Source organism: Fringilla coelebs, assembly GCF_963513975.1.
Source record: "Fringilla coelebs genome assembly, chromosome: 15".
NCBI lineage: Eukaryota > Metazoa > Chordata > Aves > Passeriformes > Fringillidae > Fringilla > Fringilla coelebs.
The window spans coordinates 12,276,998-12,347,429 of NC_140041.1; the positions used below are offsets into that span (position 1 = coordinate 12,276,998).

The 70,432-nt window shown below is 43.1% G+C and overlaps 4 protein-coding genes across 7 annotated transcripts in view; 1 reads left to right on the forward strand and 3 right to left on the reverse strand.

The window, feature by feature from the left end:
* The first annotated feature begins 478 nt into the window (after positions 1 to 478).
* SQSTM1 (sequestosome 1) lies at positions 479 to 4,839 on the forward strand. Of its 2 annotated transcripts, XM_084215743.1 has the most exons (8): positions 479 to 742; positions 884 to 979; positions 1,776 to 2,005; positions 2,114 to 2,270; positions 2,739 to 2,828; positions 3,260 to 3,504; positions 3,732 to 3,939; positions 4,539 to 4,839. In XM_084215743.1, the coding sequence occupies exons 1-8, from the start codon at positions 565 to 567 to the stop codon at positions 4,694 to 4,696; spliced, it is 1,362 nt and encodes a 453-aa protein (XP_084071869.1). In that variant the 5' UTR covers positions 479 to 564; the 3' UTR covers positions 4,697 to 4,839. The 2 variants fall into 2 exon arrangements, with proteins under 2 accessions (XP_084071869.1, XP_084071870.1); XM_084215744.1 differs by lacking the exon at positions 2,739 to 2,828 and having other exon boundaries at positions 480 to 742.
* Positions 4,840 to 5,107: 268 nt separating this feature from the next.
* On the reverse strand, positions 5,108 to 8,588 carry MRNIP (MRN complex interacting protein). Its single transcript, XM_084215698.1, has 7 exons — positions 8,513 to 8,588; positions 8,368 to 8,427; positions 8,149 to 8,246; positions 6,876 to 6,945; positions 6,498 to 6,631; positions 6,162 to 6,264; positions 5,108 to 5,941 (listed from the first exon to the last, which is right to left on the reverse strand). The coding sequence occupies exons 1-7, from the start codon at positions 8,570 to 8,572 to the stop codon at positions 5,378 to 5,380; spliced, it is 1,089 nt and encodes a 362-aa protein (XP_084071824.1). The 5' UTR covers positions 8,573 to 8,588; the 3' UTR covers positions 5,108 to 5,377.
* Positions 8,589 to 10,142: 1,554 nt separating this feature from the next.
* TBC1D9B (TBC1 domain family member 9B) lies at positions 10,143 to 30,485 on the reverse strand. Of its 3 annotated transcripts, none has more exons than XM_084216096.1 (22): positions 30,315 to 30,485; positions 27,993 to 28,103; positions 26,047 to 26,165; positions 24,826 to 25,054; positions 23,909 to 24,167; positions 23,050 to 23,257; positions 22,705 to 22,917; positions 22,387 to 22,548; positions 21,664 to 21,814; positions 21,103 to 21,317; positions 20,246 to 20,363; positions 19,249 to 19,534; positions 18,471 to 18,600; positions 17,206 to 17,304; positions 16,423 to 16,491; positions 15,437 to 15,677; positions 15,079 to 15,144; positions 14,859 to 14,930; positions 14,388 to 14,420; positions 13,263 to 13,310; positions 12,710 to 12,816; positions 10,143 to 11,925 (listed from the first exon to the last, which is right to left on the reverse strand). In XM_084216096.1, the coding sequence occupies exons 1-22, from the start codon at positions 30,430 to 30,432 to the stop codon at positions 11,233 to 11,235; spliced, it is 3,747 nt and encodes a 1,248-aa protein (XP_084072222.1). In that variant the 5' UTR covers positions 30,433 to 30,485; the 3' UTR covers positions 10,143 to 11,232. The 3 variants fall into 3 exon arrangements, with proteins under 3 accessions (XP_084072222.1, XP_084072221.1, XP_084072223.1); XM_084216095.1 differs by having other exon boundaries at positions 14,388 to 14,438; XM_084216097.1 differs by lacking the exon at positions 14,388 to 14,420.
* Positions 30,486 to 44,559: 14,074 nt separating this feature from the next.
* Positions 44,560 to 70,432, reverse strand: part of RNF130 (ring finger protein 130) — a 41,856-nt gene continuing 15,983 nt past the window's right edge. The window contains exons 3-9 of the mRNA XM_084215716.1: positions 62,836 to 63,086; positions 59,519 to 59,590; positions 57,638 to 57,720; positions 50,947 to 51,043; positions 49,333 to 49,537; positions 47,215 to 47,308; positions 44,560 to 44,712 (exon numbers count right to left, since the gene is read on the reverse strand). Of these exons, the coding sequence (XP_084071842.1) occupies positions 44,697 to 44,712; positions 47,215 to 47,308; positions 49,333 to 49,537; positions 50,947 to 51,043; positions 57,638 to 57,720; positions 59,519 to 59,590; positions 62,836 to 63,086 (818 nt within the window). The 3' untranslated portion in view covers positions 44,560 to 44,696. The remainder of the gene's footprint in view (positions 44,713 to 47,214; positions 47,309 to 49,332; positions 49,538 to 50,946; positions 51,044 to 57,637; positions 57,721 to 59,518; positions 59,591 to 62,835; positions 63,087 to 70,432) is intronic.

The window sequence follows — 70,432 nt, forward strand, 5'->3', positions numbered from 1 at the left end:
GATGGCAGGGACGGGCAGGACCGCGGTGGGCAAGGGGAGCTGGCCCGTGGCCCGGTGGATCCCGGTGCCGAGGGGTGACGGGACCAGTGCAGCCCAGCGCTGCCCGTGGAGTGGTGTTTCCCCACCGGAGTGTCCCGGAGCCCACCCAGGAGCTCCCTGTGTCGCACTCGCTCCCCGCCGCCCAGGCCCCGCTGGTGCTTAGGAGACCACAACAACCCCGCGCCGCCAAACGCTGCTGGCACTGCCCCGGGGCGCGAACCCGGGGCCGAGCAGGGCAGGGGGCAGACACGGGCACGTATCCACAGGTTTTCCCGGCTGCAGGAAAAGGTGCCTCGAGCGCTTTCCCGTCCGCGCTGGATGGCGACGGAGCAGGGCCAGCACCGGGATCGGGGCCGGGGGCGGGGCGCGGGCTGGGGCGAAGGGGACGCGCTCCACCGGGGGCGCGGCCTGCGCCGTGCGCTATAAAAGGCGGCCACCGAGCTGCTGTCGCCGCCGCTCACTCCGCCCTTGTGTGTCTGTGTGTGTGTCCCGGCTCCCGGCCGCAATTCCTGCTGCGCCACAGCCATGGCGGCGCTGACGGTAAAAGCCTACCTGCTGGGCAAGGAGGAGACGGCCCGCGAGATCCGCCGCTTCACCCTGCCGCCGCCCGCTCGCTACCGGGCCATCTACGACCGCGTCGCCGAGCTCTTCCAGGGGCTGCTGCGGGCCGGGCCGCCGCCCGCCTTCCGCATGCACTACAAGGGTGAGCGGGGCTCGGGCTGCTGCTGGGGCCGGGCCCGGGGGTGTCCCGGGGGGCCAGATCTCGGGGCACGGGGCTCTGGGTACTCAGTTACCCCCCGTGACACCCGACCGGGTCCCTCATCCTGCGCTTTGCCCTTTCCAGATGAGGACGGGGACCTGATCGCTTTTTCCACCGACGAGGAGCTGGAGTTGGCGATGCCCTACGTGCGGGATGGCGTATTCCGTGTTTATATCAAAGGTACGGCCGCGCAGCTCCGGAGGGCACGGCGGGTCTCGGCTGAGCGCTTCCTGGCAGCGCTCCCAAAACCGGCGAAGCCAGCCCAGCCCTGGCCCTTCCCCGTGTCCTCGAGGGCCTGGTGGAAACTGCGGCCTCTGCGGGGGAGGTTAAATAAAGGGCAGTGTAGTATGACAGAACATGAATTTGAGGTGGGATAAGCAAACCACAGGTTTCCTCCGAGCTCTATCCGCTGGCCTAGTGCGAGGCTCTGTTGTCATTCTCCTGGATACACTAAACTAGTACTGGTATCCTAAATATTCACAACCACATGATAGCCCTAATTCTACTTTCCCAGTACATAGTTGCTCCCCAGTCCCTTGTGTTCAGGTAGAAGCCCTCAAAGCTTTATCTGCAGTCCATCTAATGAGCCACACCTGTTGTCCCCGTTCTCATGTTATGCTTCCTGGCATCCGCATTCCTAACTCCTTCTCCAGAAACATTTTGTTCTTGCAGTGCATGGGAAGGTAGGATGAGAAGCCAAATGAGGTGGTGCGGTACTAATCTAAAATAAGCATGCCAAGAGATATTTAGGATAAGGTATGCTTGGTTTCAAGAGAAGGTATCTTTGCAAAACCTCTTTGCACGTGGTTTAAGGTCTCTTACATGAGCCCGGCTTAAGTTTGACAGCCAGTGTAAAAATAAACTGACCTAGTAAGTCAACACTGCTCTGATGGGCTGCTTGTGCTTCCTCCTCTGCCTGACTTCCAGGCTGTAAATAGTAACCTGATCTTGATGTGAAGTTTCTTTTCCTTAACAGAGAAAAAGGAGTGCAAGCGGGAGCACCGCTCTCAGTGCAGCCAGGAGGCTCCCCGCAACATGGTGCACCCCAACGTCATCTGTGATGGCTGTGAGGGACCTGTGGTGGGGACCAGGTTCAAGTGCAGTGTCTGTCCAGACTATGACCTGTGCAGCACCTGTGAGGGGAAGGGCATCCACAAGGAGCACAACATGGTGATGTTCCAAAGCCCACTGCTTAATCCATTTGAGGTGAGCAAAATCTCTCAGGAGGAACTGATGAGTGAGAGATTCCCCAAATTTAATTTAGGCGTTTCAGTTGCTCAGGACCCAGTGTCACATGAGTGTCACCCTTTACAGTGGCTTCCCCGAGGACGCTGGCTCCGTAAAATGCGCCACGGTGTTCCACCCTTCCCATGGATGCACTGCTGGGGGTATCCTGGGCCTGCAGCTCCCTGCCAGAACTCGGAGCAAGCTGAAGCCACCGCTGCAGGCCCCAGTGCACCTGCTGCAGAAGGTGAGAGGAGATGCCCTGGTAGACAGGGTGGTGGTGGAGCCTCAGACCAGCTGAGGTTGTGCAGCACAGGGTAGAGTCTGGGTGGGAAAATAAACAAAGGAAGGAATCTAATTTGCTTGAAATAATTGGCACCTTTCAGCACAAGTATGATTACTTTAAGGTGTGCTTGGGTCCATGCAGTGAATGAGGAGACAGATAAAGTATCTGGAACCCAACCAAGCTGAGCTGTTAGGTCAAGCATGTCACTATTCTACTCCAGATCTGCCTTTCAGCATGGGTAATGAGCCATAACAATGCTAATGCTGGCTTTCTGTTACAGAGGTAGCTCAGTTAGTTTTTCTCTGTAGTGCTTTGTTCTGTAATGTATGTGAGTGACAGGAATGAGCACTAAGCTCCTGTGGGGACACACCCTCTGCAGGTGCCCTTTCCCTCTGAGCTTGTGTGTGCTAACAGAAATTGTTTTTCTAGAAGCTTCTACTAACAGCCAGCCTCAGGACCCCAATGTCACCTTCCTAAAGAATGTTGGGGAGAGTGTTGCAGCTTTTCTGAGTCCCCTGGGTAAGTGACCTACAGTTTGTTACCAGTCCCTGAGACTGGCTTACAGGTCTGTTTAACAGGAGCAGCAGTCAGTTGTTGTGACTGGTCTTGGCGCTACCTCCTGTGTCCTAAGCCTCAAAGGCTTAATTTACACTTGGATACTAATAATGCTTAGGCTTAGAACAGCCACTCAGTACCTTTTCTTTGAGAGAAAATGAGGAAAGATTTCATTAATGTGCCAGCACTTTAACTTCAAGTCAGTGGTGATTCTGGATTTTGCCTGGTTTATGTGGACATATTATTAAAGAAGGCTTTGCATTTTAATTCCTGCATGTTACATGGCAGATTGTAGGATGACAGAAGCCTTAAGAGTGTAGAGCAGGATTGATCCATTTAGGACTGTGCTTTGGAAAAACCTCTTAAGACTTTGTCCACCTCAAATGCTTTTCTAGGTATTGAAGTTGATATCGATGTGGAACACGGAGGACAGAGAAGCAAAGTGACTCCCACCTCTGCCAACCAAGAGAAGACCAATGCTGAGGCAACCAGCAGTGCTCCAACCCAGAATGTTCAGACCAAAGCAGACTGGAATAACACAGAGTCTGGTGCACAAGTAAACGTCATTGCAGAACAGATGCAAGACATGGTGGTAGATCCTGTGCCCACACAAATGGAAGATGGCAGCTTCCACTCCCAGGTACAGGAACTATGACAGTAATTGAATACAATCACTCAGCATGCACTGTGGGAGTGAATATTAAGATGAGAGCAGATTAAGTGATACATAGCACCTTTACAGATTTACAGCAAAGGTGCTGGGACTTCTTGTGGATGTAATTCTTTATATTAAAGGCAAATGGTAGTAGTGTGCAGAGTGCCTGGAAAGCACTACAGCACCTGGACCCTTTTTTTTTTCCATTTTAGGAACACAGTGAGTCTAGCAGTTCATCGGGGGGTGAGGAGGACTGGACCCACTTATCATCCAAAGAAGTGGATCCTTCCACAGGTGAACTGCAGTCTCTGCAGATGCCAGACACGGACGGTCCCAGCTCCCTGGATGTGCCTCGGGAGCCTCCCCAGCCAGGACCTACAGGACTGCGAGAAGCTGCTCTCTACCCACACCTGCCCCCAGGTAGGAGAGTGTGAGCAGCTTTCATAGCCAAGAGTAACTTTGGCTTGGGAACTGCCAACTTGGCCTGACAAGCAGACTTGTTTTAGAGGTGGTAGAAACCAAGGTTGTGTAAGATAGAGCTAATAAACCTGTCCCTGACTTGGGCAGGTTTGGCAGCTCTTGCACCCTGTTGGAGATGATCAGGTGGTTCCCCTCTTTAATGTGGGCTGCTAAGTCTTAACCTGATGTCTAACCCTGGCCATTTGAGCAACACAAAATAGGTGCTGTCCTCAATCATGCCCTTGCTGTGTACTGCTCAAGAGAGCCTTTTAATGCAGGATGTGGACCAGTACCTCCTGTGGCTTTAGGGCAGCACTTTGCTGGTGGGAGCCAGTAACAGTATCCAAGGCCCCTCAACTGACATCAGCAGCACTGAGTCCCACAGCCAGACCAGCTGAGCCTGACTAAGCACTTTCCTTAGCTCTGACTATGTATTGTTTATCTCAAACATCTGCACTCCTGGGAGACAAAGAGCATGGCTCCTTTTGAAGAGTGCCATTAAAGCCTTTCCTTGTTTTCCAATTACATGAAATAGCTGAATTCTCTTCTTCTTTCCACAGAAGCTGACCCTCGCCTCATTGAGTCTCTGTCCCAGATGCTCTCCATGGGCTTCTCTGATGAGGGTGGATGGCTCACTCGGCTCCTGCAGACCAAGAACTGCGACATTGGGGCAGCACTAGATGCCATCCAGTATTCTAAGCAGCCACCTCACTTGTAGTAGTAACAAAAAGCACTTTTCTAGCTGAAAGCAGATAAGGCAGCGTCAGCTACTGTGGTTCATCATTCTTCCTACTCTGGGCTTCTGTCTCATGTTCTTAAGTGCTTGTAGAATGGAGGAAAAATAAATACTACTGCATGTCATGTGTCTGTGGAACATTTCAGTATCACAGCTACATTATTTATGGATGAGGCTGAAAACACGAAGCAGCCCAGGACTGCTTTCTGCACATACTTTGGTGTACACTTAGGAAGAGAGAAATGCAGTGCTTTGCTGGCTCTGGAGCTTGCTTAGAGCTCTGGAGGAAAGGGTTGCTATGGGAGATTTCAACAGTGATGTAGTTTGGGGAAAAAGAGCTGTAGTGTGTAAGGAGGAGTTAATCACAGAATTTAATTGTACAGGCCAGGAATCCTTAAAGCCTGGGAGCTTTCTCTCCCCAAGCTGACCTAATTCCATTCCTATTTCTAGCTGCTGAAGTTGCTAGACAACCCTGTAACCTGAGAGCAGCAGTCTCTTCTCCCTCCTTCCCTTCCCCCCAAACAACCATCAAGCCAGTAAACAACCTTAATAATGCAGTTCTCTATGGCTTTGAGTGAAACCACCTTTAGTTCAAAACTGTCTCAGTAAAACACATCTCAAATACATTAGAGCCAAGAAACACATGCCAAAGATGCCTGAACTTCAGAGATCATCATCAAACTCCTCACCTGTGCAGAAGAGTTGCTCACAAGAAACATTGCTCAGCTTTGGCCCAGTGTAAGAGTTAACAAGGGTATTTGGCCTCCCCATGGTATCCAAGCAGCACCTTCCTCCAGTGGTCTCTGCAGCAGATCCCACCCTTAGCACCTGGTTGTGAGACTCTCTGTGCATGCCCTCAACTGAGCACCTGCTGCTGGGCAGTCTTGAGGCCAGATCCTCAGTGCTAGCACCATGCTTTTTAAATTTAACACCTGTACCCTGAGGGAGAGTTCTTCCAGTCTGTCCTGAGCACCTCCAGCCCCCACCAGCAGCTGTGCTGTCCAGCCCCACACCTCCACTGCCCTCCTGCAGTGCCATGGTCACTGCAGCAGCGTTTTCACTAGAGCTGTCAGATAATGAGAGAAATTTGCCCCACTTGGATGGTTTGGTACAAGCAGTTGAGGGCTGTGTATTCTCCTCAGTCACTACAGTCTCACAGACAGCAGGAACCACACTGCCTCCAGAACCAGCATCTCCATCAGGCACTGCTACAAAGTATTTCTGGCACTGTAAGAAAGGAGAGAACTTGGTTATAAATGCAGCATAGAGGCATTACAGGTGGCATTGACTTTGCCTAAATAAAACCTTACAGAGAGAAACCCCCAACATTTTTTTTTCTCCCCAGTCATTCATTGGCTTGCTTGGAGAAGAACAGAGAAAGACTCATAAAAATTCAAAATTATGATGATACAAAAGAGGTCAGGAGCATCTTCTATAGCTAAAATACCTCAGTGGTTTTAAGTTTTTTGGCTTGATAGACAAGCTGAGAAACTCCACTTTCTTCTGCATGCTCCGGAACATCGCTGGAGGGGAAGCGCTTCGGGTGCTTCCTGGCCAAGGAAACCATTCACAAAGAGGACAGATTAGATGCACTGTGATTCTTTTCACAGGAGAGGTTCATAAAATGGATGGCTTTGTCCCCAAGTACCAAATCCCTCAGCTCAGGTCATACACTGCAACCTGCACCCAAGGTCAGATCTCAAGAGCTGAGCTCCCTCCCACACCTCCAAATCAACTGTCACCACTCGGGGGCAGGAATTACAAAACCAAGTTCTCTCTGTACCTTTGTTCTCCCACGGTGTTCTTCCTCTGGGAACAGAACTGTTGCCTTTCCAGAGCTGCCTCCTCCTCATCTTCCTGATCCTCACTCTCCTGGTCCAGATATTTACTCCAGCGACTGCCTTCTGTCCTTCCCTCCTACAACACTGGAGAGTTACTGGGGGTTCTCATTTTTGGTATTGTTACACATGTGCTGAATGCCTCAAATCATGAATCAGTTTAGGATGGCATTCCTGTATTGTTCCCAGGACTTACCAAATCAAGTATCTGAATTGATACACCATTTCAGCTGTCTGAGCCACATAAAGGGGTCACTGGTTTCACCAGGATTCACCCAGGACAGAATGGGTTTGTATTTACCTCAGCTTTGCAGGGATCTTACCTGCTGGACTGAACTGTCCTCATGCTGTGCTGCTCTATTTTTCCTGTCATTTACAGAGTCTTCCACACACCTAAAATAGAGGTTTAAACTACAATTTCTAGACCACGCTCCTCTGTTGATTTATGGGCTTCAAATCACCCAGCCACAGCACAAGGGATTGAATAGAAAGCATGGATAGGAATACTGGACAGGAGACATATCAGAAAAACCAGGATCTATGGCGAAACTTATGCTAAATGAATTATTTGCAAGATACATTGCACAAATACTTGATGAAATCTAATTACAGGCTCTAGTTAGAGCCCTCCTTGTTGCTATACAAAGGTGCAAGTTTGATGTAAAGCCACTAATTATGAAATGATAAATTTTAATTGATCATAACAAGAGATATAACAGTGTTTGTTTACTACAACAGTTTAAACTCACTCATTTTATCCCATGAAAGTAAGGAAAAGGGAAGTTGTTTCAAAATATTTTGAATTTCACAATTCTTTGAGAATAAAAACAGCAACATTTTTTGATAATGCAAACAATGAGTTTTCTTCCCCAAGCCTAACTGTGAAGTACTGTGTAGTCACAACCAAGTTATATAAGTACCCTTGACTGATCTCTGAAAATAACTTTGAGTAAAAAGGAGGCCGGACAAGTTCAAGACCACTTCAACATTACATGATTTATAAACAGATTCAGAAATGAAATAAACAGGAAGGTGCTACTCAGATTTTCCAGCCCAGCAGGAATTACACTGTAGTGTTTGCCCTGAACAAGTCTTTTATCACTAGCAGCAGTGATTACTCAACAGTTTCACATTGTGAACCCCCTAAATGCCAACAGTTAGGCAGCAACCTCTTCAAATTGATGTTTTTTGAGGATGTAATCTGATGAGGATTGTAATCTGTAAAAGGGACACATCTACAGTCAGCTCATCAAACAGTACATAAGAAAGACCAAATTTAAAAAAAACCCAAAAAACAACAAACCCAAACCCCATTGTGTACGTATTAATGGTAAAGGCCTGACCAACAAATGCTATCGATCACCTATAGTTATCTGGACGAAATCCTTTCTAAAGAAACATGCTGGGACACTAACCCCCAACAAAGAGCTTGTTCCTATGAGGTGAGGCCAAGACCAGCACAGTCAAGGCTTCTCAACAGGCCAGAAAACCTGGCTGTGACATGCTCGGGTTGGCCAACAGGCACCGGCCGTGTGAAGATGCACATGAGCTGCAGCACATCCAAAGCAATGAGCAGAGAAAGGTTAAACACCCTACCAAGATGTCCAACCGAGCGCCTCCTCCGCTTCACCCTGCAGCAAGTTCAGCTTCTGCACGTGGCGCCTGCACTCCAGGCCCGAGCCCTGCCCATAAACCTGCACAGAATGAATAAGGACAAGGTGAGGGAGCAGCCAGAGGGGCACAGCACGGCGGGAGGCGACAGTCCGGGTGTCACCGAGGGCAGCCGCGCGGCGGAGGGTGTAGGGCTGCCCTCACCTTCTGCACGGCCTGCCGCTGGCCGCACACGCTGCAGCTCCACCGCCCGCTGCGCTTGGCCTGGGAGGGCACAGAGGGGTCGGTCAGGGCCGGGACCCACTGCCCCCGTCCCGTTGCCTTCTATCCCGTCCCGTCCCGTCCCCACCTGCTGCCCCTGGAAGCGGCGGCAGCAGCAACACCTCAGAACCCAGAACTGCTGCGCCATTGCCGTCACGTGACCCCCGCAGCGAGCCGCCAGCGCCCCTCGGCGGCGACACCGGGCAGCGACACCGGGAACCACGGCCGGGCAGCGACACCAGGCAGCGGCACCGGGCAGCGGCACCGGGAACCACGGCCGGGCAGCGGCACCGGGAACCACGGCCGGGCAGCGATACCGGACAGGGACACCGGGCAGCGGCACCGGGCAGCGGCACCGGGAACCACGGCCGGGCAGCGACACCGGGAACCACGGCCGGGCAGCGACACCGGGCAGCGGCACCGGGAACCGCGGCCGGGCAGCGACATCGGCACCGGGCAGCGGCACCGGGAACCACGGCCGGGCAGCGACATCGGCACCGGGCAACGGCACCGGGAACCACGGCCGGGCAGCGACACCGGGCAGCGGCACCGGCACCACGACGGGCTCTCTCTCCCCTTTCACAAACCAAACACATCAGGTCACCGGCCGAGCGCCCGTCAGGGGGCAGACCCCGCTTTGCAGGGGTCGGCTGGCCGTGGGTGACCTTCCAGCCTGCAGCCGCATCGGCACCGGTCAGGTTTGTACTGATGTGGAGATGTGTTGGTCTGTGTCAAAAATAGGTTAAAGACTGTTGTAAAATAGTGAACATTGAAAAAATGAATTTCTATGGGTTTTAATTCTATAAGTATCTGAAAAATCTATTTAAGAACCATGTGTCAAGGAACAATTTTCTCTGCACATCCGGGCTATTTGTGGCTGAAATTATTTCTTGCACACCGTGGACAGAATAATGTAATGCCTTGATTCTCTACCACTAAAAATGTTGTAGGAGTTTTTTTTTCCCCCACACTTTTGGTGACACATTCTTTCTGATAACTGGGTAAAGAACCAGCAATATTCCACAAGCTCAGAGAGAAATAAAAGATAGCCAAATAGTCTATAGGATTCTGGTTCGTTTATTGAATACATGACAGGTAAGACAGACAGTGTAAAATCACATGTATTATTTGTACTTAAAAAAATTACAATAAATTACTGAATAATTAGTAAAAGCAGTTTTACTAATGGCTGCTCTCCAGTGATACAGGACAGAGGAGGCAGAGAAATAAGAAGTATGTACCAGCTGTGAATACAGACCAAAAATGTCATGAGGATGAATTAACACTGAGTAGCACACCAAGTAGTGTCAAATGGGAACATCCACATGTGTCCTTCCTACCTTTAGATCCCAGGTGCCAGCCAAAAGCTGGATCACACCCTGCCTTCAGTGCAAGGTCTGCTCTGGCTGAGCAGCAGGTCTCTCACACTACCCCTAGGAAGGCCACTGCCTCCCTGCTGAGATGAGTTTATCTGTAGTAACAGCATTACTTCTCCCCTCGTGGAGAACACACCCTGCTGCCAGAAGGGCTACTCATAGTTTCCTCTGGGTTTAATTTCAAAGAGCACTCACTAAGTCTCCCAGTTACTTTGTCTCTAACTGGAATGAGCTCTGGCATTCCCATTGGGGGTTGCTGGCAGAGCCACGCTGCTCTGAATTCTTCCCCTTTAGGTCAAATGCCCTTAGATGTGCGGTACCTTCTAAGAGCCATTGCTGAACTCTCAAGAAAGGACACTGAGCAGCAGCGGGTGGCCCCTGCACAACTTGTGCCCCAAGCATTTGTGAGGGCTGACTGATCAGACAATTCTTTGGGGTTCTCCTAAAGGGCCCCTAAGGTCCTCTTCCTAGCAGGCCCTCCTTAGGGGACCCATCACTAGCTAGGAAAAACAGGGGATCAGCACTAAATAGCCAATGTATCATCAGGGAAAGTCCAGCAGACCAGTGTGCCACTCCCCTGGAATGCTGACGCTGATTCACTGACTGCTATTTTAGGAACTTATTCCCTCATCATAACCATCATGGGCCCACTGATTGACTCAGTATCACTTCTGCACTGAAGTCAAGGAGCTTGTGGCTTCCCAGACAAACTAAAACCAATAGCTTTCAAAGAAACAGAAAAGCAAATGCTAGAAAACCAGGTTTGCCTGAAAATTCCTGAATTCTGAAGGAGAAAGTAAGTGATTGAACACTATGAAAATGCCAAATCCCATGTGAAAGAAACCTGCAGGTCTGAGCAATGTCTGTGTTTAGATCTTAGGGTGCTGGGAGCAGTGGGGCACATTTGCTTTACAGCTGCTGAGTCACAGAACAGCTTACAAGAACGTACAAGATTATTTATAGGTCAGAGTCCTACAGCACTTGACTACACTGCATTAGCTCTCGGACTGGCAGCCAGAGGTGAGCATGGTTTCAAGCCAGGCTGCATCTGCTGTGCAAGTTACCCAGGAACCTACAGCAAACAAGGGCAGGCAAGGAGCAGTTACTGTATGAAATAAAACTTCATTGAAATAAAAGATAGCAAAAGGCAGACATGCATAATTTATGGTGGTAATTCTATATGTCAGGGGCTATTAGGTTCTAATGGCTCTCAAAAATGTAAATCTAATTCTCTCAGCTAGAGTAGCCAAAGAAACACCTACACAGACACTGTCAGAAGCCCCTTATCAACTGGATTCTATTGTAATTGTGTAGTTACTGGTCTCTGAATAAACAAAAAAAAAACCCCAAACAGAAAATACCAAACCATCCTGCCATCTGCCACACTATCTTCCTGTTTTATCTCCCAGAGACAACTCCTGATGTCTTGAGTTCACCCTGACACAGAGGAAAGTTCATAGTCACTGGATGAACTGAACTGCCTCTCTACCTTCTTCTGATCCTTGATCTTTTGAAGAATGTTGACTTTTTTCTCAAAGTAGTTAACAAGGGCTGTTTCTGTCAGCATGGAGGCCAAGATCTGCTCGAAGGAGATGGACCAGTCAGTGTCAATGGTGCTGCCATACCTGGCAGCTGCACTGCTGCCCTCACAGCCCACCAGTACCGTGTCATCTGCGATGTCTTCACACTGCAGGGAGCCTGTGCTGACCATGGAGTAGGAAGACATGGACATATCATCTTTGGTTTCATCATCTGATAGCAGCTGTAAAGGAGAGCCTTGTCCTTCCCCTGACCCATCTCCTAGAGTTTGGTTTTCCTGCTGGGTTTTTTCAGGCTGAGCATCAACACTGCCTTTGTCCTCATGGTCAGCTTGGGGGTGCTGCTCCACTGCTGAATTCTGACTCTGTTCTGGTGTTGGTGACTCCTCTTCACTCACAGGATCTTGGGCACTATTTGCTTTGCAGTCCTCAGACTTCCTCGTGGGCCTGTTGGAGAATTTTTTTCCAACTTCCCCAATCCTCAGAAGCAGACTGGCCACAGTGGCGATGGCATGGTACAGCTCCTGCTCCACAGGGTCCTCACTAAACATGTTGTAAAGGGTCTTGCATAACTCTATGAACTGTTCCTTTAAAGACAAAGACCAAATAATCATGTGTCAGGCTGAAAAAAGTTGTCAGTGGCAGATGAAGCAACAGGCACCATCTCAAATGACTCATTGCTTATTTGCCTCCCCACCAAGTGGCAACTTACTGCACTGATTCAGAACAGTCTGACACAGACAAACTCCCCCCTCTCTGTAGTGGCTAAATTGAGACACAGCTAGCAATTTAATAGTGGTGGGTTTTCTGCTGACAGATGAACAGAATAGTCACATATTCACTAATGCTAAGAAAACCTGAAGTTTTATTTCCATCCCGCTACTCTTCTGTGGTCAGCTTCTAAGCAGTTCTGAACTGGTTTAAGTAGCATCCATGAAGGAAATTAGAGACAGAAAAGATCACGAGTCATCTGACTCTCTCTTCTGTAACCACATTCTTCACTCCCCACCAAGCAGCTGTAACTCGAAACAGTGCAAAACCAAAAAAGCTGAACAAGTTTCTGTGACTTATGGCATATTTGAAACATCCTGCTCTGGGGGGAAAACAGAGTGCAGTTCTTTTAGGAAAAACTGGTCTGTGAGGCTGAGTGAATCCATTACATTTGAATGGTTGATACAGAGCAGTTTGTCCATAGCCACTGCAGAATTCAACAGAAATGTGTGGAATTAGAGGTGCTAAAGTTCACCAGACCAGAACAGCAGGGAAAGCTGTGGGCAAGGACTGAACATACTGGCACAATGGCTGCACATACTGAAGAATTCCACTAAGCTGCCAATGATCCAACTGGAAACCTTCATACTTCTTTCTTACCTGGCTCATTTTGGGGAGATCTTTAATGGTTTCTTTCTTGTTCTCTTTTTCCTTGGCCCACATTCTTAGGTAGTATCTGTAGTCCTGTGGACTGGTACCTTTCTCCTCTGCAAGGCAAGAACAAGCCACTAGTCGAGTGGTTTATGGTTTCACACTTAAAAAGTGAATGCTGAGCCAACAAAAATCAGGCTTGAAGGTGTTATTGACAGCCCAGGAAAGCATCTATCAGGAAGGCTGCATTGTTTTCTGCTGGTTTATCTGATGCAGCTCAATAGAGCAAAAAATTTAACAGCGCTTCACCAGCCTGACTTCTCACAGACGAACTCTGTGAGGTGACAACTTACCAAACATGATTTACAAATGCTGCGATCTTAGTATGTAAAAGAGCTGGAGCACTAAAGCATAAGGGATGCTTATTTCCCAGCTCACCTCCTGCTTTACCTCTGTCCACAAGGGACACCTTGCAAGGTCTCCTTGATCAGCATGAGACAATGAACAGGTCATAATATGAGAGAGATGAGATTAGAATGTGGTCTATTGATTATGAAATTACCTTTTTCTGGGCCATTCTCATTTCTTCTTCCTTTATCTTCTTGGGTTTCTAAAGAATGATGGAATTACAAAATAATTATTAGCTGATTTTCAGTAATACAACACGCAAACAACTTAAGACAACACAATATACAAATTCAAATTATGCAAGAGTACATTTAATAGAAGTTAGATCTCACATTCCCATAATCATGGTTAGAGGACTGAACAGAACAGGATGGAAGGACAAGGCTGATGGGATGAGCTGAATAAAGAGCCACACTCAAAAAGTGGGTCGAAGAGCTGAGACACCAGGCAGAGGTCTTAAAAGAAAGTGTGAAAAGACAGATATGGAAGATAGAACAGCAGTGTGATGGCTTAAAGACAAGGATGTTCAGTCATCCAAAGCAAGATAATGAATGGAAAAAAACCCAAACCCCTACAGAGCACATATGTGACTAATGCCTACACTCCTCATTATTCACTGCCTGGACTGACATTTTGGGAGCAATTTGCAGTCTAACTTCATGAACTTCACTTCTGATTCCCTACATTGTCACTAGAGCAAATAGGAAGTCTTGGTTCAACTCAGACTGTTAAATCAGTCACCTAGCACCAAACTGCACAATTACCTCTTGATTTTTTGATATTTTTTGTGCATTGTTGTATTTTGGTAAATGTTTAGCATGATTGACGTATTTCAACCTCCTACCTGACAATTCCTAAGGCTGTATATTAAGAAATGCAGTAAACTAGTCCACCAACAGTTCAGCAATTCAGTGGCATGCATCCTTATTCCTTTAAACTGGCAGACTGTGGAGTAGGCACAGGGATCTCCCCCCAGGCCAGCAAGCCCAGCACCCCCCAGCTCTGTTCTGAGCATCTTTTTGACCACAAGTTTCTAGGATGAGATGAATTCCACTGAAAGAAGCCAGACAAAACCTATCTTGACCAACGCTGAAACTCAATAGGCAGATTATACTGAAAGATATTTAATTACTTGTAGCATTTTATTAATAGTGAGAGTGTCATGAGCGAGGAGCAGCAGCAGCAATAATTTCAGAGTATTTACATCAGCACACTGGGCTGGCAGGTGGTATCAGCACCACAGCCATGCTCAATGCATGCACATAGTCCATGGACTGACCTTGAGACTCACAGTGCAGGCAGATATCCAGCTCTGAGACAAAAGGAGATACTTGAGCAGCAGAAAAAAGGGTTGAGGGGACAACATCCCAGATAAAACAGTAGAAACGGCCAGACATAGACATAGACAGACACAGAGAAGGAAACAAAAACAAGAAGAGAGACAATGAGACCTGTATGAAAAACCTAAATCACGGTGGGAGACAGGGGCTGGTAAAAGCACACTGCTCCTCCTCAGCAGTCTGTGCCCATGCTTCAGAGCATGCTGTATCCTGCATGGAATGGACACCAAGGAGTTTTAGCTCCAAACTTCTTCCCCATCATGCAACAAAGACAGTGAACTCAAACACACTGGCAATACTAACACATGCCAGCACGAGACCATGCCTTGCCTTGCACAATCACTGTTCAGAGCACATGGATCTATGCTGCAACTCCTGCCTGAGAGGTAAAGGCAGCAGTGTTGCATTACCTTCTGTTGTCACATCTTCTGTGAAATAACTTGTGGCCTCCAAAGCAGACTCTGTCTCCTCTGGATTCAGAGCTGTATTCACACAGAAGCAAATGTTAAAATCTCTAATTGAACAGCAGTATGGCCCACTTCATTAGCAAAACTCCTGAGGCACCCCATGTCAATTGATGTCAGAGCAGCCCGTGTTCAATAGCAGCAGTACACAGAAGCAGTCACTCACCAGGGGGCAGGTGCAGTTTGTAGAGTACTTTGAGTTTTTCAGTGAGATCACCATGGTACATCCCACCTGGAATGAAAAAAAAAGGTTAAGAAAAATAGCACTTTAATGATAAAGAATCCCCCTCTGTTCACAAGTTCAAACCAGAATGAATTCTCATACAATGACTGCTCAAAGTTCTGCACAGAATCAACAATGAAATCCATACCAAAAGGTATATTTTGTCCAGCTGGAGGCTTCCTGCCACCCTCCCTTCTCATGACAGTGAACACACCATCATCTCCTTTTAGTTTCTCTCTTCTTGGAAAAGGACAGACACATTTTTTTGCAGCATTCCATTTTCTCCAAAAACACCACTTACTCATTCCTGTGACGAACTCCTTGAAGTTGATGAGAGAATCCCTGTTCTCGTCCAAGAGGCGGAAGAGCCGCCCTGCCAGCACAGGGGTGTGTGCCCCACAGGCCCAGGGGGTGAGGCTGATGAACAGCTCCTTGAACTGCTCCATGTCTATGCGATACTGCTCCAGGTAGGGCAGGCTCTGGTCCCGGCGGGCAGCGGCCGCACGGTTGTTCCCCCAGTAACAGCTCATCAGGTACTTGGCCTTTGGAGGGAAAGGATTAACAGGGCAGATGATGCTGCTGCACAGGAGTGGAGACTGTCACAGCTCAACAATAGCATTGAGGAAGAAAACAAAAGACATTTCAGGAAACATTATCTGCCTTGTGATTCCTAGTGTTACCTCACTGCAAAATAATATGAAATAAAGGAAGAGACACAGATTTCAGAAAACAAGGAATTATTTGAAGTGAAAAGTACAAAACATGATTTCAGGTTTTAATAAAATGTAACTCAGGCTTTATTGCAAAGAGAACATGCCGGTTTTAGAACTAAGCCTCTCTTTCTGAGTCTAAACAGAGCACAACCAACTTTGGTAAATGCAGGTGGGTAATACCATTCTTTAGAGGCAAAGCCCTTAAGTAATCTTGTCACAATTACAGATGAGGTCAATGGGAAACCTGAGATTAAAAACTGAGGTACAAATCAACCCGAGCTCCCCATTCTCAGGGCTTTGTTACATTCTCTTCCATTGACTCTACAGTTTCTTTCTGAGTATGATTCAAATACTGTGAATGTGGTTTGGCCACCTTTGGGGGAAAAAAGATTAAAAAATAATTAATCCGATAGTAACAGAGCCAGTGCTACTGGCACCATGTGTAACAGAATGCCACATCAGTTTCTGGTACATCACGTTAAGCATTAAGGCAAAGTCATTGCTTCCTTTTCAACTTACTTTGCTATTTGTGTGTGACAACATTTCTTCCTCACCCTCAAGGAAGGCTTCTTACCTTGAACACTACATACAGCTCTTCCAGTTCTTCCATAGTGAAACCAATGTCACCAGACACAGCTCGTACCTGTCACAGATAAAACAGAGTGAATAATTTATTTTAAAAGTCAAAAATTCAAATACAACCCTGTATTTATTACACAGAAATTATACTGAAATACTGAAATTATGTGTAACATAGAAGAGAACAAGTGCAAGGAGATATCACACAGAATGGCACAAAAACATTGCCATTCTAATACCCCTGGAAACCATTTTGTAGTCAAGCAGAAACTGCTGACATTTTCAATAGTTTACTGTGCTTATTTCCTGTTTGCGCAGACCTGGCTGAGCAGATTGTGCCACCCCTCTTTCTTGTTTTTTTTCTTCAGATGTTTGACTTGGATGCATAAAAGAGCAACAGTGAAATATACACCCTGATGAGATTCTCCACCTAGGACATGGGAGATAATAGAAATAAATATGGACACTCTCCTTTGGCTGTGACCCTGTCAGCAAAATTCCCTAATGGACTCTCTAAATGGAAGTAAAATAATTATCTGCTAGCCAGCTTTTCTCAAAGATTCCAGAAAAGCAGTAAAACAGACAGCACTAGGCATGGAGGGTTATGTCAAAGCCTACATGTGTTTTTTATCTCTCTCCATGCCAAACATCTCATTCAATCATTCTTTCAGTCACTTAAAACTTGGTCTGCTACAGCACAAAGTTTCTCAATGCTCACAGCAAAACACTTTCCAAGAAGGTGCCATTTGGTGGCTTATTCAGTCTGGGAGTCACATACCACACTCTTCTTGGCTGTATCCTCCAGAGACTGGATCACTTTCAGCCTTTGCTTGAAACGCATTTGTTCAATGTCATCTGCCTTCAGATTGCCAAATTTCTACAAGAAAGGAAGCAGATCAGGTCAACATCATCTCCTGAAGAGAGAAGAACCCATCTTCAATTACTCTTTAACAAGTGTACTATGCCCTCAGAAATGACCTAAACACACTAGAAGCCTTTTACGAGCAGCAAGATGAGAATAAACTTGGGCTCTACTCCCCATTCACCCCTGTCCTGCAAGAGGAGTAATTCAGAGTTCACGAGGAATCCAACATCAGAGGTCTCTACAGAAAAGCTGCAAAAGGATCAATCAGGACTGACAGAAATACAGTCCCTGTACTGTGGCAGAGATCAGAGAACAGACAGACTGTCATTCCTTACAGCCCTGTCATTTTTCTCCTCGAGGACCCCCAGGAGATTCAGCCAGAAACACCACAGTCAAGAAGCTTTTCTATGGATAAGGTCAGACAAGTAATATGAATTCAGTAACATTCTTTTATAAAAAGAAACCAAGAAAAACCAGAGATGGCAGATTTGAAGAAGTACACAAAACACCCAAGAAAATGACAGCTGCCTGACTGTAAACAGCCAGAAGGGGATGGGGTGAAAAATGAGATAAGGAGAGAAACGATTCCACACTTAGCAGAGACAGCAGAGAAGAAGTGCCTAACATCAGTTCTTTCCATCATTCAGAATCAGTTTTCTTACGAGTTTGTTCTCAGTATGAATTGTGAGGAACACCTCTATCAGTACAGAGATATTTTAACAGCATTGACACCATCTGGGGTCAATTCCTATTACTATAATGTGGTTCACAGATTAGGATTCCTATGCATGTGAACTGGGATTCTTCCATGTTTCTGCAGAGTACTTCACAATTCTTACCCTGAATTTCCCTCCTTAACCTCTTAGCACTGAAAATCCTCAAATAGAATTAATAATGGAGACATTTTTGACAAAGCAGGAAGAAATCTCTAGTCCATAACTTCTTCCTTATTTGCACTCTTCATTTTAGTCCCTCTGGTGTTGGGCACTCTTTGTAATCTGCAACAGCCAACATTGTCAGGTTCTACTCATACCAAACAGGTGGAACAATGGCTTCAGCCTGCACTCCTTACACATCTCAGTCTATGAACATTGGTCAGATTTTGGCTACACAATGTATAAAATGGGATGTTAGTAGTGAAGAAATCTCTTGGGCAAAATACCAAGCCAGAACGTTACCTCATATGAAGTTTTGATGAGTTCAAAGATGTCAATTTCAAGTGGGGGGTCATCTCCACTGGTCAACAGTGCATGCAAGTGGGGAATGGGGGGAGAGACACTCTGTCTGTTAACTACATTGTCCAAATATCTGTGGACAAAAATGAGAACAGATTCAAGATTCCAGGATTAGTGTCCTGAAAAAGAAATAATATTCTATATGCATTACTCCCAACTTTGTATCACTAATCTAAACATGAAGGAGAATTTAATTTTTTCCATCTAATCTGCAATGCTACCCTCAATGTACCTGGAGTTAAGTTGATTTTCACCCTATTTGGGGGTATTTGCTCATTTAAAAGTAGGCTTCTAGTCATATGCTGAAGATCTTGCTGCACATAGAAGAAATTCCCATTTCAAATAAGAAAATCTTACATTTACTAGACTTGGGAGATATTTGCTTGATAATGTTTTAAGTTTCTAGAAGGTGATTCCTGCCAGAATCTGTTCTAAATAGTAAAGCAGAATTAATATGCAAACTTCAAGTAAATAACCTTTAAGAATTCAAATTCAAACTGAGATGCAGGAATTCGTTATGATGCAAAATAACTCCAGAAGTATGGATTCCTCCATAACTGAGCCAACAATTAATTTCAGCTCTTGCAGAAAGCAATAGCAAACCTCTGGAGCAGAAGTTTCATCCTAGAGTGTTATCTGTGACCTGCTATTAGGTAGAAAGAAATGATGACTAAAAGGCCACTGTTACTATTCTGTTATAAACAAGAACAATGCATGGTACCTGCCCAAAATAGTCATGGCTTCACCTTCATCACAGCACTGTAGTAACTTCTCCATGTTGGCATCAAGTATGGCCAATGACACCTGCAGGATAAACTTGATTCCCTCGTAGAAAAAACAGTCGACAATGACCACGGCACTCTCAAAGGGCATCACACTCAGGAAGAGAGTGAGAAACCAGGAAAGGGATATGGTGGAGATCACTCCCAGGTCCTGCATCTTTTCTGACAGCTGTGGAAGATACTCTCGTGTAAGTTCTTCAAAGATGCCTTGGTCCACCAGTGCACCTGAAACAGACAAACAAAATGATGGCAGAACTCAAAATGGTGGTGTCACGTACTAAGGTAAGCAATTACTAAACAAAACAGTATGAGTTCACTAAATTTCATACAAATTTCATATAAATTTCCTCTGAACATCATAACTAAATTAAGACATTAATTTTTTACCCTGGTCTCAATAAAACCAATGAGACTATTTTTACACTGCAGACCAGGCAGACAACCTCTCAACACAGAACCTTTCATTCATTTGTGCATTTGCACTGAATGGAGGGGTGGAGGATTACTGATATTATGGTATTTACACCAGACTAGAGTCTTTCATACAAAACAACTTTAAAAGCCCATGAAGTGGTGCTTTGACTAGCCTTCCCTGACAGCCTGTTCCACAGATTTAACATGTCATCCAGATGGGGAAAACTAAAACCCAGTAATGCTCTTCTAGATATTCCTCCTTACTGCTAATGATCCCTCCTGATACCAATTTTTGGTGACTTCATCTTCCTTATTACTATAAGGTAGAACTACTACCTTGGAGGCATGTAGCGTCTCTTTCTATGTCTCCATCACACCCCTGCCACTTTAAAAGGAACAGAGCTGCACTTCATTATCTTTAAAACATATCACATTTAATTAATTCTGAACAACAAAATGTTTCTGGGAGATGCTGATGCGGCTGAAAATCCACAGTGCAGCAGGAATCTGACAAGGACTCACCCACTACTCTTGTGTTGTAGTAATCTGGCAACATCCGCTCGCACAAAGCCACCAGGAGCCAGAAAGCCTCTTCCTCATTGCAGTAAAGCAACAGCACCGAGGTGACAATGTTCATGGCCTAGGAACCAGCACAGAAAACACACGGGTAGAGGAGAAAAACATGGAGGTCTTCAGGAAAACTCTGCTATTACAGATTAGCTAAACTTAAAAGCATGAATGTACTGTCACTAAGAGTCACATCTATTTCCAGCTTCTACTGGTATCTGAGTCAATAGATGACCTTAAACCAATTTTTCTTCCTGTTTTCAGTTCCTCTGTTCATGAGGCAGCAAATAATTTGACAACCTTTTCTCATGTACTTTCAGTAAACAACGTGAACAACAATAATTTTCAAAGTCTTCATAAAAATCTTTGTAAGAATTTGTCCATAACAGAACACCATAACGAGGACCTGTAACATCACAGCAATACACAAAATGAACCTGAATTTCCACCAAGTTCTTTCACAAACCAGCAAATGGCTACATTTTCAATAGACTGTCCATGTGCAACATCACTTATTTGATTTAACTGCTCCTTTTAATGAAACCAGAAGATGTTTTTGCTGAACTATGGAAATCTGTGTCAGGAAACTATTAAAGACTAACATTACATCTAACAGCATTGCGAAAAGTTTATATAAATACTATGTTCAAAGGATATTTAAGAGATGATGCACCATAATTTCCTTTCTACTTTCTCCCCACTACACAGACAACATAAAGGAATACCTTGAAACTGAACAAAAAACTGCAGAAAAAGTCTAAGTCAATCATGGTCACTGTGTAGGACTAACAAGTCTAAGACTTCTTTCCTACCTGACAGTACCCAATTGTTGGATTTCTGAATGCATAAGCTGTTAAGACTCTCCGGAGGGCAGCAATTCCCAATTCGTTTTGGAAGGCAGGATGTTCTGGCATAGAGCGGTGCAGATCTCTCTCAATTTCCTCTGTAGCAAGATTGTACCTTCCCATTGACTTTTCCACAAGATCTGCGTAGTAACCAGGGTGAGTCACCATCTCATTCCAAGCCCCTGAAATGACAAACAAACATTGCTTTACCTCTGGTGCTTTGAAACACAGATTTTATTCCCAGTTTCAGAGATAAGGGAGCCAAAAAGCACTGCATGAACTCATGAACTAAAAACAGATGTGAAAATATAGCACCAAACTCATTGTTAAATCATGTTAGAGTTTAGGTCCCAACACTGAAACACAGACAAAAGAGGCCAAACAGCTAGGATAATAAGCAAGCCACCACAAAGCATCATTCAGATGAAATTAACCTGTCATTAATTTCTTCTGAAATGAGCTACAATTCATACCCTTTCCTTTGAGATGTGCAGGAAGTTTATTCCTGCTGTCAGCACAACACCCTACCTGAGAAAAGGAGCCACAGCTCTCCACGGAGATTCTCTGGGATTCCTTTCTGCACCAGCTCCCTTGTCTTGGCAGTGCGGTACATACACATCCCTCGCCCATATTCAAAGAAATGAATATTCCAAGACTCTTCCTTCATCTTCTCCTTTGCCTTCATAGAAACAAATATGGCTATTTCAGGAGATTATTGCATTTTTTATGTTTGTAGAACACATGATTTCTGGGTATACTCAGACCTGCACTTCACAGGAAAAATACACTGTGACATTTAAAACCTCTCTTCTTTCTGCTGAAGAAAAGAGTATATATATACTAATCTACCCTGTTCTGCATCAGTTATGACCTTGCTTAAAGTCAAATCTTTAAAACTATGCAAATCTCTGCATAAATGCAAGCAGAACCATGTATCATGATGATTAACCAGCAAGCAGAGATACAAGTTCCCCGCTTTCTTGCTCTGAAGAAAAGTTGCTCTTCACAGGCATGAATTCACATCCCAGAACACTGGTAACACTCAGCCTCTGGTCAAGTATCTCAGGTATGTCAGTACAAACAGTGTAAGCTGACAGTCAAGTTACCTCTATGCAGTACTACCACTGTGATACACACAGCAGTGATACTGAGCAGGGATAAATTGCATTTCCATTCTAGAGCAGGCCAGGAAATCAGCAACCTACTGCAAACTATTTATTCTTTATTGTTTTACATAAAAATATCACTTACCCCTTTGGGTCCAGAGAGCTCCTCCGAATTCCTCCTGAAGAGTTTGAGCAGTCCCTGGGAGGCTGTTGGCACTTCCCCAGCACAGAAGCTGACGGGTCGATGGCTGAGAGCAGACGTGGGGCTGACAGCCAGGGGGCTGCTGGAAGGCAGCTCTGGAACTTCCTGGACAAGAGAACAGAAAATGTCTGAGCTCATGCTCCCTCCTCTGCTCATGGCCTGACAGAGACAGCACTGGCTGGTGACAAGCAGTCCAAACACACTGTAAGGAGCTTTGCTCTGAAAAGTTGATAAAGTTCCTCCCAGCTATTTCCTTAGTACCTCGCTGCTGGGATCAGCCACATTCCACTTCCATTCCCTGTCGATGCCACATGATTTCTTGGATGGTGTTCTCTGCAGGAAGTCAGAGATCCTCTGAACCAAGAAATCCCGGTCTTTCAGATTGGCGAAGAAGAAGGTCATTTTACTTTTAGTGCTGATGGACAGAGGGCTGGGCAACACGCTGGAACTATCTGCTTTCTCAACTATTGTCACCTAGAACACAAAGACAAGGGCCATTTGGATCTGGCATGTTTTCCATTATCCATAAAGCACAGCACAACAGACAGAAGGACACAAAAGAGAAAAGAGGCCTGTAGTCTTAACATACAGCTAAGAAATCCTCACCTCCCTGAGAGGAATGATGAGATGACAGGCCTCCTCTGCTCTGCTGGCAAAACAGATGTAATTGTTGGAAACAAACATCTGGCCAGGAATATGCATCTTGTTGAATGGTGTCCACAAGGTACAATCTGTATGTCCATCCAGGCATTCATCCTTGGGCAAGCGGAAAGTGGCACGGTAGCACTCATTTTTGGCTCGAGCATCCAGGTCTCTGGGGAAAAGTAAAGGGTAGTATCCTGAACCTTTTTTATTCACTTGAAAAACCCACTCAAACACTAATGTCAAATGTTCATTCCAATCACAACCTTCAGACTGTGCTGTGTATTCTTAGTATTCCTTTCTCTAACTGAGATGCCACCCCTCCTCTGACTCCTCTTTCAGCCTTCAGACATGCCTCTCTGACAAGGTATGTTCTGCAATACAAAATAAAATATGCAAGTGCATCTGCAAAACTGAAATATTACATGAGATTCTGAAACTGCAGAGATCAGTCCCCAGTGGGAGGATTTATTACAATACAAATCTCTTTCTTTTTATAAATCTTTAACTTCAGACAAAGGGGCTGGTGTAATTTTCTTTCTTCACTTTTTTTTTACATATGAATTTCAGCAGTTTCTAGTTGAAAATTCCTTCTGACAGTGCCTAGGCATGCATGAGAAAGACATGAGGGGATGTGTGAATTCAGCTCCAATTTGGGATGAGGAAAATGAGAGAACAAGCAGAAGGCTAATGACTGAAGTAAGTGATGCAGCCCCTAGAGTAAGAAAACCCCAGCAGCACCTGGGAGCTACAAAATAATGCAGATTTATTTTTACAATTCCCTTCTACCTGTCTTCTTTTCTCACTGCTGGGAACATGATACCTTTTTAATGCAGAGATGTTCTTAAGAGGCCTCCTGGGCTTTGGGAGAGACTTGTCCTGTAGGAAGCTCTCATTATCCAGCAGCTGCCGCATCGCAATGTTGGCCAACTGCTCCATCAGCTTGAACGTCTCATTGATGTTGAGAAACATGGAAAAATAGAGTTCACTGTCCCTTGTGCTTACTTTAATGCACTCAGGGAACAGCAGTGTAGCATTTTTTTCTAGCTGGGTTACATCCACCCACTGGATCACCAGTGTAACTGAGAAAGAGAATGAAAAAAGACTATTACCACAATTGAGGCAAAACAAGAACCAAACAGAAATGAAGGTCAAGCAGCCTGCAAGCTCTCAGTGGAGCAGCATTTTCCCCCCTCTTACACATGGACAGCTCTTTTCTTCACACTTTTACTGGGTTCTCCAAAAATACTTGGAAATAACCTTTGGGATTAACTAGACTAGAAATAATGCAGTTCCAAAAGGACTATCTCCCATCCAATAAATGCTTTCAACTACAGTTACTCAAGTTTTCATTCTTTCTTTCCAGCAAATTAGCTTTGGGCTCAGGAGTTGGGGCTTTGCAAAGACTGGGTCCTGGCAGGTGTTCCACATAAAACTCACAATGACAAAAATATTGCTTGGTTCTCTAACCCAGTCTAACTTGTAAAACATAACCCAGTTTGAGTAAAACAGATGTACAGCTTGGGAAATGTTTTAAAAAATGACTCAGGCATTCAGTCTTAAAAGCACTGATGTGCCTATGAGAGCAAGAACTGATTTATATGCTGAGCCAGACAGAGCTCAAAGATTCCTAAAAGGAAAAAAAACCTGTCATCTTAAAAAGGAGCTCACACAAAAGATAACTGCATTGAAAAGATCATGAGAAGTGATAGAAGCACAACTTGTAGGCTCATAACTCACCCTCTTTGCCCAGCAGGAAGGAGTAGAAACACAGGTGGTTGACAGTGAGGTACAGCCAGCCCTGCCTGGGGACACGTCCCTTCCAATAACTGCAGGAATAGTAATTGACCAACTTCTCCACCTCGGGCATCCCAAACTGCTTCCGCATCTTCAGTTCAGCCTCTTTGAATTTACCTGGATCCTCTTCGCTCTGGGGCTGCTCATTCTTGTTCTCCTCAGCAATAATGCCCTGAAAGGATGTGGGAGGAGAGAGGAGAAACAGAAGTGAAGGTGCCTGCTGACAGAAATAATGTACAAAGCAAAGGGTCACAGCAGCAAACCGGAAGGCACAAAGAACAGGACACAGCACTTATCCTGTCACGTCAGAAACAGCATAGACATGCAGAAAGGGCAGTCAGGTACTGTGGGCACCTGGGATCCACTCCTGAACACGTGCCACAAGCACGCGTGTTTAATGTTTGACTGAGTTCCTCATGGCTGGCCTTGGAACACCCTGCAGGAGAACTGAAATCTCTTTTCACTTGCACACCTGCTTCTTCAACTGGAAGAAGATGATCTGCCAGGAAGGGCAGAACTCTGCAGTCTGTCAGATCTTGACTGGCCAGAAGGAAAAACAAATGACCACAATCTCTCTCATGCACAGACATGCATGGAAAATACAAAGAATCTGACAGAAGAGCTGGAAAAGATGCAACTTCCTGAAGTTCAGTAACGAACTGTATTTATAAGTTTCTGCTCTGGAGGGTTTGTGGGCTGGGAACCTGAAGTGTGCTAACTGCAAAACCAGCAGACACCTGACTCCAAAGGCAGTGGAAGCTAAGGTGCACTTCCTTTACAACCCAAGTACCTTTCAGACCACTGGCAGGGCAAGTACATTTCTCGTGAACTAGAATTCTCTCTCCTCCATTTGTTGCTAGATGTACCCATGTTAAACCATTCTCCCTCCATCAAAGGCAGAATTGGCAATGATTTTAAAGAGGTATTATACTTGGATTAGTAGGAACATCCTAAGCAGACTGTTCTTTGAGATCTACTGCTCTTAACCCTTCCCCTTCCAATATATTGGTTCAGTATTTGCTCTGACTAGATGATGACAATGCTGGATGCATTCCATGACACTTTCATATCTATGTATGACTGGAAAGGATAAAAAATTCTTACAACCATCTCCCTTGTCCTTTCTCAGAATCCGGAAGTCCTTCAGGGAAACATGTCACTTACATGTATCTTGCCCTTGACAAAGGTGGTGATATCTTCTTCATTGTCAAAGATGGACAGAGTCTGCAGTAAGTTATTCTCCAGCCATTCCCAATGCTTTGTGATCTCTTTACGAGATGAACCTAATTGAAAGGGAGAAAGATGATGCCAAGAGCAAAGAAAAAAAAACTTAGAACAAGGTCTTTTTTCCTCCAAGTTCAGAGCAGGAAACGAATAATTACTGAACAGTGACTAGGATAAATCACATACATCAACAGTGTACGTGTTAAGGATATTTTATGTACACCAACATTATGTTTCTAATAAAATATCTCCATTGTCACCAAGGATACTCCAAGGCACAGAATTATCAATTACAGGATGCTTTGACTGTGAAAAAACCCCACATGTTCAGAAACAACAGAAGTGGAACAAAGTCTGTGTCCTGTTTTGTTTCATGAGCTACATCTCTTACCAAGTGACAGCAGCCAAATTGCTAAAATAAGCCTGGCCTCATTAACTGACATCTTTGTAAGAACTATATTAGAATGACATACACGAAGGAGTAAAAGTTTGTGATTCCTACAAGAAGGTTTACAAGAATGAAGTGCTGAAGAGTTGAAGCTGCATGTGTGACCAGATTGCTGCCCATTAATATTTATACACAGTGAACTGTAAATAAAGTATTTGCATTCTTCAACTAGAGAGCAGTATACATTTTATAACATTAAAGGAGTGCCAGTACTCTTACTTTGACAGCAGAATGAGAACTAGGTATGATTAAAAAAAAAATCCTTTGGATGAAGACAACATATTTACTCCAGGACAATAATTTATCAAACTCCATTTGGGTGTTACCCAGCCCATCCCACTTCTACATGCTTCACTGTTTAAAAGTAACTGAGATACAGAGGGTATTAACTAAAATACTCCTGAAATTGAACAAAAATAACTTACTGAGTATCAAGATACCACAAAATTACAGATCTGCACTAAATATTCTCCTTTTTCTGTGCAGTTCCTGACCTGCCATTTTGTTTTCTGTCTGTCTTAATTCTCTGCCTCCACCCTACTCAAAGGGGAACCTGAGTTTCTGTGAAACACAGCAACATCTAAACCTCTCCTCTGCAGAATTTAAGTAGCTCTGCAAGGGAGAATATTGTGTTGGTTGCCTGGGGAGAAGGTGGGAAGAGGAAAAACAAGACATCAGCCTTTGTGGGCCTAGCAAATTATTCCTTCATGATCATTTTATGTCTCCATCACAAAGATTTTATGTCTCCATCACAAAGTGAGAAGTGAAGGTTCTTATTATAAACAAAGTTGGTCTAACAAATATATCTGGAGATACTTCCCCTTTAGCAAGCATTAGGACCTAAAGCTTTAATCAAAGTTCACCAACAGGCATCAGATGGTTGCATTATGATATTCTAAAACAATAGTTACATTTCTCAAGTAAAAGAGCCCAAGGATCCTTGATATTAAAAAAATACTATTCTGGCCCTTTTTACAGATCTATATACACATCTATTCCAGGCCAGAAATAATAGAAAAAACATAAACTGGACCAAGAGATTCCCCAAAGTACCTCTGGTACTTTGAACAATATTACATGTTCCCATCTTGTGCCATGCTCCTGGTAAGCAGCAGCACAACACTCATCATCCCACCAAAACCAGCATGTGTTATTCTCTGCACAATCTCACTACAACCGTGCAAATACAAGGTACATCTTGGAGGAAAGAAAATTCCTAACATCTGCAGAAACAGAAGCTTTTGCAGAGCTTCAAGTTCCTTAACTACAGTTTAAACAACACTCAGTTTTGTCATTTTTGGAATCTTCCACTACACCATCGGAAGCTCTTGGAAGTGTCCTGAGCAGTCGTAGGATACTCCCACATGGGATAACCTGTCATCAGAACCAAAAAGACAAGAAAACAACTCAAATCCAGTCCCCAACAAGAGTCACATACCACAGGCCACTGCCCAGTACACTTGAGAGTCCTGAGTCTGGTGCAGAATCCGGTATGGGGCAACTCTGGCACTGGAATCCAAAACCACGTCTAGAGTTCCCACAAGGAGACCTAGGAAACAGAGAGACAAAAATACAGCAGTGTAATACCAAAACAAAGAACTGGGTTAAGCAAAAAAACAGGATGGATCACTGCAGAAAATGCTGATGTTCACAGCCTGTGAACAGTTGTGATGAAGAGCTGTGGCACTCGGTTCAGAAAATTAAGAAATTTACCTCCTTGGTTCAGAAAATTCAGAAATTGACCTCCAGTCACCAGAGGTAAATTACCTAAAAACCAACTGCAGCCTGTCCCACTGGTAATGGACAAAGTTTAGATGGCAATTGAAATGCCTACTAAGCTTCATTACAGACCCCCACCTTCATAGAACAGTTTTCTAATGAAAGTGAAATGTGTTTTTCTCTGTGAGGTTTTTTCTTCTAATAGTGATTTTTAAGCCTACCAAGCTAAAAGACACAAGTCTTCAATGCTGTATTTTTCAGAATCACCACTGCCAAAAGTAGGTAACTTGTCCAAATGGAATCAGGTAGATCTAGAAAAACTGGTGCTCACAGGATGTTTCAAGGATGTTCCCAGAAGTAGTTTGATTAAACAAAGATTTCAGCAAGTCAAAATTTGGTAATACAGAAGTCAAAATATTTTTATATTATGTTAAATAAGAAACATTTCCAGAGTAAATGTTGATGAACCTGACTTTGTAAAGCAAATCAACTTACTTCAATGAAGTCTTTATTTCAATTAGATGGTGATGATTTGCTTTGCTGTTCTAGACAATGCATTATGAGCATCTTTAATACAAATTAACGTTCAACACACTCATGATTAAAGGTTTGCTAGTATTAGAACTCGTAGAGGGAGCATGGCTGCTCCTTGGGCTCTGACTTTGTGGGGGTCCAGCTCTCATGGTTTGGGTAAGCCTGTTTGAACTGCACTCATCCATATCTCATTCCTTATCAAGAAACAAGCCACTTCCTCTCCCTTATCTCTCCTGGCTATCTATGTAGCAATTAACAAACTAAGAACATATCACCAATTGTCCCTGCAGTGAAACATCACCCACAGCAAGCCCATGTGACAAACCTAAACCAAGCACATACGTAACCAGCACAGCAGGATCTGTTCGGGCTCTGGGTTTCTTGTGTAGTTTTATGCAGGATATGGATTAAAAGTAAATTTGGAATCCATCCTATGACAATACTGAATGTGTAAAATACTGACATACAACCTTTTCAGCTGAACATCCCACTCTAACTGAGATGTCACTGTGCAGCTGCACAGCTCCTTAAGGACACGTGGTTTTTAACCTGAAGGAGCTCTGAAGAAGACTCTCACTGAGCCTCACTAGCTCAAAAAGTAAACATAGCTCAAAGCTTCAACCCATCAGGAACACATCAGTTTAAATGTTACCAAAATAGCACCAGGCGTCATTTCTTTTTGGAAAAAACTAGAAAATTGTAGAATACAAGTATAAGCCTATATGCAAAACTGCATAAGTTAGGTGACATCAAACAGTACAGTTCAAAATAATTTTGAACACTGTGAAAAGATGAAATATGCTAATGGTGTTTGTCAGCTGCACCAGTTTGTCTAAAAGGGCACGACAACACGACAGTTGCTATGTGTAATTGACAAAAGTAAAATTGACACCTTTGTAACTGACATAATTGAAAACATTTTGCACTTAAATGGGATTTTCAAAAGTGAGGGGATTTGCTGTTGTTGTTAACATCGTGCTTTGGTGACGGTGGTGTTATTTTAGCAGTTTATGTCACAAACAAGGCTGTCCCCCACACACAGCGGTATTTTCCACTGGGCTGCACCCACACAGCTTCACCCCCGGCCCTTGTACAGCACAACTTCCATACTGCTACTAATTATAAACCACGTCTTACTGTCATCCTCTACATCTGGAAAAGGCACACAGACATACAAAATATGCAAATAAACCACCTTAATAATTCAAACCAACGGGAACAGGGCTGAGAAGCCATTTTTGACAAGAGAAGAAGACGGTCCCAGGCATCCCGTCAGTTTGTGTGTCCTCCCTGGCAGAAGCTCCCCGGGCCTGACCGCTGACAGCCCCGGCCGGGGGCAGACAGGGGCCCCGAGCGGACACCGCGGCCGAGGGGCTCCGGGGTCACACACAGCGAGGAGACGGGCGGACCGCGCCTCTCCCCCCCTGCCGGGCCCTCCCAGCCGCCGCCCCGCGCCCACGGACCCCGCGCCGGGCCGGAGCCTCCCCGCGGCCCCGCCGCGCCTCACCCGTGAGGCCGCCCCCTTTGCCGTGTCCCCGCCGGCGCTGGAGCAGGAAGAAGGGGTTGGCGCGCTCGGTGACCCACAGCGCGCCGGCCAGCAGCACCTCCTCGGGGCCCAGCCACATCGCGGCGGGGCTGCGGAGCGGAGCGGCCCGCGGGGCTGGGCCGGCCCGGCCGGGGCGGGAGCGGCGCGGGGGGAGCGGCCGGGCCGGGTCACGGGGCGCACGCCGCGCCCGCCGCCACCGCGCCCTCTGGCGGCCCGGCCCCCTCACTGCCTCCGCAGCGCCGACGTCCCGGGTTCGAGCCCCGCGTCCGGACGGCGCCCGGCGCTGCCTCCCGGGACTGTCCGCGGTGCGCATCGGGCGTCACCGCCGCGCTCTGCAAAGCTCCTCTGCCTGCGGTGGTGCATTGTGGCATTGAAAAGACCTGAACTGAACGGCCTGAAGTTGTGTCGGAAAGGGGGAGGGGGGTGTTTAGGTTGGATATTGGAAAACTATCCACCCCAAGGGGTGGTCGGCCACTGGAACAGCAGAGACCGTCCAGCACTCCTGTCCAGTCTGGTGATGCTTCCGTCTCCCAAATTAAGATGGGAATTAATTTGCCCTTTTTGCTGTGAAGAGCATTCCCTTCCAGCATCTCAGCATCTCAGCCTCGTGAACTTAGGGTGGGGGTCCTGGTATCCCCCTCCTGGCAGGTGGTTCATTTCGGTCCTCACTTTGCAGCTCTGGAGCCTACTCAAAGCTTGTGGCCCAGCCCAAGGATGATCTTCACAGCACACAGGACAGGGGGAGATGCAGTTCCCTCTCATCCCTTGGCTGCGAAGCAGCTTCCCAATAATTTAGTGAACCACTATTCTTGTTTCAATAACCATTAGAGAGCCTCCAGGCAAATTCTGAAAGTGTTACAGCAGCAGAAAGCACTGACATCTGCCATCTCTGTGCTTATTGCCCAGCTCCCAGGAAGGCGGGAATGCCATGGTTTTTTTAGGCCCTAAATCCTTTAACCCTGGATGATCTATCTTCTTTGTTAGTGCAGTGCCCTAATCCCAGCTGGAGCCCTTGTACACTACTCTAATATAAATATTTATTAGCTGGCTCAGCCTGCAGGGCTGTGCCTTCACCTCAATGGCATGGCTATTTCTGGGGAGCAGCAGGGTGGATTCTGAAGGCTGGGTGTCCAGTGGGAGGAGTTTGAGCACAGGGAGAAGATGCTGAAGGATCCTTCCTTATTTAACTATTACTGTTCTTTCTCACTCTGTTCCACCTTAAAGGTGGCAAAAGCTGTGAGAAGGTGGATTAGTGTTTCCAGCATATTCATAAGCCACTTTGAATATGCCCTCAAGGGCCTTGGATTTCTAGGCACCAGTACAGCAAAATAAAAAACAAAATTTACATCAGAGTGGGAAAAATCCTCTCTGAAAATGGATCTATTGACAATGTTGTTCCACACTACCCTCTAGGACAGATTTATAAGAAATGCCGGAGGGACTGGAGTCACCAGGTGGTGCTTTAATTCTCCCATATTTGCAGACACCAAACTTACAAACTCTGTATTTTTAAACTGCTTTTTATTGAAATGTAGTACATTAGCAAACCCTAACTAGTCGGTATACACTATGAACATACTGGCATATACCACGTAACTACAATACAGTGTTATACTTACATCAAAACATGTCAACAAGTTCTGCTGCTGGCAAGCTACACCTCCACAGGGGCTGGAGAGCTCTGGCTGTTGGGAGGGCACTGTGTGTCCCTGTGTCCCCACAGTGTCCCCAGACCCCTGGCAGCTCCTGGTGTGTTCAGGTTACCTGGTCACACCGGTGTGACCCACCTGGCAGCAAGCCAGTTCAAACAGACTCTTCATTTTACACGCACGCAAACTGGGGTTTTTTGCTGTTGTTTGCTGCAGTCTCCTGTGCCCAAAGGCCGGGGGGTCCCCTCTCTGCTGAGATAAAATGATCCTGTTTTGGTGGAGTGAGTGCATAGTTAGCCATGGCCTCGAGCAGGTGATCCTGGACAGGCACAGTCATCCAGAGAAGCTTTTATGATTTAACATCGACTTGCAAACTGCAGCAGGGCCAATGGGACAAGCAGAAGAGCGATGCTACCACTCCTTTTGCTCCAAAAGGTTATTCCCATTTATAGGAGCAGTGCAACAGACCTTACCAGAGCTGGGAGCTAAGCCTAGACATACAGGGTGGGGAAAGTCTGCCTGCTGATGTGGTGGCACAGGGAAAGTCTCTTGTTCATGTAGCATCTTCCAGCACAAGCAGAAAGCGACAAGCTGGGGTGCTACCTTGCTGGGACCTCATGAACCTGCATCAGGAGCTTTGCTTTGACAGCCCCAAACACACTATTATACATTCCTGGCTTAACAGCAGCAAGAACAAGTTTACTTTCACGCCCAGACTTTCCTGTGCTGGAGCATGGGAGGGTTGCTGAGATGTTTTCCATATGATCCTCCCTCCCAGTGCAGCCCAGTCTGTGGGGAGGCTGCAGGCAGCTACAGCTCTTACTGTCTGAGACAGTGTGAGGGTGTTACAGACACAGGCACAGGGGATCCACAGCAAATCTGATGATCTATGCCTTAACATAGCCCTGCAGAGCAGCTCTGCTGGGAATTAATGGCTCTTGTCCCCCCTGAGGGGTTTGGGCAGCTGAAGATCAAGTCAGAGCCAAGCAAAGGCGAGCCCCGGAGTATGTGAGAAACAGCAAAAAAAAAAAAAGGCAAATGGCACATAAATGCACACAGCTGAGCTCAGGGAAAAGAATAAAATCTCCTTGCTCCTGAGGGGCTTCTGGATGCAAGTGGAGAAAGGAATAGCCCAGCAGAGTGAGGGAGCCTTCACATACATGTCCATCTGACTTCTGGGCTGCAAGCCCCCAGTCCCAGCTGTATGACACTAGCTAATGTTACACCTCAGCCTTGCACTGAAATCACTCCAAGCAGCTTCAACTTTCAATAAAACACTATGTAGTTCTTACTTTGTAGGAATATTAATACTTAATTATTAATTCCTTAGGAAGGGACTATTTTTGGGTAACAATTTATACCACAGGGCCCCGAAGCCCAGAGACCCTGGACATTATTGCAGTAAGAAAGAAAAAATATTCAGATGTTATTGCACAACCTACACATCCATTTCTGAGCATCCTCATGAGGCTAATGGGCAGAAGGACAAAAGGATGCTCCATTCAGTGATCCAGAGAATGAGCATCCCCCAAGAACAGCCCAGATCCCACACACCCTGCTTTAGCTGAGCACAGCCCACCAGGAACCTCTGCTCTCCCACAGACTGTGACTGGTTTGGAGTGATGCATCCCCTTGGAGGGGCTGGCTGGCATGGTGATGGCACAGTGAGGTGATGGCACAGTGATGAAGAAGATGCTGGAGAACAGGTGGAGAGCAGTACCTGCACAACAGCGACCTTCACCCAGCTCTCCAGAGAAGGAGGAAGCCAGTGAATTTTTCCACTGATGGAGTGGAAAAGTAGAGATTAGAATTAAGAGTGTCTGGGAGTGTTGTAGGCTTTTAAAAAGACCTGGGTTAATGAAGGATAGATAACAGGGTGTCAATTAGTGGGGCTTGGCAAAGGCTCTGTGACCAAATTTCATCCCCCAAAAAAGCACTTTGCAAGCACCAGGTAAACCTGACACGCCCTTGTGAATTTGGGGCTTTTGGCCAACATCTCAGGACATCACTGGCTGGGGTTACAGAGCATCAGGGCTCTGCATCAGGAGCAAAATCCCACCTGGAGTCCTGCTCTTGTCACTGCATCCCACAAGGAAGGGGTAGGGAGCACAGCATTTTCTCTTAATCATTTGAAAGACAAGGGAAAAAAAGCAGATATGAGCACCAGCATACTCAAGTGCTGTCTACCTCTCCCCTGATTTCCCCCCAGTCTGTTTAGTTGGAACATCTTTTCCTCTCTCACTCCCTCCCCTGCTCACCAGTTTCCACCAAGTGTGCCAGAGCTGAGGCTGCCCTGCGGTGCAGCAAGTCTAGCAGGGAAAGGAAAAAGTGAAGATATCTTTAAATATAACAAGACATATGCAAGCTGTCATGGCACATCACACACTCTTCTGCACCGCTCAGGCTGGAAAATTAGGTCAAGTAGGGCTGGGTAACACAGGGTGAAAAAGGAGCAAAAGCTTTCCTTGGGAATTTGAAGGTGTTTCCTGAAGTCCCTGCCCTGAGTTCTCCTGTCCTTCTCTCCCCACCCTGCAGGGCTGGCAGCAGCCCTGTGGCTCTTGCCTTTGCCCCACTGTGCCTTGGCTTCTGAGCTGCTCTGCTATTTCCTGTGCTGTAAAAAACAAATTACTATTAGCTAAGCAAAATAACAAATATTTTTAATAATTAGGTCAACTCACTCGCCAGTAATCAGGCTGCAGAGCTGCCTGGACTTCAGCTCAACCCTGGTGCCTTCATCCTTCAGCTCATGAACTGACTGTAGCACTACCTCAAACCTAAATTGGACTGAACAAGTCCTGGAGCCTCAGCGTGACCCATGTTTCCTGCAGAATTCCCTCTGCTTTCCAGGAGTTGGTGAAAAGCTCTTGGCTCTCCCAAGCCTTTGCACTATTTTACATGAATGTGTTTAAAGAAAACAGATGTGTGAAAGTCTCATAACATAGTCCTAGACACGTTTATTAAACTGGTTTTGGTTTTTCTTTGGCTAATGCAGGATACCTGGCTATTCCTATAGCATCCTCAGGTGCCAGGGCAAGCATCCTAGAGCAAAGGGACAATGCAGATTCCAACACATGAGCTCACTGGAGGGAGCAATTGTGAGGGTCATTAGGTAAATTTTAACATGCTTCAAATTTAATAATTAATGTTGTGTATTATAGGTAAAAAGAACACTTACAGTCTGGTTTCTTACGGGCAATTATCCTCTAAGAACACAAGCAAACCTTGATTTTACAAATGTCTTATGGGAACATGCAAAACTTTCATAGAAGAGGAAGTTGAGAAAGAGAAGGCAAAGTGTTGGGGTTTAAATACTTTAGGAAAACACCTGGAGAAAAAAGCTTTTTTTTATATGTAGAAGTCATAAACGGAATGTTTTCCTGTTAAAAGAAGCACTTTTTTCAACCTTGAAAATGACTTCCCAAGTTACTGGCACTTACAGTGCTTGGTAAGTTGCTGTATATTTTACTTCTGTGAAATGACTCAAACACACACAGCACTACTGCAGCAGAACAAGAACAACAATGCTCATCAAGCTTTTTTAATATACTGATTAATACTAAAAGGAAAACCTCAAAACTTACCAGCACAGCCCAGAAAAAAATCACCCATGTTGCTGTGGTGCCTTTTCCCCATCCTAAATATGACTAACTGGGGACGGCCTGCTCTAGCACGTCCTGGCACGCACATAGGGACTGATTGCTTGAACAAGCTTTTAATTTTTCCAGTCTTGCAAGATGTCCCAAATCCAGGATGTCAATTACAAATACCAATCCCCTATCCAAGATGCTACAGCACAAATCCATTTTTACATTGCTGTGCCAGACCCTGATCTCCACTGAGGCAAACCTTCCCTCCCCCTGCTTAAAGCCAAGATATTTGGTTAGAACTAAGATTTAGCAAAATCCAAATGACATTAGTTATTATTTTGTCTTTGGGGAATTTGTGCTTTTTTTAATTTCCATGCCTCTTCTAGCTTTTCTGTATATTCTGGCACACAGCTCATGCAAATGGCTCAGTTGAAGCTGAGAAATGATCAGGTTTGGTTTTGTGCTGAAACTGTGCCCCAGTGACATTCCCAGTGGCCTCAGGGGAAATCCCTGGGTTGGGATGGGGCAGCCCCTATGAGAAGGATTTGCTTGGGGCGTCAACAGCCCACGCAAGGCTACAAGAGCCTGTCCTAGCCACAACCCCACTGGAGCAGCTCTGTGCTGGCTGGAAGACACTAAGACATGTGGGCATTTAACCAGGTAACCCAGGTATCTGGGTTTATCATAACCTGACTGCCCTCATGGATAAAAACAAGCCCCATAACATCCTTGAGAGACGATGATTTTCCTCTCGGGCGTTTGCGTTCCCAAGGCGCCGCTCCCACGTGTCCCTGCTGCTCTCACAGATGTAATTATGAAAACAGGGGCTGCTCAACCAGCCTTTCTGCTGCCCCCGAGCCCTGTACGGGTTCAGCTCAGCCAGGCCGGGATGGGGAGCTGTGCCTGGGCTCGCCGGCAGTGCCCGGAGCTGTCGCTGCCTGCCCCGCACCAGAGGAGGGATGCTGACCACGACCCGCTGCTGCCCCAGCCCCTGCGGCACTTCCTGTGACCTTCACTTCTGCTTTGGAGGAGAAAGTGGGTGTCAAAATTGTGCTCTTAAAAAAGTTTGGGGCTTCAGCGCATTTCCAGAGCGAGCTGAATGGCAATAAAAGTGCATTTGGTAAATATCAATGTGGAATATCAATTATGAGAAAAACCTCCCTACACTTCACGCCACCCACTCTTGAATTATCAGATTAAATAAAGCTGACGCACAGCAACAAAAATCAAAGCATGCTCGGCAAAGAGGCTCATTTCCTCATTTTACAGAGCTGGGTTTTTCTTTTTCTCTTGAACATCCATGTTAAATACACAGCTGAATCACACTTCAGAAAAGGATATATGTTAAGCAGACTGCTATACAATTAAAAACATTATAAAGGAGGGGAAATTCCCCTGCTTGTAAAAGCAGGTGAAATTAAAGCATGGCAGGATAAATCTTACCTTTCTTTTTGGCTTAACTGATTTCTCAAGATTCCTATACAGAGGGTGAAACTGTGTTTCACATTACAAGGACACAAATGAGTTTCTACACCTACAGTAACTTAGACTGCAATGGAGAAAAATCCAAACATTCATTAACAGCTCTGCATTGTCTGGTAGGAAACGGTGGAGCAGAAGCGCTCGCTCCTCCATGTCAGCTCATTTGAGGAACGCTGTGGATGACTTAGCTCCAGAGGTATATCTTTCTCTCTCCATTTCTGCATTGTTCTCTCAGAAGCTTGCAAACAATATCCATTTCCCCACCGCTTTTGTCACATGCTGGTAAAAATTGATTTTTCCTGCAGCGTGTCAAAGCAGTAGCTGCCTTCCTTTCTTCTCCTGCTTTCTGCATTCCCGTTATTGATGTCAGTGGGAAAGGGCGCAGCTCAGAGAACGTATTTGTTAAATAACTGTTGCAGATCTCAACAGGGGAGTGGGATAAGAAGCTTACCTCTTTTCTTCTCTGTGTAATGCCAACATGCTGGCTTTTAAAAAACTTCAGTGAAAAATTTGGTGGATTTTTTACCCCCCACCCCCCCCCAAAAAAAAGTTACGTGAGAAAGAAAGCTAAGTTGATTCCTGCATATTTCAAAAAGTCTAATGGTTTTTAGGTAGATCAAGTGCTGGTTCTGTGAATGTCCTCTCTACAGAAAGAGACTCACTTGACTTCAGCACACAGAAGGACCAAAAGTATATTCTGTGTATACCATTTTTCTCCTGCTTCAATCAAATTGGAGAAAAATATCCAAGCATCAAGTTCCTTGAAATCTTTCTGCAAATGCAGGTCCTCTCTGCAGCTTGAACATCAGACTGGCTCGCCACTGTCCGGGGTTAAGTGGGTTGTAGGAAACTCAATGCACTTATAAAGGTCCCTCCCAGAAGGGGTTATTTCACAGTAAGGTTATGGATTGACCGAGATATACGAGTGCTTTTACCAGTCACTGGCCATCTCCTCTACAACCAGTTCCCTTTCTGACATTGCCCAACCATCTGGACAACTAAAAAATTGGAAACAGCAGATGCCTGTGTAAGAGACGCATTTGCAGTTCAGCACAAACTCTTAGGGCCACCGTAAAACCTCTCCTGCATCGCCGCGGCTGGGCCGACACAGCTCCCCATGCTGTTACTCAGCAATTTCCATCAGACAACCTTGCTTGTCACAGCTCTTTGTCACCTCAAAGATGCCACCCTCAGAATCCACCACAGCTGGTCTTCGTCTGTGCAAACGAGAAGGCGGGTTCGTGTTCTGGAAAAAGCAGCTCTTCTTCAGACAAAGGAGATCCATGGAAAGAGTACACAACAATAGGAATGAGAAATGAAAAAAACGCAAAAAGGGCCAGGAAGGAGCATGGATTCCTTTCAGGTTTTGTTCTCGTCGTACATGTCCAAGGCAGGCTCGATGGTTGAGAACTCGCTCTCGTAGACCAGGCTTCGAGGGGACAGAGAGTTACGATGGAAGAAGTGACTGCCTGCAAGAGGTAGAACAAAACCACATTAGCCACCCACATGGACAATGGAAGAACTGAGTGAAGCATCCTCATACCTGTGTGATGGATGCAAACACAGTACACATGGAAAAAACAGCCACCCTTCAACACAAAGCATATGAAACATTTCACCTCTGTTCCTCTGCTCCCCAGCCAATTTAAAGCAACTGCTTTCCATATGCATATACAGTCACACCTTAAACGGCTCTTTCAGATAAGAGGTCAAGTCTGAGCAAGGCTGGGGCAGGCTGGAGTTTTGCACTTTGTGCTGGCTGTTGATTTACAGCCTTGTAAAGTGGGGATGTGCTTCCTCAGAAGATCCTGAAATCTCTAGTCAGCACCAAAATGCTGTGCCCTGCACCAGGACAAAGTGCTTCAGCTTGGGGTCAAAAGGAAGGAGCAGGCAGAATGAGGGGTACCACAGGGATCATTCCACCAATGCTGCTGGAAGCCTGACCTCCTCCAGAGCTCAGCAAACTCCATGCACATGAGTCACCTTCTAGAAACAGCCACCTATGGATTTCCTTACACATAACCAAGGAGACCCAACCCTCTTTTCACTGGCAACAACTGAAACAAGTACCATGCAGCTGTTGATAAACAGGCGAGTGGAAATCCATTTTTTTTCTTGGTGGCCTGGCATTCCTGTGGCTCTCTGAATCCACAGATGTGTTTTTGCAAGGAGCCCAGCCCGCCTGCTGTACACGATTCTCTCTGAAAGCATCTATCATCAGATCAGGCCCCTGGCCAAAACGCTTCATTACCTGGTTTCTCGATCCCAGGGGGGATTAGCTGGGAGCAAGGCTGCTTAGATTACAACAGCTACATGAGCCAAACTGGAGGCAACTGAAAAGCTTCCAAGTACATCAAAAAGGCATTCAACAAACTAAGGTGCCTCCAGTTTCAGGTATCAGCAAAGCAAGATGCTTAGGGAATTGTAGTTTTAGCCCTGGCAGATTTTAGCTGCTTAAATCCCCCTTTCTTTGCCAAATTTTGAGCCCAGCCTATCCCATTCTGAAATAAAGACCTTACAGAATACATAAACAAGTAAGAATTCAGCTGCTACTGTCCAAAACACCTTTTTTTCTTTTCCCACTCACCCAAAAGACACAGACTGTGTGCGCTCTTTGCTAAGAAGTGCCCAGCAGGGAAATGGAGTTGGGCAATGGATCTGCTGCTCTTTCACAAGCAAAAGTCAGTGCACACACTCCTTCCACCATTTGCAGTGAGAATGGGAAGTTGTCATAAGCAAATTAATTTTTGATCTTGTAGTTAACTGAAAGAAGAGTGAAATTACATTGCAGCGGATTGTTGACTCAGCCAGGAGCTTAAGTGGGATGTCTTGGAATATATTTCCAGAAGCAGTTGTCGGGGAATGATAAATCTGGATCTGAACTGTCCCCCAAATTTACAGGTTTCTAAAACTGGGCAATATTTAAAATAAAAGCAAATAAATAAATAAATAAAGGTTGAGTGTTTAAGGAAGCATAAAGCTGGAACTGTGGCTTCCAGATTATCATGGTCTGTCTCCAAAAGCTGGATTTGATGACCTTAGAGATCTTTTCCAACCTTAATGATTCTATGATTCAAGCAAAAAAAAACCCAAACCCTGAATCTGCAATGAAATTATACCAGATAAAACTGACTTCAAGATTGTGTTATGGGTCAGGATCATTTACTTTTTGATGAGTGAGTCTCATTTTGCAGCTGAAATAAGCTGTGAATATTGAATATTTCATCCCCCCCTTCCTCTACCTGCTGCAATGTTACACACAACCAATGCTCAAACAAACCAAAGGGATTCTAAAAGCTTGGTGCTGCTTTTGTTTTTATTACACAGAAATCAAACATGGGATTAGGAAGCAGACAGCGCAGGCTGTCATTTCCTCTGTGTGCACCCAGACTTCCACTCCAGAAGGTGGGAGGGAGAGATTTAATCAACAGGCAGAGCAGGTCATCTGACAACAAGTATTTTATATTAATCTGGAAATAGACAGTGTATATCAAACACCTCTAAAATTCTTTACTCTGACGTTTTTGTCCTTCTTGGCAAAGGAAATTTAAACCACCCACTTCCAGGAAGGCTGCATGTTTTCATGCAGATAGACATCTCTTGGCTTCCATACCATTTTTGAGACACATCGTTCATTCTTTTCCTAATTGTCTCCTCTCCCATCCAGTGCAGCCAGCCCAGAGCTGAGACTCCAGCTGCTGCTCAGTGTTTTCCACCACTCAATCTTCAGGTGCTCCATTAACCAGGTCAGGAGCACTGCCCACAGCTTATGGCTGGAGCAGCAGGGCACAGTGACCCAGCCATGCTCCTCTTAATGCAGAAAATTGCTACTGTTTGTTTAAAAATGTGGCATCAGTCCAGCTGATAAATTTACTGAATAAATGTATTTTAAGGACAAGTAAAAACATCCACAGTTCCAAATTCAGCTTATGAATCTGTTTTCCTATTTTGCACTTACCAAGAAAGATCAAGATTTATCCCTTAGGTACAGAAAACAAATGGGAAGGCTGCATGCAGTTTCAATACATGAAGATGAATCCTTCAGCGCTCTCTGCCACTATTCTTCATTATATGCTTTAAAAGAACTTTTCAGGTAACTTGCATTGAGTGTGAAAATAAACATACTACCCTGGAATTGATCTTTATACCTACCATAGAATGCCACCAAAGTAAGGACAAGACCAAGGCCAAAAACTCAGAGACACTGCAGGTGCACCAGGATTAAGTATCACCTGGTGTTCCCTTTCCATCTGAAAGTATCTTAATGCCTTTAGTCATTAATCAGGGCCTTCTGCCACAAGCTGCAGTCCCTTCCACAGCTCCTCCAGCAGACTCCTTACTGTGGAAATCTGATCAGAGCACCCCCTACCTTAATCTGTTTTAGACACCCTCTCAGTTAAGGAACAGAGTAGAACTATTTCATAAAGCGTCCTTTCCTCAAAGCCAGCCTAGCAGGAAGACTTTAAAGCAACTGTTTTCCATATGCATGAACAGTCACACTCAAATGGCTCTTTCAGATAAGAGAGGTCAAGTCTGAGCAAGGCTGGGGGAGGCCAGAGTTTTGCACTTGTTGCTGGCTGCTGATTTACAGCCTTGTAAAGCAGGGATGTGCTTCCTCAGAAGACCCAGAAAGACATGGTGGGATGACTGGCACAACTGGAGTGCTGCAACAGATGGCTAAAAACTCTTCAGAAGGGACAAACAAGGAAGGAGACTCCTTGGTAGCCCTGTTGTGCTCACAGAGCCACTTCCCAGGATTTACCAGCAGTCCCAGCTACCTGGGGCGGTCCCAGCTGACTGGAGGTCAGCAGATGTGACACCCAGCTACAAGAAGGGCTGGAAGGGGGGGTCTGGGAAACTGCAGGCCAGTCAGCCTGACCTTGGTGCCAGGGAAGGCCATGGAACAGATCATTTTAGTTCCATCACATGGCACATCCAGGACAAGCAGGGGGTCAGACCCAGCCAGTGTGGGTTTAGGAAAAACAGGTCCTCTTGACCCAGCTTGGTCTTCTGTGACAAGGTGACCCACTCGGTGGATGAAGGAAAGGCTGTGATGAGTCTGCCTGTACTTTGCAAGAGTTTGACACCGTGTCCCACAGCACTCTCTTGGAAGCTGGCTGCCATGGCTTGGACAGGTGCACCATACATGGGTTAAGAACAGACTGGATGGCTCAGCCCAGAGAGCAATGGGGAATGGAGTTACATCCACAGGGCTCAGAACTGGGGCCAGCCCTGTTTAATGTCTTTATCAATGATCTGGATGAGGAGATTGAGTGAACCCTCAGTCAGTTTGCAGCCAACACCAAGCTGGGTTGATGTTCTGGAGGGCAGGAAGGCCTCACAGATGGATCTGGATAGGCTGGATCAAGGTATTTAAAAGACACAAATGTGGCACTTGGGGACGTGGCTTAGTGGTGGGCTTGGCAGTGCTGAGGTTAAGGATTTAACTTGATGGTATTAGAGGGCTTTTCCAACCCAAGTGGTTCTATGATTCTATGAAAAACTTTGGGGATTTCCTTCTGTTTATCCAGAGTAAAAAAAAAAAAAGAGTTTCTGGGATGATGTAGAGTCCCTCTTTGAACGTATTTATTTCATTAACAAATAAACATCTAAGTAACCTATCAAAGTAACCTATCAAAAGTTGTATCATTATTAACACTTGGTTGAGACAATTGTTAGAGGCTCAAAAGAAAAACTGGTAAAGATGATGCTGAGTTATTTAAATCTTCCATGGAAGGAAATGCACTAAAAAGTCCCGTCAACCCTTCTGTTCCAAATATCACTCAACTTCTCCTTCTGCTGCTGTTCTGAAGAAGAAACACTATTATGGCACCTTTTGTATCTGGGTCACTGCTCTGCTCACGCAGCCCCTGCCCAACAGCATTAAATAGCACCTATGGAATTTTGCTTCAGGAGACAAGCACAAACTTATCAGTTTTACTACTGCTGTTGAGAGATGAGTGAAGAAAACATGTATCATAGCTTGTTCCCTAAATCATGCTCTAACCGCATTCCTCCAATTCTGGCAACAACACTCAGTTGACACATGCTGTACGTTACAAGCACACAGCCCTCAAACACAGAATGTTTGAGGTTTTTTTCCTTCTCATGAGTAAGTTCAATGGGGTTTTCCAGTCTTTCAAAATGCACTTACTGCTCTATTGATTTGTTTCCATATTTCTTTCAGAATTTCACAAGGACACACTGAAGAAGAATTCTATTAAATGCACTGAAGCTATCACATTCTTCACTGCTTATTATAAAAGCTGCCTTCTCAGCTGAAGCCTGATGGACAAATAAGAATTAAGAAACTATTTTAATGTAGCATCTGGCTGTGTTCCTAAATTCTAAAAGTGCCTATACATAAAAATAAAATTAAATTAAATCCTCTAGCTCCCAGTACATAAAAAAAATTAAATCTCACAGCAAAATTGCTTCTCTCTGTTCATTTAATTAAATTAGAAAGCATTCACTTTCTACATCTTGATCTGAGAACAACAAAAACAACTGAACGCAGAAAGGTTTTTAACTTCTGTCAATTACTTTTTCCTTCCTTACTTGTTACCCTCATTTACCCATCTCATTAAGCCAAGCATTAGCATTTGGCTTCGACTCAGGCCTGTGTGTTTTAACTGACTGTTGTGAAATTACTCACACAGAGCTTGCATAACTTCCATGAAACAGCCAGAGTGAGCACAGTGAGGGGAGATGTTTTCCCTCTGCCTCCTCATCAGTTCAGGAGTTGTGGCAAGAAAGGACATGCTTGTGGAGTTTCTACATTAAAGAGCATTATCAATCTTCCATGATCTGAATTTGAACCAAAACTAACCTCTGCCACTGATATGAAAGGAGGCTTCACATATGGCAGCGGGGGAAATGCTGCATTTTCACTTGTTATTTGGAAGGAAGAAGCGGTTTAGAGCAGCTTCACTTTTATCAAATGGAGGGTGGGGTGAAAGTAAAAGACAGAAAAGGTTTATGATTTGTGTTTTGAGACCACAGCATTGCAAATCTCCAGCAATGCCTGACCTCAAGGCAAAAATCATACTGCAGTGCTCCCAGGGCGACTGGGAGTGTTACAGGAGGAGAAATGGAGAAAATTCTGTTCTTATTTCAAATTAATTCTCAGCTGGAGTCAAGGTAAGTCCATTACAGCAGAATTGACAGCTTGACCCAGCTTTTTCCCTACCAAGTTGATGTCAAATGACTGCTAACAACACTTTTTAGTGACTTCTGTGGCAGTTAAGTCACTTGACTGGCATTGTAACAAGGGCACTGCATGAGATTTCCACTACTTAGCTTGTGTCCCAAATGAATGGAGAATAATAGAGATCTGCAAAGACGAAATCATTCAGAGGAAATAAAGCACCTTATAAAATTTACAAAATGCTCTCAGACTTGAGTACTAACATAGAAAGCCCAAGAAAAATGAAATTCTCACAGAATAAGATTTCATAATTAAAGTTTTTTTTATTTCTTCACTTTTTCTTTAATACAAAGCTTTGGCATCAGCAAATTTTATGAAAAAATAGAATGTACTAAATAATTGCTTGTGCTGCATGATCGATAAATGATGCATAAAAATAGGTGTCTCTCTCCAAGGCAATCGGCCGGAAAGCGTTTCTTCAATAGCATTCTGCTCTGCAGGGCAGAAAAAAAGGAACAAAATATTTATGTTAAAGTTAATACTGCCAATACTAAAAAAAAATAAAAAATCCTGCAAAAATAAGTTAGTGAAAAATGACGAATTATACAAAGCCAGAGCATTCAGAGATGTCTGTATTTGTCACATCATTCCTACAGGACAGCCAGAGGTCTGAGCACTTCTAAGCTTTTGAGGACACTCCATCTGCTTCTGAAAACTTTCTCTAAGTGGTGCTATCCAACATTTGGGCTTTTTGGGCTTAAACCCACATTTCTGACTGTTCCCTAGGAAGCAAGGCAAACTGTGCTGCTTTTGTACCTTTCAAACACTGCTTAAAGCTTTTTATACTGGCCCTGTAAGAGTATTTTGAGACCAAGAGAAAGCAGCTGGCTTCTTATTTTATCACTTAGACAATGTTTACTTTTATCACAACTATTTAAAAATTCATGTGTGTTTATTTATACATACACACAACATACATATACACAGCTAAATATGTATATACTCACAACTCCAGAACTAATGCTCTAAATAACTATGTTTAAGCTGTGGGAAGGACACAGTAAAGGAAAGGTACAGGATAAGTTTTTAGGTGAGTTTTAAAGCAGAATTTCCGGTCTTTCACTTGCATCAGCATATTACATGGCCTCATTCTTGCTACTGTTGTTCTTCAATAAAAAAACCCCTCAGAGTCCTCTTGAAACACTACATAAGAAAGGCAGGATATGTCAGCATTGCTTTTTACACGGAGAGCAGCATAAAAAGCAGGTATGCTGTTTAATAGAAAAAGCAATGAGAAGGAGTTGCCATATATCTGACATGATATTCAGCACAGGAAATTCTTTGTCTGGCACTGGGAAGGTGTCAGTGAAACAATAAATCTTAGCATTAGTGCCATTTTAAAGAGTCTAAAATGAGTAATCGAACCCAGCAGCACTTGTGGAGGCTGCTCAGATCCCAAAGGATTCAAATGAAGAACTGCTGAGGTTAAAGGCCACAGGCAAGAACCTCAGTTACACAAGTGATTTTTGAAGCTCTGGTTGCTGGGTTGTGAGTTTTCTCAAGTCTGTCTCAAGCACACACTTGATGTGCTTGCATTTCAATTCCTATCACTGAGAACAGGAGGTCTCCTTGTATCAGCACACCCTTTGTTTGTACTGGGGGAACATCACTGCGAAAACACTTTGCTGGAGGCCCGAAGTCCCTGCCAATGTGCAGCAGCTTGTCCTTGCAGTAAAAACAGTCCCAGATCCCACTGAGCAACAAAAAGAAGAGTTGCAAGGAAGGCAGAAACACAGCTGCTACTAGTGCCCACATCTGGATGAGACTTCATGGGCTCCAGCTCCTCCTCCTTCCCAAGGATGCGCAAGTGCCCAGCAATGCAGACATTCCTGTTCTGCAGGTCATCTTGCCCCATGCTTTCCCAAGCTGCTTTTCCAGGCAGATTAAAGATTAACTATGTTCAGCTGCAGCTCTGTCACCAAGCTGCTGATTGATGGCTGCAATTTCAAGATTTTGACAAATGGGAAAAAAAATGAGTAGAGTTGATAGGGCTTTTTGAAGTTCTAAAGTTTTCTTTGTGAAGCTCTTTTGGAATCAGCATATGAAAAGAGGAGGAAGATTTGCAAATTAGCAGTAATCAAAAATCCCCGATGACCAATATTATGGACCCTCCTGAAGATCATTAGCTTGACACTTTGCCTTCCAAAATATAAAATTAAATTAAGATTAAACATATATCCTGAGTCCAGATATTCTGTACACCTACATGAAAATAACTAGATGTACCTAGTCAACAGATCTGCAAAATAGATTTATACTTGGCCACACACAGAATTATTAAAAATAGCCTGAAAGTCATCTGCTAGGGTAATTTCTTGTCCAGCCTGCCTGAAAGGAGGCTGGGGGTTTCCACAATGGTTAAGAAAGCATGGAAGCAAGTATCACTTCATTTAAGAGAGAAGAAACAGTACTGTATTCATTGCTTTTACCTCTCCCTCACCTAAGAAGAAAAAGGTAGTTTTCCATATAAACACTTTTTTTCCCCCCTTAGCTAGCAAACTAGGAATACAGGATTATTTTTTTAAATATGAAATTTGACTATAAAATTGAGGTGGAAACTGTAAAAGGTAACTGCTGGTAGTAAGCTTTGGCTCTGGCAGGTGAATTTTGAACACAGGAATTTAATGGCAGAAATCTAATATTTACCTAGAACACTGATCAAAAACTGACCATAAATATTCTCTGCTTTCCCCTTTTCACGTCTCTACTTAGCAAAGAGATTTCCTCAGACAACCTAGCTAAATATAAATTAAGAGGGACTTTACATGTCACCCTGAAACCTGCTGTTAACAGAGACACTCATGTTTGAGAAAAGCAGGAAATTAATTTGATTCCTTGAAAACTCCATATTCCCCCTTGTGTTGGTATTTATTCCCAATGTTGTCCATGACACACACCCACCAGAAACACACAGAAACATCTGAGTATTTACTTACTCATTAGCATTCAAGCTAGCTGTGGCTTTGATGATCATGTAGCAGAGTGTAAGGGCACTGAGGAGGCCAAAACTGGCAATAATAAACCATTCTTCTGTTGACAAAGGAAAGGGAGGAAATCACTCGTGGGAGAAAGCGATGCCAATATTTCCCTCAAACACCACTGGCGGAAGGCAAGAGGCTTCTAAGCCATGACAGGCCTCAGGAGGTGAAGCAGAAGGAGGTTAAGCCACAGAGTTACTGACGGGAGAAGGCTAGCAAAGAAGAAGCGGAGAGAGGTGCAGAAAAAAAGCATGGCACAAACAGTATTTCCTGGCTGAGCCCAAGGGTTAGTGATAAAGAAGTTACTTAACAAAGTAAAGAGAAATGCAAGATCAAGGGGAAATGTAATGAAAACTCAGTCCACCCCCAAGTCAGAAAGAGAACTGTCAGGTTGGGTTAGGTTTGGTGAGATGCAGCTGTTTCACAAAAGCACACCCAAAGTACTGTCACACTTCAACTGTGTCTTTGCCCCCTCCCTCCTGAATTTATGTTATAGTGTTATTTAAAACCCAACAAAAATCAGGATAGATTGCTCAACAGTAAAACATAACTACAGTTTACTACTTAATAAACAGATATACCCACAGAAAAATAATTTCAATACTAGGGTAGACACAAACACATATTAAATAAAAAGTAATACAAAGTAGTCTTTTAAAGAATCTTCGCTATTCAAAATTCTCCCCAGGATCAACCTGGCGTATAGTAACAGTTCAGAATACAAACACTGTTGCTGAACAGCTTTTGGTTTAACTCTGATGCATCAAAGAATGCATATGTCATCCATAAATACAAACATTTCAAGAGCCCTTTCTAAAGCTTTACTTTTATAAACATTGTCAGAATGAACTGTTGGTGGTTATTTCTTGTTTTACCCTGGCATCCCATCTGTGCACAAGCAGCACTACAGCTGGGAACAGACAGTAAAAAACACCTTCTGAAAAGGCAATTAGTAAAAAGTGAAAACTACAGTTCTCCCACCCATAACAAGGAAGCAGCACAGCAACAATCTGTTGTTCTTCAACACAACTGAGTGCAAGGTGAACACTGGATGGCAAAGTGACTTACTAGCTTTGTGGAGATTTTGTATGTGGATTTTCCCATCTCAGATCAGGACAAATCTAGATATGGACTACATTTTTTATGATGTGAGGGTGGTTTTTTTTTTTTTTTTAATGAGACATTTACTTTGCTACAGCATCTAAAGAAACATTCTTATGAACTGCATTGGCTTCACTGTCTTGTATACATGTATCGGTGGCAACCAGTGTCACTAAGTTCAAAATCTAGATCACAGATGCACATAAACAAAATACAAGCAGAAAATTAGACTATTGTACTGCACAGATTCTATTTTTCAATTCAGCCAGAAAAACAACTATTCATGCATCAAGTTGAGACTGTACAGCATATGGAAAGCTGATGCAATTCCACCCAATCCGTGTGGAATTTATTATAGTGCTATTGTACATTAAAAACCCTAGGTAAATTCCAGTAAGTGGAATACTCTTATGGATAAGAGCTTTCAAGCAGTGCAGGAACAGTTTTCTGATGTTATAAAACACTTGGACAATACTCAAATGTTGGCACATCAAATGCTTCTTTAAGTCACAAATTTTTTAAGAAAAAACACCTGCTAAGTGACGTCAGAATTCCAGTAGCAATGTTCTCTGGGGAAAAAATGTCTGCAGTAATAGCTATCAGCTAAAATATTTATATTTGTATAAATTATTGCATGTAAAGTATTCTGAAGGGATAAATAACAGTTTTGGCAATCTAGCTTCTTGTGCTGGTTACCAAATTCAGGAAGGTTATTTTGGTGCCATTTCAGTTCATCCAGGGTTCTTTGTATGCGGATCTAAATGGATATACCATTAATAATGGAAGTGTTGGCACTGTCATACCCAGAGTTATTGGTTCCAATAAGGAGCATATGCCTCTTGCAGAGACACTGAGGTCACCTCTGTCCCTGCAGGGACATCCATCACCAGGGCCCTGCAGCACAGAGGGACACACACCCACACACACACACACCACGGAAGCTGTAGACGGTACTGGGAGCCGAAGGACACTTACTTGTCACTGCAATGTTGATCTCTCCTGACCTTGGTGTCAGCTCCCCGTCCTGTGGCAGCTGTGACATTCCCGAGGTGCGCAGGGGCTCCAGGCTGAGGGAGCTGTCGGTGCCGAAGTCGCCGAGCGCCGAGCGCCTGCTCGCCGGCTGCCCCCGCGTCAGCCTCTCCATGTCAAAGGCGACATTATCTGTGCACGGCACGTTGGGCTGTGAAAAACACAGCTCCTGTTACAGCGGGGAATGTTCCTCATGCAGCACTCCCACACATTGAATGGAACCACACACACACATACACACACACTTTATTTAGCCACTGTGGCTGTTCTGAGGTCACACAGGTGAGAAACACATAAACGAACAACTTCTACCTTGTGGCATTCACATTCTCTGAAATAATTCCTTCGCCCAGGATTTTTCTCCTGGGAAGCTGAGAAGCCTCAGAGAAAAAGAAAACAATTCTTATCTCGTTTGCTTCTCCTCTGTTTTGCTCGTGTGGAATGTGTTTGGAGATTGTTTACCCACAGGTGATTGTCTCATTGGATTCTGGTGTGAGTGGTTTTGACTCATTGGCCAGTCAGGGCCAAGCTGTGTCAAGACTCTGGAAAGAGTCATGAGTTTTCATTATTATCTTTTTAGCATTTAGTAAGTGTCTTTTCTGTATTCTTTAGTATAGTTTAGTATAGTATTCTTTAAATTAGCCTTCTGAGAACATGGAGTCAGATTCATCATTCCTGCCTTCATTGGGGCATTCCCAGCAAATACAATACTACCTCTTAAAGAGGGGAAGGAAGAAGCAGAAAAAAGGACTGAGATACAAGGAAGGGACTCAAATACACCTATATCATAGCCTATTCCTGTATGGTTTACCACAATCACGACAAACTCAGAATTCTGTATTCTCTTCTAAAAACCCAGGGATGTTATTAGCTGCAAAAACAGGTCATCCACAAAATATCTGCTACTATTTCTTAGGAAATGTGCAAAATTTGTGACTGACACAGCTAAAAATGGAGGCCTGATTATTCTCACTGTCTTGAATCAAAAGCCACTTTAGAGAGTCTCTCCATATGTTCTTCTCTTACTTTGAAAAGAGCATCACTCCCACTTTGTAATTTTTTCCTCATACAGGAAAGATTAAAAAAAATCTGCTTTGAGGTTTCACTGCTATCCCCTTTGTGAGCTGGTCAATGAAAGAAGTCCTCAGGGATCCCTTAAGACAGGAGCTGCTTGAGGAAAACTCACTGGCCTTGGCTAGGGCGGGGCTTTTAATGTGCAAATTTAAGACTGCCTACAGGAAGCCACAAGAACAAGAACTTCAGAGAGTAAATTTAACAAGAAGAGTTGAAAGGACTTGGCAAAAAGGAAGATTACTCTGTAATCTAACAACTTGCAGAAGATCCTTGTCATAAATGCAAATATAACAATATATTCTCAACTACCAACCAGGGAAAGAAGGAAAAACAACAAATTGGCATTAAAGAAATCTGTAAAAACCCCCAAATATTTTCTGAGTAAGGGTACTGGAACACCCTTCCCCTCCTCCCCTACAATTATTCTTTCCATTTTGGGTCTCAGACATGGGAGGGAGAGTAAGAGTTCACAACCAAGCAACTTACCACAATTCCCAGTGCCTTCAGAATGTTCAGTTTACACATTGGACATGTACAGTGCTCAGTGAGCCACGGATCCACACAGATTTTGTGAAACACGTGCCTAGAAGAACAGAGAAGGCACATACATAATTTGAAAACAATTCTATTTAATACAATCAAAACTACTCAAACTGTTGGATAGTTGGGTTTTTTCCTTATTTTAAAATACATGCAATTCTTAGAATTGCCAATATTCTGTGCTAATTGCAGTAATTAAAAACTAGATTAAAAATATTGCTTGTTTTTGTCTCTCTTTACTAATAGTTCAATTAGGAGGAAACATTTGATTTTCGTTCCCCTTTCACCCCTCCCCTTTTATTGTGGATGTGAATAGTGGATGTAAGGTAGAAGAACCAAGGTAACACCATTTCCACCATAACCTTCTACAGTCCTGTCTCAGTTTTGATGCAGAATCTTGAGCATAAACTTGATAGGAAGAGCACAGACCCATCAACTGTCAATTTTGTTCACAAGTCAGTGGAACCAACCCAAACACACTCCTGTTTGACTTTGAAAAGGCTTTTATAATTATCACATTGAAGCAGAAAGAAGGCTTTCCCTGCCATCCGTATTTCTTCATATCAGAGGGAAAACATGTCCATCACCATACAGTTGTCATAAAAATAAAAGGAAAGGCAAACTGGGCTTTCAGAGATGGAAAGGCAAATTGGGCTCTTACTTGCAAAGCAGGGAACTCTGCAGTAGGCAACGGTCTGAATTGCCTCCGACATTGCATTCAAAATCTTAGTCACATACATGGATATAAATGTAAATTTTGGGATTGATATAAACCAGTAAAACAAGGAAGGACTATGCAAAGACCAAAACAAGGTATATAAATTAAAGGAAGTAAAGGAAATACCCTCTTAGCTTTTCAAAAGGCAAAGAACTTTTCAGAGCATATTCATGGTAGGAATGGGTATCACAAGACTGCCTACCCAACTTAGCTTTAGCAAATGCTCATAATAAGACAGTCTGAGTAACTGCCTATGTTAATTCCTATGATAAGAGCCCTGATCCTTCATTTCCAGTGGTGCTGACTGCAGAGCAAGAAGCCAGTAAGAGCAGGCACACCCAAACACGACAGACTGGTGATCATGACAAAGATCTGCAATTACAAGAACTGCTTACTCAGCAAAGAGCTGTGCTCTGGAGCCAGCAGGGAAAGGGGCAGGGGCAGAACAAGCCTGTCTTGGCATCTATTTGAGGCATCAGCAGGGTCTGGAAGAGGTGGCCACGTGTGCCCCAAGGCAGCACAAAGCTGAGATACTCTCTCTGTCCCCTCCTTGCTTGGGTTACACTTGTGCTCTGTCCCTGAGAAAGCTCATCATGGAATCTGGGATTTCTTTGCTCCCTATCCCTTGGGATTTTAAAACCTGAGACAAAATGAGGCATGTTACCAGATAATTCTCTCTTAAATCTCTGGAAAGCAACCTGAAAGGCCTTCTGAAACTGTTAAACATGGCAAAAGACAGTACGTAATTATGTAACAGTCTATGTCTACTCAGGCTGATGGAGGGACTAAAGAATATCAACATAATGAAGTTCTAAGCAGCTGCAGCTGTATGTCATACTTGTACTAACTAAAGATGCAGAATTAGGGTGCAAAATAATTAACAGAAGATGGACAGGCAGCAAAATAATTTTGTTTATCTTTATCCCAGATAATGCAGGAATAGAAACTTAAAGGACCTCAGTTAGCCACTTGGCTGGCCTGTGTACTCTAGCAAGCTGGCAATCAGAAAAAACAGGGTATGTACAGTGCCTTCTGTTTAAATCATCACCCAAAATAGACTCACTTCTATTATTATGAAGTCTTAATGCATTCCCTTTATTATCACAAAACTACAGGAAACAATGTTTAGAAACTGGGTGATACATAATAGTTTGAAATATTCTGAAACATATAGAGATACTATTTTTCTAAGTTAGGTAAATTATTACTTTTATTTGCTCATGTTTGAAGTCTCTGGAGTCTGTTTTTTAAAGTAGAACAAACCTGAAAATCTAGTATTTTGGGCAAGAGCAGACATCAAGACTCCACAGAAGTATGAAAACAGCTTTATTACATCATTATTGGCTAATCAGTGCTGTAGAAGCACTCAGTTCGAGTGAAGCAGGCGACTGATATAGATGCCAACATGTATCCACTAAATATTATGAGTTATTTTAAAAAGTCATTAGCACTTTGATATATTTATATACACAGCACAATTGTTTTTATGACCTCCTAATTCTTTGCTTTTAGCTCCTAAATCTTCAAGGATGTTTATTAATGTGTTTCAAAGAAGCGCAGCTCTCCACAGGTTATTGATTTAGAAAGCATGGCTCTGCCTACTACTTACAGTTTCTCTACCTCTTAAAAAGTTTGGTGATAGCATCATTGTGGCTCAGGCTCTGTCTGGATTTCTCTGTTTGCAAGAGTTAAAAAGCAGTTATACAGCAATGACAACAGCAAACAAGAATTATTTCAAAACCTCACCCTGACGAAGTAAGCCCTTGCAATTTCTGCTCTCACAAACCTCCCCCATCTTCCTACTTCTGTAATTGGTATTCCAAGACCATAAACCCGATGAGTTCCCAGAGAGTTGCTGTTGGTCATGACAGCTGCTGACGTTCCCCAGGAGCCACATGCTGGGAGTCAGGGGTGACACTGCCTGGGGCTGGAGGATGGGAGTCAGGTGTGACACAGCCTGGGGCTGGAAGGAGCAGGGCCAGCAGCCAGGCTGGCAGCACTGACGGCGTCTCCCATGCGGGCACAACTCCAGGCAGGTGACCTGCAGGTATTTTTCCACTCTGTCAGCACACCCAATCCAGTTGCCCTCCAGCTGGTAATAAACACCATAACACTGACTTTTGTACAACATAGCTTCTTTGCAGCATTTCACAGAGGAGAAAGTGACTCGGGAATCTCTTTTGGTGGCATAAGGCCTCCAAATTCACACATCACAAAAGGAGAAGGGTTGAATGATTTACAAGTTCTGTTTCCCTAGAGCTCACTACCCTTCCCTGTTCTCAGTGCAGCATGCCACCAAAGGGACCTTTGCTGCTGCAAAGCAGGTTCTTTGGCTACTGCTGGAGGCAGCTGCTCTCCTGGCCCTGGGGTCCAAGGCACTGCAGGAAGCAGAAAGGATTCCATCAAGACTCTATGTTAATTTGGTCTTAAAAAAAGCAGCCATTTGCAGCAGCACAGAATCAAACATAAAAATCTGAAAATCCAGTTTAGTTGCTTTTGTAACTTTCCTCCTCCTTGCCCAGGACTGGAATTAAAATTTTGGCTCAAAAGCCATTTATTTTATAGTATTAGCTAGTCTTTTAATTATTTTCCTATCTTGTTAATTAATTCCTTCCTTCCTTGGCCATCTTTCTGCCCTTTCCAATGTCATTTTTTGTTCTTCTCTAACCTGTCACTTTGCTCTCCCCTTCCCTTATCTCTCACTAATCCTTCACACTACCCACTCCTGATCACTTTTCACCTAGTGCCTGTTCAGCCCCTAGGTGCAATAGTGTGATGGTAGAATAAAGTTATCTGAATAAGGAAAATTGTCCATGAGGTTCGTCTTTTGCTAGGACCCCTCTGACATTTGCTTCCTCTACTCACTTTTCACTTACATAATGACATTCACAAAAGACACATTCCTCAAGCTTGGAAGCCTAAAACAGATGGCTGCTTGTCCCTCTGTGCACTAAAGCTATAGGTATGTCCATAGGCTGCTGGTACTGAACACTTCTCTCTAAAGCACAAAATGAACTACTGCAAACAATGCAGCTGAATTTCTACCATTTCACTTTAGTTTATTTTTAAATTGGCCATAATTTCCCACATGCCACGAAACTTTACATCACAAAGGTGGTGTTTCACTACAGAATTTTAGGTGCAACTTGCTCAGCTGCTGGTAGATTTTGCCTGCTGTGTGTCTGCCCAGACCAGATTCCTCTGCTGAAGCACAGTATGACAGACCATACTTAACTGCAGAGAACAACTGTGCTACTAAAGGGAAAGGCAACTTTTAAATTGATGAAAGCAGCAAAGTTGTCACATGTCAGTGATTCCTACCGTCTAATGATTACATCAGGCACAGTGAGAACTTCTAGCCTTTTATTTGCTTTCTCTTGGTCAAATAATTTTCTCCATGGTTTCCTTGCAATTTATTTTATCATCCGGCTTAGAAACTCTCTTGTAGGCTTTGTTTTATTGTCTGTGTGCTGTTTTTTTCTTCTTTTTTTTTTTTTTAAACTAACATTGCATGCTGCACTAAAATGGAAGTTTGAAATATGAGGAAGCAGAAAGGAGTTAAACCTCCATAACAAGATTTGGGGAGAAGCATCTCAGGTACTGAAGACTGAAAAATCTCACATGGAATCTGAAATTTATTGGGCTCATCTTTGAAGGTACTAGTTGGCTTTTCATCTACAAATAAAAAAATATCTTGTGGAAAGCATCCATCTCACTGTGTCTAGCCGAGATGGTTTTGCACTTAACTTAAAAGCTGGGCTGCAGCAAATGAAAAGTGAGATGTAAAAAAGAAGTAGAAAGCGAACATAAAAGTTGTCATACAGCCTTTGGCAGCAATGTAATCTGAGCCTTTGCTGACCTTACCTTCTTGTGAAAAACAGAACAGAAAATGATCTACACAAGAGCCTTGATCTGTCCTTTACATGGGAAACTGCACTGGGGCAGGTTGTGCTGAGGTGGCAGCCAGGTGCACCTGCATGCAGCTCCCTGAACAGCTCGAAGTACCCCTGAGAGCCCAGAGCTTCCTGGCTGCAGAACTGCAGCTCAACAAAGGTGTCTGAAGAAAAAGGACTTTTCCTTTTTTTTTCTTAATTAAAAAAGTAAATCAATGATCACCTTGTTCAAATGGTCTGTATAGTATCTATGGATATCAGCAACATATCCGCTGCTTGCCAAGGGGCAGTTGTTTAACTAAGGAAGTTGGCTTTTAATGCCAACTCTGCCTTGTGCTCAGTGGGAACAGCTGTTTTCCTACCAGGGAAGAGTCATCCTCTCTTCACTGGTAAGGGCCTCCTCCTGCCCTTTGTTCGGTACAAAGAAAAAGGCACAGAAGACTGGGACTTGTGACCTTTCATTCCATGTCCTTGAGCTTCACAGTAGAACTACACAAGAGAAGCTTTCAAAACAGGCAGTTTACAAAACAATCATCTCAGTGGTCCAAAACTGGTGGGCTGTTTCCAGAAGTTCCTCCTCTAATTTCTGAATAATCTTCTGCATAACATATCAATAGAGCAGGGCTTAATTCACCTATACAAGCTTCACTTGAGATTGCAATAAATGATGTAACTCTGAAATATTTACTTTGCACTTGGGAGTACATTTTTCAGGGCAAGAGGACATCAACTTTGAGTAAAAATGACTGAATTTTAAAGAAGAAATGCACATACATCCACATGACCAAAGGCTCCTAAATCTTTCCAATCTAACCCTTCTATTTCTAAATATTTTAATGAGAGTTTCTAAATAATCAGTTGTAGGGCATTTTAGCTAAACAACACTGAGAATCTAAAACAGGTCATTCTTTCCTGCTGTCCAAGAGGTAAGGAACACCGAGAACAGTAAATTCAATTAGATTTTTGGCTACAGAAGTACAATGCACACATATTTTGATCAGTAAGACAGAAAATACTACTGTTTTCCTTTTATGATTATGGAAATACCCTGCACATTAGAAGATAGTCAAGCTATTCAGAACAGCCTGCAGGAGGATTTAGAAGACCAATAATGAGCTCTTATGTGCTGCTGCTGCCTGACTGGAGATCAACTCCAACACATGACTTTGCTGCTTCTAGAGTATCATGCAGAACCATTTATGCACCAAGCACAAGCCAAATTATTTGATCTTGCTGCATATATACAACCTAATTTACACATGGGTTTTGTGTCTGGAGATGAGGAGAAAGCTTTGCATTTCAGAACACAAGGGAAAGATGTCCTTGGTAATGCTTAATGCTAACAAAATGTATGATTCATCAAAATCAACCACCAGGTGGAAAAGTATTTAAAAGCATCTCTCCAAGAGAAAATGTCCCAAAACAACTCAAGAATGGAACTGGAATGGAAGCAAACTAAAAACCTGTCAATGTCAACACAATGCTATAAAAGGGGAGGAAGTTGTTACATTTTAAGCAGTAATGCAGAATCACCAGCAAGTACAAATCTTCAGACACAAGCCAAGATCACACTGCATTGAAGAGACCAAAGACAGGTGACAGCACAGTGGCTGACTAATGTCAGGAGGTATGAAGGTTGCAAAGACTGCATTTCCATTCCCTACAGTTTCAAAAACCAGCAGCCAGTTGCACATCTACAGTACAGAATGCTGCACCTGTACCTGGCTCATTATACTGAAGTTTTCTGAGTCTGCCCATCACTTGGTCCTTAAACCTGCACCCCTCCACCTCACTTCAATCTCAATAGCTCCATTGCCAATATCTTTAATATAATTCTGTTTAATCTCCATTGTCCTAACAGTGCCAGCACCTACCTTCACACCTTCTGGCACCATAGTCTAAAATAAAGTGTCTGTAGTTAGGACTGGAAACATCCAACAAATGCATTTGTGAATTACAATGCACCTATTATATGAAATGAAGCAAAAGAGAACAGTTTCCATACAAAGCAACTTTATTATCTTACTTGCATGGCAAAATGCGAACAACATCATTCTGCTTGTAACTCTCAATGCAGACAGCACAATGATCAAAGTCTGGGTCTGTTTCCTAAAATGAATAGAATGAGAATTCAAGTCAAGAGTTGAGGCTATGACAAATGTCAAAGTAGTTGTGACTAGTACATGAATTGCACTGTGCCAAGTGGTTGTTACTAAATCACAAACCCAATGACTGGATTATTATATTCCAACATGACTTAAGCAAGAAAAGCATCTCATACATGCAAAACCGCCCTTTCTTGGAGCTGGTAAATCATCATTTGATACATAAGCTAAGGCCTAAGATGATTCTAATGTTCAGTGAAGTCATATTAAAATATAGTGGAGACTTTCCTAGATTTCCTTTTTCTCCATCCAGTTTAGAGCTAACATTTATATTTTATCCAGGGTTTTTTTTTTTGTTTGTTTGTTTTGGCAGAATAAAAATTCTGGGGCTTATTTTTACAGCCAGAATGAGCACATTTTACTTAGTACAGAGTAGTTCCATATTTATGTCTGCTGCTTACTTGCAGAATTATCATCATTCTTATCAAGACATGAATATGAGGATCACTGATTGACCAGCTCCTCTCTTTTCTGTTTTCCAGAAGTTATGGTTTTTTAAAATTACATTTTAAAATATGATATTTTAAAATCTCAAATGAAAAAGGGGGGACCTCATTTATATATAGATATGGCATCAACAATACATATTTAAAATGTTTGGGCCTTCTCTTAGTTCAACTTCATTATTCTTTTTGATGACAACCAGTTACAAGCCAGACACCAAGACAGGGACCAGAGCAAGGCCACAGCCACTCTTGGTCAGCACCAGCCAGGGCTGCACACAGAGAATCCTGATGGCTCCTCTGAGGAAGAAAAGGTTTTTCCCACTCTGTTCACCTGCATGTGCACCTCATGCAGTTTGTACTGCAACCTACATAGCACTTGCCAGCTCCAAATTTATGCTGTCAAGACAACAGCATTGTTTTACATTGAAAGGTTCCTCTCATTTGTATGTTCTCCCACTACAGAAAAGATTTAGCGCAGTGGGCTGTTTTGAAATAACATAGGGAGGGAGAAAGAAGAGAAAGACATCTGCTCTGCCTTCTCTCTGGAAGCAAATTTTCCTATCACTTCCTAATCTCCCACTGCTGATAGTGTTGATAAGAAAGAAAAAAGGAATCACAATAAAAAGGCCCTAAGAAATAATATTTTAAAAATCAAATCTTAGCCAGAATTCCCCCGCCTTTTGAAAATTAAAGCTAAAAATTGAGCGAGATTAAATGACTCTTTTTTTCCTTTCAGAATCAAAAATAAAGCAATACTGCTCTCAAAAGTGGAAAAAGCTTAGGACATAACACACCATATATTTTAGTCTGTATACCGACAAGAAATATTCCTGGAGTAACTTTGACTGAAATACCTTTTTACGCTCCCCCTTAACTTACTGAATAGTTGTATTTTACTTAAAAGATTATCTTCAATTACCTGTCTTTTAAATTGTTTTTTCCTTTAGAGAACTTACATATGATAAGGTTCTAAGCTTTAAAATTCCGCATAAACAATGCCAGTCCTATCTGCTTATGCCAGGACACCCTCCCAGTCAGCCAGCAGACAAAACCACCCTCAGTCACAGCTGCCAGATGGAGTGCAAATAGTATTTGAGCAGGAAAACCTTCTTTGAAATATGCAGCACACATCAATACTAACAGTTACACAAAATATCTGCCACGGGACAAAGTAAGCCTCCAATAAGAAAGGCAAAGTCATAAACCAGAAACACAAAGAAAAAAATGAGATTGTTTCCCCAGTAAAAAAATAAATATGATGCTGAAGTTTATCATGTTGAGATCTTATTATTATACCTTATCACCCTTCTTTACTGTCCTGGTTGTCAATTTACCAATGGCTTTCTTGGCAGCATCTCCAAGACGACGCTAATAAAGTGATAAAGAAGAGAACACAAATTAACCCTGATAAACAAGCTTCATTAGTGTCCTTTACAATGACTTATTTGGACTCAATAATACCACTGCAATACACACTATGGCAGCAGGCCAACACATAAGACAAAATGCAAACACAGCAAAGCACAGAGATTTGTTGAGAAGGAAAAATAGCCAACAGTTGAATCCTCAAATGCTCTCCAAAAGCATGGGCATAAAACTCATGGACTGTACAGAAGTCCACAGAAGTGAATCAACACTGATGTGCAAACCTAATCAAAACCAGGTTGCAGGACAAAAGCTGAAGCAATGTCCCCTCCCAGTGATTTCCATTATATTCTGTCCATACTGGTTTTTATTCAGTGTGCTGTAATATACTGCTTGTTCTCTTAAGCTTGAATTATTTTTATATTTCCACTCTGAGCAGGCTCATCTTATTCTGAGATGCAGAAGATCCTCCCAGTGTAACCTAGTTTCTCTCTTGCTATTACCCAAAACCACAAGGATCTCATAAGAGAAAAAAATGATGGGTCATGAAATCTAAATAAGCCAATACAGACTTAAATAAAACTGAAATTAATACTGAAGATAACCTCAATCTGAATGCAAAGGCCGAATTTTTTTTTTTTTTTTGCTGTTTATGATGCTTTATGACCACCACAGCTGGATGGAAGGAGCCTTTTCTGACATCCAAGTGCTGATTCCTACTGAAATGCCCAGCTTCCAGCTAATAAAGAACAGCTGTTTGTCACCGTTTTCCCACTGGGGTCCCAGAGATGGTCACTGATGAAACAAAGATCCCATTGTCTTTCTTCAGGGACATGAGACAACAGATTTGGTTTACAACCGACTTAAAAAGCAGAAGTGATGTATTTTCTCTTTCCCCTCCAACCTGTACTAAGTACTCTGCCCTTGAAAGAGATGGGCTTCTCAGAATGCAGCTCTCAAAACCTCTCCTGCAGCCTGCAATGAATGTGTGGGGTTTTGTGCCCACCTTCTATAAAACTGAAACGCAAATCCTTCATGGGGTGTACCCCCCTGTATCACACATTTCCCCACATGCAAACTGCAATGAAAGTTGCTTGTATTTGTGAAACACAGCGACCTCAAAAGTCTGTATCACAACTGACTGTACCACATATTCTAGAATTACATAAGCACTTTTCTTCCTTGTGATTTTTACAGAACAGCAGCTCTTATTTTATATTTTTTAGAACAAGGATTTGGAAAAAATCAGATACACGGTCCCAGCTACTGAAGTACATCCATGTAGGAAGCACAGCATGAGAAGCAGAGCTGGGAAGGGAAATTATATGCTTGCTGAAGTCAGAAATCTCACCCTTACTTCAATATGCAAGAATTTGGTATATTTAAGCCAATCTAAATTACATGCCCCAGAACAAGCATATTGGCATGAGTACTTAATGACACAGAACACATTGGGCACACTGCTGGAGTAGATAACCACTGCATAACCAAAAGCATGATTACTAAGAGAGGAAAGAGGCTGAAATGGCATTTAACGTAAATGCTCAACTTCACCAGCTAAGTAAATGTGGGTAGTATCTATATTTCGTTCTGCTGCATGTGACTGTATATGCACTACAAGAAATTTTAAAGATTATTTTCCCATTGAAAGCATAATATTTCAGCAGAACTCTTCCAACATATTGAAGTTCTTTTACATAAATAGATTTGCTAAATAATAACTTCCATCTCTTCCGTTTGAGAGGTCAACCTCTTCCATTTTCTAATTTTAACAAATACTCTTTCATGCTAACACTGGAAATGCTCAGGATTTGCTATTTTGCTAAGTTAGGGGACAGGCACACAGCATATGTTTGCTTTTAAAACCCACAACTGTCTGGATGGAAAAGGTCACTTCCACATGCAAAAGAGTTTCACACCTCCGGCGGAAGCACGCAAGAATAACGATGTGAAATACCAATATCTTCTTGTGCTATCTACAAAACACAGCAAGTTTTTGATGGCTTTGATTTAAAAACCAGAAAAACTTGTGCCTTGACATAACTTAAAAACAAGATCATAGCCTAAACCAAGTTATTTCATCACTAACAGTACAGTCTTTGTGAAAGCTCTCAAAGCTCTTTAAAAATAAGCTGTAGCTGTCGCCACCTTCTTATTAAAGTTTAATAAGCTCAGCTTTTTAAACCACATAAAATTTTCATCAAGTTTCTCCTGACCTTTGTAAAAATCTAAAGAAAGAAGAAAGGTCATAAGAGCCCTTTCCCAATGGAGCAACTGTTTTGAAACGTGGACATTTGGAAGGAGCCTAAAGCCATGTAGGGGATAGAGAAGGCACAATTTAGTATTCCACAGACATTCATTAAGTTACAGTTATATTTAAACTTTCACCATCCCAAGGGACCACACTAAGTACTGGCTACAGTGCGGTCATTTAAGAATGACATCCTTAAGAAAATCTACAGTATGCCCATGGGACCTGCAGCATCAGACACTATTTATAGTAACTGAAAAGGAAATCCTGTGCCACAGTTGAGGTTTTGTAAGTTTGGATTTATTTTGGGTCTGACAGAATAAAAAAAACCTGGCCCATAGTCAGCGGCTGTGTATCAGCTGTAATTTGGGGGAAAGGGGTGACAGTGACTAGAGGTCAGGAGGTTTCTAAGTTAGCCTTGACAGAGAGACAGGGCAAACAGGGCACTGTGCGTTTACTGATCCTTCTCAAGAAAAGCCAAGGCACACCGTGGAGGATCATTAGGTCCATACTAGTAAAACATTTACTTCTAAAGTTTATCTGTGTTTGAGTTGACAACTTGATTTATCAATTTCTGAACTACCCTAACTATTACAGAACATATCCTTAAGAGCATGGAGAGAATTTGTAACATTTGCTCAGTGTTTCCCTACACTACACAAGTTGATTCACAATTTAACTTTCCTCCTTATTCCCAACATACATCCAGTATGTATTACTCAGCCAACATAGAATCCATCTGACTTTTGGACTTACACAAACAAAAACTCAATTATTTTGCTTCAGTTTGATTTTTTTCTGTCATGTAATAGGATCTATACCAGTGCTGCTCAGGATGAAAACACTTTGCTGTATAAAAATCCTTTTCTGGCAACATGCTTTGCCTTGGAACAAAGAGATTCTGAACACTAGTTTGATGGGCATTCCTTATTTGTTTTCTATTTATTATTGTATACTGAAATATTATCTCCATAACTTAAGAGAAGAGAACCCTTACCTGATTCCTGTCACGTGCACTTGTGTACCTGATCTTCTGGATGAAGTAAAATATTAACCATGCTGAAGAAATGATCATCAAAACAATGAATGATATTGACACAAAGACTAGAGAGCCCCGACTGAAGTTCTTCGGTGGAACACGAGACCCCACTGCTATGGCCATCAGGACAGAGATATTCTTTTCCAAGTAATTCAGGATCTCCTTAACCTTCGATTCTGTAATCATGACAGCAACAATGTCTCCAGTTCCTATAAAAAGGGGGGAAAAAGTTTAATTTCTATTTTAAATTAACACGGCATGCTGCTCACAAGATTTTCCAAATACAAAGCCATTTGACAACTCAAGAGGTTTTAATCTAAGCCATCTATGGCACATGGAACATGCTATTGGGCACTCTACTCATGCCTTGTCCTTCGAACCCAGATTTTCAAATTAGGGCATTAGCATTTGCCCTGAACTCTCTGCAGCTCCACACATAGTAACAGATCTCTACTGCTGGTACACAGTACTTCCCACATTGTAATTACTGTGTGCAGTCTGAACAAGCTTTCAAAAGTACGTTTGTTCCAGATCTGAAGGTGTGAATACCTAAACAGGCAACTCTCAGAAAAACATTCAGGAGTTGAGTGAGAATATTGCTTGAGTGCCCTTAACATAGGCAGTGCTGTGGATGTTGCTGGGGAGAGTTATGCAAGTTCCCCTGTGTGGTTATGTGGCTGCAAAGTAGAAGAGAATTGAAAAAACTTGGCAGAAGTTTGGCTGCTGATTTTATCACCCATACAAAGACACGCTTGATAGGATCGCAAAGAGGCTGTCAGCTTCATCAGCTCCATTTTCAATGTGCAGCCCATCTGTTTTCATAGTGTCTTGCCTCTAGACTATTTCCTGTCCCAAAGGGAAAATTATTGGTACAAGGATAATAGGAAAACCATAAGCCTTGCTGAAAAAGAACAAAATCACCTATAGAGCAGAGAGAGCACCTATGGTTTAAAGCAAAGACCTCATTAAAAAAAGAGGATCTTGAACACAGGGTAATTCTAAGTTAAAAGAAAGAAAAGTTTTAGAAAAACCAAAGCCAGAAAGAGAAAAAAACCTTGTGAAGCTTCATTCTTATTCATCCAGACTAATTTGCTTCCAATACTAAAAACCCTTTCAAGACCTATTTTCAAAATGCTTGCAAAATCTGTTCATCTGCTTGTTCCATCTGCTTGCTCCAACTCACATTCCCTCAGAGAGGAACTGTATAAGGCAAACGACTTCAGCACCAAGATTCTGGATTTAGAGTGGATTTAAACTACAGAGAACCTAGTGTGACAGTAGAGAACATGAGGTCCTATTTTAATACAAGGCATTTGTTCAAAATCTTTTAATCACAACCTAATATATAAGAAGCTACTGTATTCACAAAATTATGTTCAAGAGCTAAAAGAGCAGCACCTCTGAAACCCTGGGCACAATAACTCAGGGTGATAGCTAATAATTTTCCAAAATGGGGACTTAAAATAGAGTTGTGCAAGAGCCTGGTATGTTCCCTTGTTACTCTTTGAATTTACCATGATAAATAGTAACATTAAGAGTCATTATCATCAGTTTTCCTATTAAGTTCACTAACATTGGTGATGTGGACTGTGCTGACAGAACTACTCAAAAGAATCAAAACTGATAATCTCAGAAATTAAGATTTTCACAATAATTGAAAAAAACATTCCACAGCCCTCAAATTATTTTCCTCAAGAATTTAAACTTTATTTAAAATTGAAATGGCAAAGTCATTCAGGCCTTGTCCTGCTAACATGGGACTGAATAGGAAAAGAACGTTCAGTGTTTCCTTCTGAATATTTTTGAAACAGTACCACAGTAATTGAAAAGCTTTGAATAGCATTGAAAACTCAACACAATGTATTTAATCTCTAGTAGAGCACAGACTCACACAAGATCAACTTTAATCCAGCTCTCAAGGGACACCTCAGTACCAAGTTTGGTTTCATGCAAAAACAACCAAGATATTTAATAGACAGCAAATCTTAGAGTAAAAGTGCATCCCTAGCTTTATTTTCATGGACATCTACCCAGATTCCTATTTGTCTAGTTGGGAAGATAGTTCCTGCCCAGACTAGCAGCACATTTTTACAGCACAAGAGATACCCTTCTGCAAGATCCTGTATTTAGATGCAGCACATGCTCCTGCAACCCCATATCCCTGCAGCACAGATAGTGCAAGATCAATGAAGAGCAGATAATTTATATTGCTTGATATTTTCCCCAGACTTCACTTCTGCTCTTCATATCTAGTTCAGACAGGGAAGAAAAGCAGGGAAGGGTACAGGAAGACTGTATTCCCCAGAGCACATGTTCTGCTAAGCTTCCCCAGTAGGAATTTATTTGCACTGAGAAATTATGTTAGTATCAAAATATCAAGCTAAAGCACTCAGTGTAATATTCTAACATGATTTATAGTTATCTGCAAAGCAAAGATGACAAAGATCTTCTGATACTAGTCCAGCTCTATCTGAATCCAAAGCTGAAGCCTCTACCTATTCCCTGCTGCCCAGGGAATGTGACAAAGCTGACAATCTGTCACGCGTTTTAAATAAAGCCCAGCACAATGGGAACCTCTGGCATCACTGCAAAGTGATTTGCATTCCAAATGACTCAACTGGGAACAGCCAAAGTGCTACTGCTGCTTCTGACCCCACCAGAGCCAAGGAGAACTGCAGAAAAGAAAAATAAATTGTGTCTGTTTAACATACTGAAACTCAGTGGAAACTGGGACTTGGTTCATCCGTATTTTTGTCAGGGGCATCACCCTAAATAATTTTAGCAAGAACTCCCTGTTTGAGAACAATTGGGGGCAGGAGGAGACAGTGACTCATTTATTTTAAGCACCTTGAAACCTTGTATTTCTGAAACTTTAGCAGAAAAAAATCCTCAGGTGAAGAGAGAAAGACTAAGAGTGTTTGTGAAACTCAGAATATGGTCTTACTCCATGATCTTATGAAAAGCAATATTCTCCTCAGCCAAGAACACAGTGTCCAGAGAAAAGAATCTGGATTGCTTACTAAAGCCAATGAACTACACATGGAACCACAGATGACAAGCTAGGACAGACGGTAGGCATAAGATAAATATTGATGTCTGTAAACATAAATCATTTAATTGCTATCATCCAAGCCCAGGCAGTTCTTTCTAGCTTGCAATTTTACCATGTGCATGTTTAATTAGGACAGTTATACAACTCTGTGTATGAAAAGGGATGAAGTTGTGACTAATCATTAAATCTGTGTAATGTTTCACTGTGAGAGCAGAAGACAGAAGAAATTAAAAGCTTACATGACAGTAAAAACAGGACTATGGGAAGAACAGCAACATCCAGGAGTTTCCTGTAGAGCTCATAAGGAAACTGCTTTGCTCTCTCACTGACCTATTCATATCCCCTAGCAATTCTAAAAGAGCATGCTCAGAAAGTCAATAAAAAGTCATCTCAAAGAAATGTTACAAGTGTCATCACAGCAAATATTTGTGGTGCTTTTGCTGTGTTGGGATTTTTATAGGTTTTTTAATTGTCTTTGTTGTTGCTAATTCTTGACTACCAAATGTTTATCTGAAGCTCAAAATATGGTTAACTATGTCCAGGATACCAGGATGAAGCTGAAGATAGGCATGGTTCAAGAGCAGACTTCAGACACCTTCAATCCTCCTAGCATCCACTGGAGGCTGCAGGGAATGGCAGCCTGGCAAAATGCAGCTGCCAGTCAGCGCTGCAATGCTTCAACCACCTTCTTGGAGATGGGGAGGGCAAAACCTTAGACCCCACCTTGAGTGTTCAAAGTGTAGACCACCTGTAAGAGGCACTGAACTACTGTGATTTGATGCAACAAGGTTTGCAGAGAACTGAGAATTAAGTCAGATTCTCATAACAAAGGTCAGTGATTTGCTAATGGCCGATATTTTAAGCTAAAGTCCTTGCAGTAAGTCTCTGTTAGTGGCTGCTGATGCTGCAGACACAGCATGAAGCACACAGCCTGCACTAATCTCATGCTTGTGAAAGAATACTGTCCTCTCTTTAAACAGCAGAGAAAATTCAATTGCAACTAAGTCCTTTCATCACTTCTTCTGAAAAACCTAAACACAGCACATTTACCTGAATAAGTCTGCTGGTGAAAATTTCAGAGTACTTTCGCAGAAAACACAAAATTCCCATTCCCTGATACAGGTAAAGATTGCTCCAGACAGTCACTTAAAAGATGGATTCAGCCAGTGACATGCTAGTGCCTTTCTGAGCGCAGCAATAGGATCATCATCATCATGTAATTGGAAATAGAACTGCCTATCCTCAAAAGCCAGACTTCCCTATTCTTCTATTACTTCCCTATTCTTCTGTTAAAATCCTGTAGCTGTGTGCTAAGCATTTCTGAATGCACTATATCAGAAATAAAAAGACAGCAACACCTACTATTCAATACCCAGGAAAGGGATCAGTCCTATTACTGTGAGGAACAGATTTCTTGGAATAACTAATAGTGAAACCACTCCAACAGAATTTGCGATCCCAGAAAATGACAAAGAAAGCAGGAAAACACTACTGAAGGCTATGGCTGTATATGAAATTTTGAGAGACCAGTTGTGAGTTCTGTGAAAACACCAGAAGACATCTGAGCTGCATGAGAGCAGAGGTGGAAGCAAGATCACCTCTACAAGGGAAGGGATTCAGCCACAGAGGATATAATCCATGGAACCAGTGAGATAAAGGATAAGGGAAAGGCATACTGACCTGTGTGCAAAGCTGTGCTGCTAGAAAAAGCAGACTTGGGGAGAACTGTTTTTAAATAAAAATTCCATGGCACAACAGTGGGGAAACCCACACATTTATCAGGTATCTTAAGTTTTTTTGCCTAATGCAAAAGCAAGAAATTCATTGTGAAGAATAACTTCAACATTCTAAACAGGTTTATGGGAAAGCAGACACCAAGAGGACGAGCCTTGGCATATCTTCAGAGTCATTAAAACCGGTCTAGCTGCACATATTTTTATTTTGATCTAATCAGAAAGTAAACAAGAGCACATCCAAGCTGTCAACACATGAGCAATCTCAAGAGCAGAATATGTTGTTTGAGATGTCCCAAATCAAATACTACTGAAAACAGAAAAAGACCATAATATTTGACAGTTATTGCATTCTAAACAAGACAAGAATTTAATGCCAAGAATATACATTAATTTGAAAATGAGACTAGTTGCATTTTAAAACATTTGTCTTCCTGTTGCCTTAATAATGTTGAAAATGTTGAATTATTCCTTGTATGTAAATATTTTCTTTAGGATGCCTATTTTATGTAGTGTCAAACACTGGAACAGATTTTACAAAATTAACACGAGGAAAATTGTGAAGGGCAGCAGCATTTGAAACTGTTACCCAAAAGTCAGGGTGCCTTAGTTAAATACAACCAGTGGAACAACCTTCTATCCCAAAACACTGAGCAGGTATTTTCAGAAATCACAAGTCTCTTTGCTGCACAAACCTATGCAAAACAATCTAAATAAAAAAGCTTCTAAAATTAAAACTTGAATTCTCTCAACTCAAGAAGGCAAAGAAGTAGGTATTTCAAGTTCAGTGAGGAAAAGTCTTCTATGAAATACTGTCAATGTGTATCTGAAGAACACTCAAACCTCTTCTCTCTAGCAAGAAGAATTTCAACAGATTTCACTCTGTCAGGTAGAGAGGGTCCTGCTCTGTGCCCTCTAAACATGATTACACACATTTCAGTGTTCTGCAAAGTGCCAGGCACTGCTGTACTGCAGACATGATGGACCACCACAAAGTCCTGCTCCTTTAAGAAGAGCAGGCATTGATTGAGGCATATGATTAGAAAACCAGAAACAGCAAGAGCAGCTTTTCAACGATGGGTGTGACACAATTAAATTCAAAACAGATATTAAAGCTTAATCAGATTCTTGTTGTGCTAGTCTGTAGCACATTAAGTTAATAAGGGATAAATAATAAACTTATAAACCCATCCTCCTTCATTAAACAAGAAAAAATGCCTCAGTATAATGTCCTTGCTGTATTTTTGATCAGCTTGATAATCTACTCTGACCAAGAGTTCCTAAAAGGAGAGCCAAATAGCAAAATCAATTGAGAAAACGGTTGGGCTGTTTTTAGATGACAACTGCTGACACATTATTTCATAACCCAATTGCTCTATTCTAACACTCAGGGAAATGTTTCTTAAGGAGGAATTTGCATGCAATCAAAACAGGTAGTCACAGCCACATCCTGATTCATTCACAAGTCCAAATCCTGCTGATACACGTGAGCCGAGGGGCCACGCCCCTGATTTCCTCAGGCTTGTCAAGGTCAAGCTGTCCTACAGCCAACCCACTCCAGAAAACCAACGCTCACAGCCTCTCAAAGATCCAACACATGAACAAAAGGTGTTGGGCTTTGGCTTCTCTGCAGATCATTTCCTCCTCACCTGCCTCACCCAAGGAGCATCTCTACCTTCCATCCCAAGTCATATGACACTAAGCACTGCTAGAAGAATTAATATCCTCTATAAAGCTACAAGATGCACCCACCTCTTTATTGTTAAGAGTCCTCAAGTTCCAGAAACTCTGCCCAGTCTTTAAACATGCTACTCAATGCTTCTGATGGGCAGCAGGAGGAAAGACCCATGGCTGGGCCAAGAAGGGGAAAGACTTTATAAATCCCTGGAATTTGAACTGCAGCAGAGTTCCCTTAGAATAGTAGGGACACTGGGTTTGGGGACTTGGGGCTTCTTGTGCTCCCCTCCTTTGAATCACCTTGATAATTCCATATATATCACATATTCCCTTTCTGTGGAAGGACTTTCATCTTCTGGGAATTACATTTTTTTACATAGATATCTATATTTTGTGCATGTGACCTTTTGGGTTCTTTACACTAGGAAAAACCAAGCCTAGACGTGGGAAAAGCAGACAGATGTTGCAGTGACTTTGCAGACATTTCATACTCTCTTAGCAAGACTTCTTTGCATCTGCTTGCACTACAGTTTTTTAGAGGAAATGGACATTCCACCTAAATAATGCTGGAAGAATAAAAAAAGCTTGGCACAAAGAAATGTATCACTTGATCATCCCCTTTCCACAATCTGTGAGCAGATTTTTTTTCTTTTACTCACATTTTTACATGGCATTTAACCATGTTTATGGCAAGTAAAGTGATTTGCAGTCTCTTTCAAGGCATAAATGCTAGCAAAGGAGACCAAATTTTATATTCAAACCTTGAACAAATGCAAATGAATAAAAAGCTGAAGGATCACTTTAAGTTTTGACTAGGGAAATTGGGTAATCCTAACACATTACACACCACTGAAAAAAACTGTGTCACAGTTTAACACATTTCTGAAATATTTATGTCCGCCTATCTTCAGAAGATATTTTTGCTGATTTGAAAACAGCTTTTCTTCACTTCCTATACTTCTGAACAACGTCCAAAATCTGTTACAGTGTTACATTCTTGATTCCTCAATAATATTAATGCAGTGCAGACCTCACTGACCCATTCATCAATGTGAGACACACTTGGATTTTGATAATTGTCTCTTGCATTCCA

What these genes read in the sequence shown, in the direction of transcription:
- MRNIP (XM_084215698.1), bottom strand. Translation starts at nt 8,572, where the DNA reads ATGGCGCAGCAGTTCTGGGTTCTGAGGTGTTGCTGCTGCCGCCGCTTC. An exon ending in AGCGGCAGGCCGTGCAGAAG is followed by an intron (nt 8,247 to 8,367) that starts GTGAGGGCAGCC and finishes CATTCTGTGCAG; the next exon opens with GTTTATGGGCAGGGCTCGGG. An exon ending in GCGCTCGGTTGGACATCTTG is followed by an intron (nt 6,946 to 8,148) that starts GTAGGGTGTTTA and finishes CCTCTATTTTAG; the next exon opens with GTGTGTGGAAGACTCTGTAA.
- TBC1D9B (XM_084216095.1), bottom strand. Translation starts at nt 30,432, where the DNA reads ATGTGGCTGGGCCCCGAGGAGGTGCTGCTGGCCGGCGCGCTGTGGGTC. An exon ending in GCTGTGGCTCCTTTTCTCAG is followed by an intron (nt 21,318 to 21,663) that starts GTAGGGTGTTGT and finishes TTGTCATTTCAG; the next exon opens with GGGCTTGGAATGAGATGGTG. An exon ending in GGAGTTCGTCACAGGAATGA is followed by an intron (nt 15,145 to 15,436) that starts GTAAGTGGTGTT and finishes TTTTCATTCCAG; the next exon opens with GTGGGATGTACCATGGTGAT.
- SQSTM1 (XM_084215743.1), top strand. Translation starts at nt 565, where the DNA reads ATGGCGGCGCTGACGGTAAAAGCCTACCTGCTGGGCAAGGAGGAGACG. An exon ending in CTTCCGCATGCACTACAAGG is followed by an intron (nt 743 to 883) that starts GTGAGCGGGGCT and finishes TGCCCTTTCCAG; the next exon opens with ATGAGGACGGGGACCTGATC. An exon ending in ATGGCAGCTTCCACTCCCAG is followed by an intron (nt 3,505 to 3,731) that starts GTACAGGAACTA and finishes TTTCCATTTTAG; the next exon opens with GAACACAGTGAGTCTAGCAG.